Source organism: Euprymna scolopes, chromosome 38 (genome assembly GCF_053919585.1).
Source record: "Euprymna scolopes isolate OS-2025 chromosome 38, ASM5391958v1, whole genome shotgun sequence".
NCBI lineage: Eukaryota > Metazoa > Mollusca > Cephalopoda > Sepiida > Sepiolidae > Euprymna > Euprymna scolopes.
In genome coordinates, this window is record NC_136519.1 from 28,195,997 (window position 1) to 28,268,085 (window position 72,089).

Here is a 72,089-nt window from a genome sequence, read left to right on the forward strand (position 1 = left end):
AACTAGATATGTATATCTATATAGTGCTCTCCCATGGTGCTGAATTCAAATATACATGTGTTACAGTGTAAAACTGCATCGTTTGTCCATTGCCACTGGTATTCAGCATTCCAAGGGGGCTCATAAGGGGTCAAAAATGTACCAAAATTGCAAAAAATGATACTTTTTGCCCCATAAATTTTTACCTATCTGAAACTTGTCCAAAATGTAACTTTTCCTTGGCCACATGGCTAAGATCAAAGTGTAGTATCTATTTTTAACCGATGCTGCACTTGTTTGTAACTAATAAGTAAATGACCCACTGACCGACTGACCGACCGACCGACGGAGAATAGTTTTTTTTTTTTAAATGCATACCACAGAATAGTTTTTTTTAGTAGTGTGCAAGCAACTCTATAAGTCACTCAGTCGGTCGATCGGTTGGTCCGTAACACATGTACTTTTTATTTCGTTTTATGTTTATTATAAATTATTGGTTTTTGGAGTTCCTGAATATGAAAATAACGTTTCAAATTCCCTTAATCAAATAATTTTTGTGATATAAAGTGGGGGATCACTTTTCTGTATTAATTTAATGTAAAATGATCACCCACTTTACAACCAGTTAGTCTCAAAGCCATTCAAGTCATTCTCCAGATCATTCAAGTTGTTTTTGAAGGATTCCAATTATTTTTTAAGCATTCAAGTCATTCTTAAGGTCATTCAATTCATCCTTAAGTTCATTAAAGTCATTCTAAGTCATTTACTTTTTATTTATTTAAGTCATTTCAGCCCATTTTTCGGTCATTTTAGTTTATCTTTAAGAATTTCATGTCAATCCTACATTCACGCATTCATTCATTACACAAGAGCACGCGACTAATGGCTATCGGCCTTGTTAATATGAATATCAATACACGCAAAAGAAAACCGAATTTATAGATAGATAACAAGTGAACCACATTATTTTTCCATAAACCAGATTATACAATCTTTTCTTCCAATTTTGTATTGCATAAATCATGTAGACTAAAAGCCATCCAACACATGTCAGCAAGTGAAATAGATGTTAAACCGATGATGATGATGATGATGATGATGATGATGATGATGATGATTTCTCGACATTTTATGAACATTGTCTCGTTGCACTTTAAATTTAAAAAAAGTTTCTTAATCTCACTCTGTGTTGACCTTTAAGCTTATAACTGTATCATGACTAATATCGATTAAAAAAAAGAAAAAGGAAAGAAAAAAAGAAGAAAGAAAAGTAGAGAAAAAGGAGAAAAAAAGAAAAGAAAAAGAGAAAAAAAAATTTTAAATTAAAAAAAAAAATAAAACGAAAAATAATTTCTCAGAAGTTTATAAATATCCAGTTTGTCAATTTGTAAAATACGAGGTGCCTAAAATAAGTTTCCAGATATTTTTGTACAGGCATTTAAAATTGTTGTAGACTCTTGAAAATTCAGTATGTTATTGCTATACATCTTATGAGATGACTGACCAATTTTTAGATTTCAGGTTCTAATGAACAGCTACAGCAGGAATTAGAATACACCTTACTAAAGCCTGATTGTCACAGCTGGTGGATTTCAAAAATGCAATCTAGACTTGAGGACACTTTAGAAAAACGATATGTAATCAAATTCTGTTTTGTATTTGGAAAAAAATGCCACAGAAACGTATGGAATACTTCAGACTGCTTTTTAAGCATCTTGCATGAATCGAGCATCAGTTTTTGAGTGGTATAAGAGATTCAAGAAAGGCAGGGAGTCTGTGATGGATGATGAGAAGTGTAGGAGGAGTAAGGAAGTCAGAACACCTGAGTTGATTGACCAAATAAAGAATTTCATGGATAAAGACCATTGTGTGTCTATAGAAACAATAAGTGTATAGTTTGATGTCAGTGTGGGAACTGTACACACAATTATTCACGAGAAACTGAAGATGCAGAAGATTTGCACATATGTACCAGTCCACAAATCCATCCTTGTTACAGATTATTTGACCAAGATGGGCATTAAGACAGTTTCTCACCCTCCTTGTAGTCCAGACCTTGCACCCTGTGACTTTTGGTTATTCTCTAAGCTCAAGGAAAACATTATGAAACAATAGAGGAAATGAAAGAGGCTGTGATGAGAGTCGTTGGAACGCCAATACAAGAGCACTTCCAGAAGTTGTTGGAATGATACTATAAGTGCATTACAGCCGGAGGAGATTACTTTGAAGTAAAGTAGAGTTTCATGTGTGTACTATCAATAAAAGTGTCCATACGAAAATCTCGAAACTTATTGAAGGCACCTCGTAACAGGCGTTCTTGTGCTAAACTTCACTGATCTAAATATCGGATGTTTTACGAGAAGACAAACGAGGTGAGGAACAAACAATGATGAGTAACAAAATCCTAAACCAAAATCATTTATGTTGCTTTGTTGGGTTACATTATGTAGTTTTAATAACTCGGCAGAAGCTGCAGATCTGGTTAGATTATTCATAACATCACCTAAATAGCGACATAAAAATCGAGGATATAGGTTTATACAGGGATGGCGGCCTGATGATAGTTAAGGACACCACAAGCATAAAATGTGACGGACTTAGAAGAAAAATACGTAAAGTTATGAAAAATATGGGCCTTAAGGAGGGAAAGAGGAAATGGCGTTTCTCGTGTTGAAGCTGTCATTAGTAAGAATGTAAGGTGATTCTTTTAGTTTGGCAGTTATTTATTACCCTTATATTTCCCCATATCTTAGGTTATTTTTATGGTTGCATATCTTTTATTGGTGATGACTTTAATTTCCTTTTGAAAAATGTTATATCTATTTATTAATTTATTTTTGGTCCCCCGACAAAAGGAAGCTGGACCTCTAAATTCATCATTGTCCGTTCGTCCGTTAGTCCGTTCGTCTGTCCACCCTTTTCTTAATAACTACGCCTTGGAATTTTTTTTAATTTTGCATAGACATAAAGCATAAAATGTGACGGACTTAGAAGAAAAATACATAAAGTTATGAAAAATATGGGCCTTAATGTGGAAATTACCAGCAATATTAAACAAGTCAACTTTCTGGACATCACCTTTGATTTACCTACAAATACCTACAAACCATACAGTAAAGAAAATGTAAACACTACATATATCCATGTACGCTTCAACCCACCCTTTATTAAGCACATACCAAAATCAATCAAACGTAGAATAAATAATAACTCCTCCAATGAGGAAATATTCAATAGATACAAAAATATTTATAACAATACAATAAAAATAGCAGATACAAAAATGCCGACATTAAATACAATAGAAGCAATATAAATACAACTAGATCTAATAATTGAGGTGGAAAAATAATCTGGTTAACCCCACCTTCAACCTAATGGTAAAAATAAACTTGGGAATAAGTTCCTACATCTTATAGATAAACACTTCCCACCAGGTAGTACACTACATAAAATCTTTAACAAAAACACTTTAAAACTTAACTACAGCTTTACTGAAAATCTAGAAAGAATCATAAAAAAGCACAATAATAAAATATTAAGGAGAAATGATCCAACTACGAACACTAACAATAGTGATAACAGAAAGACCTGCAATTGCCAAAGATCGATCGAATGCCCACTGAGCAATAATTGTCTCACAGCTTCAGTTGTATACTAGGCTAAGATATACACCGTAGAAAACCCAGAAATAGAAAAATTCTACATAGTTAGCACCTCAATAACATTTAAAAACAGATTCTATGGTCATACACTGTCAATGAGTAATAAAGCATATGCTACGGACACTTGGTATACTACTGGAAGTTAATCGAAGCGAACAAAACACCTTTAGTCGAATGGAAAATACTTAGGAAGGCTAAAACATATAGTTCATTAACTTCACCCTGTTATTTATATTTAGCGGAAAAACATGAGATTATTTGTTTTAAGGACCGTGAAAAATTATACAATGTAAAAGTAGAATCGGCTATAAATTGCAAACACTTTGGAGGCTACGCTTTAAATAAGATGTAAAAAACGAATAGCGATCCTCTATAGTAGTAATTTTCTTCTTTTTTTTTTTTACACAGTAATCACCACTTATCAAGGCCCGGAAGCCACTCAGGGATAAGGGTTATTGCAAGTACATTACGTTAGTGAGGAGATTTGATGAAGTGTTTAATTAGGGGGGCGGTTCATTAGGAATTTGTTAACATTAGACTTGAAGACATCCAAGTTGTAGTCCGGAGGGAAGCAGGCAGACGGAACAGAGTTCCACAGGCGTGCAGTTCTAAGAAAGAAGCTTTGTTCATGAAATCCGCGTTTTGATTTAGGCACAGATATAGAGTGGGGGAAATTTTTCACAGTGGATTCAGCTAGACGGGTGTTTTTCGTGAAAGATTGGCGAGGGGGGACCAGGGATTGGAGTTCAGACGAGCACCTGCCATGAAAATAACGATAAAACAAGGATAGGCTCGCAACGTCTCTTCTGTGGGAGAGGGGTTGCAGGGTAGAGAAAAGGGCATCCCCCACTAAACCACGAAGTCTATTTTGTACTCTGTCAAGGCATGATAGGCTGTTTTTGGCAGCTCCTGCCCAGATATGGCAACAGTATTCCATCCTTGGCCGTACTTGGCTTTTATATAGATAGAGAATTGCATCAGTAGTGAGATATTGTAATACTACAATTCATAACTCCTCTCACTACCAATATCTTAATTAATTAATACATGAACCAAGGGAATAGTTGAAAGTAGCCCCGATTCACCACAAATTAATAACTATATTTACTATAAACCAACACACCTCTAATTAATAACTATACTCACTGAAAAGCGTCGAAGAAAACCTGGGTGTGCCAAGTTCGAAGCCAGTTCATTTCACTGAAACACTGTCTTTTAGGAACGTTGGCAACCTTCACATGGTCGCCCCCCCCATGAGTACCCAATATACTTCTAGAAAGAATTCATAACAGAAAGATATCATGGAAACGAATGGCAACAAAATCATCATCAAGAATGATGCTTAGCAACAACAAAAACAACAGCGTCACCGAACATATACTCACTGAAAATCGTTGGAGAATGGGCTTGTATAAGCAATTTAGCTAAATTAAGAAAGGAGCTATCCTCCTGTAACTCCTCAATGACATCTCAAACACTACCATTTAATACTAAACTAAAAAAAACAGAAACACAGTATGCCACCAACTGGATAAAGGTGAGTGCACTTTGCATACTTGCTAATTAAACATCCGAAAATTATTAACTAAAATAATCTATGGGCCTAGCATGTTTGTAATTGGAATGTCGATATATACCTACGAGAAGTATTATTGGAAAGCAGCGTTACATAAGAAAACAACCACATAATTGATCCGAAAGAATGACTAAGTATTCTAACTAGAAGGCTTTGGGAACGGAATACTCCATCAATATAGACAAACATATGCTTTTATATACATCATCATCATCATTATCATTATCATCATCATCATCGTCATCGTCGTCGTCATCATCATCATCATCATCATGACTTTAATGTCCGTTTTACATGCTGAAATGCATTGCATGGCTTTAAGAGGTCGACTTCCAAAATAACCTATCTCTGCCCAGGTGTTTATTCCTCCCTCTTTCTCTTAGGTCCATTTTTTTTATCACTTCCTTCCATTTTTTCCTTGGGCGCCCCCCCCCCCTGTGAACTGAACTTGCTACCTCAACTGTTCTACATTTATTAAGCCTTTCTTGTTCTTGCAACAGTGAAAGTAAAAAATACCTGACTCTCAAATTGTAATAACGATTCCCTAAAACACAAATCTCATCCAGGTAATTGATTCCTCCGTTCAGTCTCGAAAGACAAAGGTTACCCCCTTTAAGGGCAGCTGCGTGTGTAATTGTGAGGCGAGGGTTGCCCAATCTCTAACTACACCTTTTCTGAATCGGCACTGTTTGAGTCCAGTGGCAAGGAGAAGTCCACGACGACTGGAAACAATGGAGAGATAAGCGGAGAGCACATACAGCGCCTGGAAGTCCCAAATGGTCACCCATTTAGTACTGACCAGGTTCAATGTTGCTTAACTTCGGTGATCTAGTGATTCTGCTGTACTCAATATAATAACCAGGGCTGTGACAACAGCATATTCTTTTCATTCTTTTTACTCTCGGGTATATATCCGACACAGGCACATTTAATCAACCAAGAACCACATCCATCTATATAAAAGCATATAAGATATGAACGGGTATATACTCATGAAAGAGTCAAAACAATGAAAAGAATATGCTGTTGTCACAGCCCTAGTAATAACTTGGTACAATCGAACATTTTCTTTTTTTTTCTCGCTGAACACGCGACATGGTCCCCACTCATCGCATCAGTTTTATCATCTACCCCGGGGAGGGAAGTTTCTCCTCCCTTTATATCAATAACAATTACTCCGTGCAAAAAAAATGCACAGTTGCATAAGTGAACTCGCACCATCGCACAAAAAATAACAAGATTGTATCTTGTAAGTTCAATCCTCAATAAACGACACATGGTACCCCCCTTCCCTCCCACACACCCACACACCCACTCTTTGTCCACATGCATCTATGTACCCGATATTCTTCTAGAAAGAATTCTAAGCTCGTTCGACGTGTATGTCTCCCCTTGGGATTTTGGTTGTTTGTTTTATTTTGATTTTACATTCAATACCTGCTCACTAAAAGAGTCGTTTCAAATGAGCGGGAATCATTTTCATTTGTTGAAAATGCTGAGTTTGGCACTTGTATGTTAAATCCTTTCTGTTATAAAACATACTAGTACTACACTGTTATATACTATACTGCAGTTTACAAACAGGTCTAATTATCTCCCTTTCTTGCTGAGAGCAATGCTGTCATATTTAAGTTTATTATGCATGTTCAATTGTTTGTTATGAAAACCTTCTCATGATTCACTTGTCTCAGTATTTATCTTTTCACAACAACAGGAGCAGCCCAAAGCACCTATCCTGCCTTGACAGAGTTCAAAACCGACTTCGAAACCTAGTAGGCGATGCCCTTTTCCCTTCCCTGCAGTCTCTTTCCTACAGAAGAGACGTTGCAAGCCTGTCTCTGCTCTGTCGATATTTTAATGGCAAATGCTCATCTAAGCTTCAATCTGTGGGCCCTCCCCCCCTTACCAAACTTTCACAAGAAACACTCGTTTAGCTATAACTACTATAAACAATTTCCACCACTCTCTATCTGTTCCTAAATCTAAACGCAGATTCCATGAACAAAGCTTCTTTCCTAGAACTGCCCGTCTGTGGAACTCTAGTTCCACTGGCCTGCTTTTCAGTTGACTACAATATAGTCACCTTCAAGTCCAATGTAAACAAGTTCTTGTTGAGCCGTTCCCTTGAATACTCAAATTACACCCAATCTCCACCACTCAAGATTCCTATGCTGTTGTCCTGGTGACCACTGTACATTCATTAACCCTTATCCTCGAGTGGCCTCCGGGCATTGATAAGTAGTGACTCTTTTGTAAAATAAAATAAATAAAAATAAATAAATAAATGAATAAGAAACAAAAAGTCATACAATTCCTAATACAGGAAAACACATTTCCTAATTATCTCCACTCTGTTAAAGGCAGACAGCAATCAAATTACACCGCCTTCATAAATATCGATAAAAGACTTGCAACTTCCAAGTGGTGACTGCTGAAAAGCATAAAAAGCAACGCATGTGAGACACTTTCATTAATGAAATCTCTTCTACTCTAATTCGATGGCGACTACTTAAAAAAAAAAACAACTTGTCCTGTCGCTGCAAGAGGTGCACGAAACAGCCAGATTGATGGAACAAGTGGAAAAACAAGTTACGCATTATGAACAGAGTAGCTTAATTATTGCCCCCATATTTTCATATGAGGCTTCCATACAAAAAAAAAAGCATAACGAAATGTGTTTCTTTTATGAAAACTGAAACTATCTGCTTCATTTCTGTCCAGCTTGGAATGCCGGCTGTAAAAAAATGTCAAAAAAAAAAAAAAAGCCAACGAACATTGGGTTAAGATATATCTACTGCCCCCATATCTTCATATGAGGAAAATATAAAACCTGGTTTCCATACAAAAATAAAAAGCCTAACAAAATGTGTTTCCTTTTGCAAAAACTTATGCAATCGGCTTCATTTCTGTCTGCCTTGGAATGGCGACTATAAAAAATGCAATCCCCCCCCCCTCAAAGAACATCAGGTAAAATAAATGGAATTATTTATATTCTTTGAACTACTGTTCTCATCTTGAGTGTTACTTTCATATTTCGGTTCATATAACCTCCGACCTTCTTTGGGTGTATCTTGTTAAACTCGGGAATCTTTCTGTCTGCAAGGAATTTCAAAGTGAACGTCTTACAACTCTTCTACTAACCAAGAGCTCTGATCCATTCTTTTAATGTGCTCATGCCATCAAAGTCTACTGCTACCCAAACTAATGTATCCGGTGGTTTAATGCTGAAAAATACAATTAAACAATAAGATAAAACACTTATCAAATGCGCTTGAAAGCCAAATCACAATGCAATATTAGGAAAATAAACAAATATTTTACTTGTTTGAAATTTATAATTTAAATATACTTCAGAGCCAAACTCCATCCTCAGTATGTTGTTTTCTTTCTTTCTTTCTTCTTCTTCTTCTTCTTCTTCTTCTTCTTCTTCTTCTTCTTTCTTGCCATGTTGTAAAGTTGGAGAAAGAAAAGTCTGTTTGTAAAGATCCGCACGTTGTCTCTCAGCAAATGTTGGAATTTTGCGTTAACAACGCGAGATAACATCAAGGGTGTGAGTTCCATTATAGAAACGTTGATTTAATTTGAATAAAAGAAAATACTCATCAAGTGCGCTTGAAAGCCAAATCACAACGTAATATTAGGAAAATAAACAAATATTTTACTTGTTTGAAATTTATAATATAGTTTATTTTCTTAATATTACGTTGTGATTTGGCTTTCAAGTACCCTTGATGCATATTTTATCTTATTTAAATTAAATCAACGTTTCTATAATGGAACTCACACCCTTGACGACAATTAAATAATGTTTCTGAATTTTTTAGATCATTTGGGTTCTTTAGTTTACAGTTCTCATCTTGAATGTTCATTTTAAAAAATGTAACTTCCAACCTTTTTTAGGTATATATTGTCAAACTTGTGAATCTTTCTGTCGAACTCTGGAATCTGCATAGAATTTTGAGCGTAATTCTTTATTTAATCTGTGGGAGTAGCTTGCTCTCGTTCCGTCAGCCATAATTGGATAGAAGTTCTAAGCAATTTGCTATTGTATTTTTTGAGTGTCGCCCGCATTAAGAATCGAACCTTCACCCTCCAGAAGTGTGTAACTTTATATGATAACTTTTACCAAGTACTTTATCCACTCCAAAAATACCATTGCAAGTTATTAGGACGTCTTCCCAGTCATAGCTGAGAGAACAAACTTCCCCCATGGATTAAATAAAGAGTTTCATGCAGATTTCCAAGTTCAACAAAAAGATTTAAGAGTTTGACAAGATACACCTGAGGAAGGTCGCAGGTTACATCTACCAAAATGTTGTGAATAATACAAATAATATGGATAATCAATCCTCATCTCAAAACTTCAGAGACTTAAAATATAAAATTGATTCTTATATATGCAAAGTTTTATATATACGCAAAGTTTTATATATATGCAAAGTTTTATATATACGCAAAGTTTTATATATATGCAAAGTTTTATATATATGCAAAGTTTTATATATATGCAAAGTTTTATATATACGCAAAGTTTTATATATATGCAAAGTTTTATATATATGCAAAGTTTTATATATACGCAAAGTTTTATATATATGCAAAGTTTTATATATACGCAAAGTTTTATATATATGCAAAGTTTTATATATACGCAAAGTTTTATATATATGCAAAGTTTTATATATATGCAAAGTTTTATATACTAGTAGTTCAGCCTCGCTTTGTTCAAACCCTACGCACTGTTCATAATTTGTCAGAGTAATTTCATAGAAGCGACCCAATTTGACCCCTTAACATTTATTATTAACAAAATACAAAGTTTTACCCATATGCAAGTTACCTACATCTAAAATTTCAAGTCTTAAAACCCAAAATTAGCGGAGGAATTTTTTAAAATCTGCAAAGGTCAACTCTTTCAATTTTGACATTTTGGCAGCCAAATTTTCGCCCCAAAACTTCTTAAAATGCTTGCCGCATATCTGATTACACGTTATATATAAATTTCAAATGTTTAGACCCAAAATTGGCCGAGTAGTTTGCTAGACACCGCAAAGGTCAAATCTTTTGAACTTTGACCCCTTGGCAGCTACAAAATTTCGGCCCTAACCAATTAAAAAGCTTGCCCTATCTCTGAATACCCTTTATGTAAAATTTTAAATGTTTAGACCAGAAATTGGCTGAGTAATTTTATAGAGACTGCAGAGGTCAAATTTTTTAACTTTGACCCCAATGTTGACCCCTTAACATTTATGGTTTTGGGTTCAAATCAAATTAAAAGTTTGATCCATGTCTAAGTAACCTACATTTAAAATTTCAAGTGTTTAGATCCAAAATTGGCAGAGGAGTTTGATAGAGTTTTCAAAGTCCAAATCGTTGAACTTTGACCCATTGACAGCCAAATTTCTGGCCGAAAACCAATTAAAAAGATTTTCCCAAGTCTCAATACCCTTTATGTCAAATCTTGAGTCTGTAGACTGAAAATTGACAGTTATTTGGTAAGGAAATGTACACACACACACACACAGACATTTTCACTTTTATAGATATATAGATAAATATGAAAAGTTTTATATATATATGAAAAGTTTTATATATACGCATACGTATTTTGGTCTTTCTTAAAAATATCTTTTTTTAAATAAATAATTTTTAAAAAATATCTCAGTTTTTAAATTTCAGCTTTCTTAAGCAAAAAATCTTAAAATTAATGTAAATTTTTCATAAAACATTCAACATCTGTTTTTGTCCAAAATGTTGGTCATACATGGTCTTGTGCGTTGTTTTTCACATTTTGAGTAACAATATAAAATTCTGTATAAGAATATTTTTTTATTTAGTTTTTTTTTTTTTCTCGATTTTTTTTGTAGATTACTATCAAGGATAGAAAAAAAAACATTTTTCACATTTTGAGTAACAATATAAAATTCTGTATAACAATTAAAATATTTTTTTTTATTTCTGTCAAAAAATATGTTTTTATTTCAAAGCAAAATGGCATTCTTGGCATGATTTTACTTTCATTACTTTATCGTAATAGAACTTGAACATGTGGTTCTTATTTAGAATTTGACTTCATTAAAAAAAACCAATCAGAAAAATCTTTGATATATGTACTTGTCATGGAATAAAGATGTCATATTCCAAAAATCGTATCAATCAATTTTTTTTTATATAGAAATTCATTTTATTACTCTTTGTGATCTTAAAAGTAAATTATATCCATTACAAGGATAATTTTCATCTCAGTAAGTCGAATTGAGTTATCTTCTTTATAAAATATGACAGATAAAACGCTGTCTCGCTTAGTCATAAAATTTGATTTTTTTAGTTAAAAAAAAGAAACTACTTGATCAATTTACATGATTTTTGGAATATCACATCTTCGTTCTGTGACATCATTTTTTTTTATATAGAAAATTATTTTATTAATTTAACTATATAAAATTCTTTATAACATACAATTAAAAAAAATCTTTTTAATCTATTTTTTTTTCTGTCCAAAACTATGTTAGCTCAAGATGAGAACAGTAGTCCGAAGAATTCAAATAATACAAATTATCAATCATCATCTCAAAAATTCAGAAACACAAATGGAATCACTGTAAAAGTTCTGGTAGACTTTGGCAATGTATAAACTTTTATAAATAAAACTTCCAAAACCGTAAACCTAAATCACCTGATACAGCTTCCCTGCTAATATCACAGTATGCCTCCAAACAGTGAATGTTTCCGTGGCATCTTATCACTTTTTAACTGTTGCCAAATGCATGGTCACAGCACGCAATATAACTGTGACCTGGCATGTAACAACAGTGTATCAGTTCCATAACAAGACCTCTGTCCACTTCAGTAGGGTGTGACATCAAAATATTAATTTTTATTTTGTCTCCTTCAGGTGTCACTAAAAGCTAGTAGTTTGTTAAACTCATTGGCCTCGTAATCAGTTTCAATCCACTTTCTTATAAAGTTGCTATTTTTTAATAAATATTGTCCATCTGTCACATAAAGAAGAGTTGTCTGTTTGTATGTTTGTCTGTTTGTATCTTTGTATGTTCAGCTAACAGTAAATAAAATACAAAACAAAGACCCACAAAGTTGCTATTTTTTAATCAATATTGTCCTGGATGACTAATATTTCAATATTATTCATCTAGGATAATATTGATTAAAAAAATACCAACTTTGTGGGTCTTTGTTTTGTATGTTCTTTTACTGTTAGCTGAACATACAAAGATACAAAGACAACTCTTCTTTATGTAACAGATGGACAATATAGAGGCATGTGTGCAGAAGAGTGGAACTTCATGGCATGACCAAGGGCATACCAGGACAAAGTGACGCCTGGTTCCATATTCATAAGATCCGACCCTTTTTCTTGAAGGACAACAAGAAATTAAACACCTATATTGATATTGGCTTAAAAAATGAAAACCAATGTATTTCAAAAACAAACAAAAATTGAGGAAAGATCAATGAATAGAGGCCTGGCTAGAGATAGGTCACTTTGAAAGTGAATTTCTTAAAACTATCCAACACAAACCGGCATTAAAACTGAATATTATTATTATTATTATTATTGACAGTGATGATGATGATGATGATGATGATGATGATGATGATGATGATGATGATGATAGTGATGACGATGATGATGGAGATGATGATGGAGATGATGACAGTGATAATAGTGATGATGATGACAGTGATGATGATGACTGATGATGATGATGATGACGATGACGATGATAGTGATGATGATGAGAATAATGATAGTGATGATGATGATAATGATAGTGATGATGATAGTGATGATGATGGTGATAATAATGATAGTGATGATCATGATCATGATAATAATAGTGATGATGACGATGATAGTGATGATAATGATAGTAATGATGATGACGATGATAGTGATGATGGTGATAATGACGATGATGATGATAGTGATGATGATGATGATGATGATGACGACGACAACGATGACGACGTCAGTGATGATGATGATGACGATGATGATGATGACGATGGTAGTGATGGTGATGATGACAATGACGATGATGATGACAATGATAGTGATGATGATGATGTCTAATAAGTTTTTTGCTTTCTTCTATATATATTACTACTCTTCAAAGCGACTCTACATAATATTTTTCAACAAGGTTCCTCCCCACTGGTTGCAAGACTTCCAGACTTATGGCCGCCTTACTCTGCTGGCTACAACCCTCTTGACTATTTATCCTTGGATGTGATCGGGATCAAGACAAACAACCATCTCCACAACATGGTCGACTCTCTGAAGGCTTCCATCGTGGAGGCGTTCACCGCTATTGAAGAAGACGTTGCCACAATAACATGTAACTCATTTCGCACTCACCTTGAGATGGTCGTCTCTGCCGGTTGTGCTTATATTAAGAATGATGTAGTATTTATCCAAACTATTACTGAATAAACTGCCGGGTCTTTGCATATACAACTTTCATTTTTATTGCTTGTTTTGTTTCCTTTTTGTTAAGAGGAAGACTCCATTGCAACACCCTGTATATATGATACTTGATAGCATATTTGGTGAGAGATATTGCTCAGTATTTATTTTAACATGTTTAGTTAGTGAAGCTTTATAATAATAATAACTTGAACAATACCCGTCCCAGGACGGGTAAAATAAATTCGGCCAAATAGAACAGTTTTGTACCACTTTCACGTCCAATTACGAAGATTAATATCAAGATATGATGATACTAAGCCTTATGTTTATAATCCTTATTCTAATTTTGATTAAAATCCATTACATGATTTTGATTTTAGAAAGTAACATTTCAGCTTAATGAGGCTTGATACAAAGCTGAAATTCAAAGTATCTTGCTTAAATTGATTTCCAATGACTATCGATCATATTTAATGTAAATCTGAAATATTATCATTTTCAAATGGAAGATTGTGTCAAAGAAACTGAAATTTGGTGAATATGTATTAATTGACGTCTAATATTTTTCATAGAAATCTTTCCAGACAAGGCGTTAAGTCACTTGATATAAGAGGCTATAAAATACTACTTCAAAAACAAAAAATTGATTACGATAACTGTAAGATGGAATAAATTCTGACTTAAAATTTATTAATTAATGTTTAATATTTATTAATGTCTAATATTTATTAATTGATGTTTAATATTTATTAATTAATGTCTAGTATTTTAAAATAATTATCTGATATTTATTAATAAATGTCTAAAATATATTAATAAATGTCTAATATTTATTAATTGAAGTCTGATATTTATTAATTGATGTTTAATATTGTTTATGGTAATCATCCAGACAAGGCATCAAGCCACTTGATGTAAAAGGCTAAAAAATATTACTTTAAAAAAATAGATGGAATAGATTCTGACCTATACTTTTTTTTTTTTTACAAGATAGTCACCACTTACCAAGGCCCGGAAGCCACTCGGGGATAAGGGTTATTGCGTGTGCAGTACATTAGTATTGGAGATTTGATAAAGTGTTTTGCTTAAGGGAATTTGTTTATGTTGGACTTTAAAACATCCAGATTGTAGTCAGGTGGGAAACAGGCAACCAGAACAGAGTTGCACAGGCGTGCACTTCTAAGAAAGAAGCTTTGTTCATGGAATCTACATTTTGATTTTGGCACAGATAAAGAGTGGGGAAAATGTTTGACAGTGGTTTCAGCTAGACAGGTGTTTATCGTGAAAGATTGGTGAGGGGGGACCAGAGATTGGAGCTCAGACGAGCACCTGCCATGGTAGTAACGATAAAACAAAACAAATTAATTGGTGTCTAATATTTATTAATTAATGAGTGATATATATTTATGGATGTCTAATATTTAATTATTTATGGTTAATATTTATCAATTAATCATAAATATTTATTTATAGATGGTTAATATTTATTAATTGATGTCTAATATGTATTGATTAATATTTAATATTTATTAATAGATTTCTAAAATTATAGATTTTTGAGTAATATTTATAAACAAGCAGTTCAGCCTGGCTTTGCTCAGGACTTATATACTGTTCATAAATTTATGTGCATATGCATATATTAAAAAGTGTGAATATGTACGGTAATGCCTTTCTGTATAATAGGTTTTCTTAACAACAACAGGGAAAAGTTGGTAGAGACGCAGAGGTCAAATTTTCTTTAAATTTGACTCCAATTTTGACCTCTTAACTTTTATTGTTTTGGGCTCAAATTAAATTAAAATGTCCAAGTAACCTACATCTAAATTTTCAAGTGTTCAAACCCAAAATTGGCGGAGGAGTTTGGTATAGTCTGCAAAGGTCAATTCTGTGAACTTTGACCTCTTGAAAGCCAAATTTTTGCCCCAAAACTGATTAAAAAGCTTGGTGCATGTCTGATTACCCTTTATGTAAAATTTCGCATTTTTAGACCCAAAATTGGCTTAATAGTTTGCTAGAGAAGGTCAAATATTTTGAACTTTGACACTTTGGAAGCCAAATTTTCAACAAAATCCGATCAAAAAGCTTGCTCTATGTCTGAATACACTTTATGTAAAATTTCAAATGTTTAGACTAAAAATTGGCTGAGCAATTTTATAGAAACCGCAGAGGTCAATTTTTTAAAACTTTGATCCCAATTATAACCCATTAGTCTTTATTGTTTTGGGGCTCAAATCAAATTATAAAGTTAGATCCATGTCCAAGTAATCTATACCAAAAATTTCAAGTGTTTAGACCCAAAATTGGCGGAGGAGTTTGGTAGAGTTTTCAATGGTCAAATCGTTGAACTTTGACCCCTTAACAGACAAATTTCTGGCCGAAAACCGATCAAATAGATTTTCCCTAATCTCAATACCCGTTATGTTAAATCTCGAGTCTGTAGACCGAAAATTGACAGTTATTTGGTAGGAAAATGTACACACACAGACAGATAGACATACACACAGGCATTGTTACTTTTACAGATATGCTAGCAGTTCAGCCCGGCTTTGCTTGGGCCCTATGTACTGTTTATAACTATATATGCACATGTATATATTAAAAAGTCTCCATATGTACGGTAATACCTTATATAATAACAATAGAGAAAAACAGCAGATTTAGATACCTAAAAAAGATAAAGAAGAAATGGAGGCTCCCAGACAAGCAAAATTATTAGAAGAAGAAAAGGCACAATTTGCTGTGAGTATCTAGAGATTTCATTTCTTTTTTTTTTTTTTTTTTTTTTTTACACAGTGATCATCACTTATCAAGGCCCGGAAGCCACTCAGGGATAAGGGTTATTGCAAGTACATTACGTTAGTGAGGAGATTTGCTGAAATGTTTACTTAAGGGGGCGGTTCATTAGGAATTTGTTAACATTGGACTTGAAGACAACCAAGTTGTAGTCCGGAGGGAAGCAGGCAGACGGAACAGAGTTCCACAGGCGTGCAGTTCTAAGAAAGAAGCTTTGTTCATGGAATCCGCGTTTTGATTTAGGCACAGATATAGAGTGGGGGAAATTTTTCACAGTGGATTCAGCTAGACAGGTGTTTTTCGTGAAAGATTGGCGAGGGGGGACCAGAGATTGGAGTTCAGACGAGCATCTGCCATGGAAATAACGATAAAACAAGGACAGGCTCGCAACGTCTCTTCTGGGATTATTGGGTCGCAAGTTCTTGATTAGCCGTTCCACTTGTTAACAAATTTATCGAATTTCCATTTACTAACGATTACTATATCGTCCAATTTCTACTGTACACTCTATAACCCTTATCCTCCAGTGGCCTCTTGGCCTTGATAAGTAGTGATGCCTATGTAAAAAAAAAAAAAAAAAGTTGGTAGAGACCGCAGATGTCAAATTTAAAATTTGATTCCAATTTTGGCCCCTTAACATTTATTGTTTTGGGCTCAAATAAAATTAAAATATTTGACACATGTCTAAGCTACCAAGATATAAAATTTCAAGTTTTCAGACCCAAAATTGGCAGAGGAGTTTTGTATAGTCTGTAAAGGTCAATTCTGTCAACTTTGACCTCTTGAAAGCCAAATTTTTTGCCTGAAAACATATAAAAAAGCTTGTTGCATGACTGATTATCCTTTATGAAAATTTCGCATGTTTAGGCCCAAAATTGGCTGAATAGTTTGCTAGAGACCGCAAAGGTCAAATCTTTTGAACTTTGACTCATTGGAAGCCAAATTTTCAGCAAAAAACCGATGAAAAATCTTGCCATATGTCTGAATACACTTTATCTAAAATTTCAAATGTTTAGACCAAAAATTGGCAGAGTACTTTGATAGAGACCGCAGAGTTCAATTTTTTTTTTAACTTCGACCCTAATTTTGACCCCTTAACATTTACTGTTTTGGGCTCAAATCAAATTATAAAGTTAGATCCATGCCCAAGTAACCTATATCTAAGGTTTCAAGTGTTTAGACCCAAAATTGGCGGAGGAGTTTGGTAGAGTTTTCAACGGTCAAATCGTTGAACTTTGACCCCTTACCAGCCAAATTTCTGGCCGAAAACCGATCAAATAGATTTTCCCTAATCTCAATACCCGTTATGTTAAATCTCGAGTCTGTAGACGGACAATTGACAGAGTTATTTGGTAGGGAAATGTACACACATAGATAAACAGACACACACACACACACACACACACACATTTTCACTTTTATAGATATACTAGCATTTCAGCCTGGCGTTGCCCGGGTGTTTGGAGGTGTATGTTGAGCAAAAAAAAAAAAGCAGTCAATTTTTTTAAACTTTGACCCCTATTAGGACCCCTTAACATTTAGTGTTTGGGGCTCAAATCAACTTATTAAGTTAGATCCATGTCCAAGGAACATATATCTAAAATTTCAAGTGTTTTTACCCAAAAATGGCGGAGGAGTTTGGTAGAGTTCTCAAAGGTCAAATCGCTGAACTTTGACCCCTTAACAGACAAATTTCTGGCCGAAAATGGATTACAAAGATTTTTCCAAATCTCAGTACTCTGTATATCAAATTTTGAGTCTGTAGACCGAAAATTGACAGGGTTATTGCGTTGAAAAATGTAGACACACACACACACACACAGACACGTCCACTTTTATATATATATACTAGCATTTCAGCCGGGCGTTGCCCGGGTGTTTGGAGGTGTATGTTGAGCAAAAACCAAAAACCAAAAAAACGGTCAATTTTTTAACTTTGACCCCTATCATGACCCCTTAATATGTATTGTTTAGGGCTCAAATCAACTTATTAAGTTAGATCAATGTCCAAGGAACCTATATATAAAATTTCAAGTGTTTATACCTAAAATTGTCGGAGGAGTTTGGTAGAGTTCTCAAAGGTCAAATCGTTGAACTTTGACCCCTTAACAGCCAAATTTCTGGCCAAAAACCGATCACATAGATTTTCTCAAATCTCAGTACTCTGTATATCAAATTTCGAGTCCGTAGACTAAAAATTGACAGAGTTATTGCGTAGGAAATGTACACAGACAGACAAACAGACACGTCCACTTTTATAGATAGATAGATAGATAGATAGATAGATAGATAGATAGATAGATAGATAGATAGATAGATTGTGGATATTTGTTAATTCATGGTTTATATTTATTAATTGATGTCTAATATTTATTTATTCCTGTTTAATATTATTTATTAATTTATCATAAAAACCTTATTAAATGATTATAATCTTTATTAATTGTTTATAACATTTATTAAATGATGTCAAATATTTTTAATTGATGTCTAATATTTAATAGTTGATAGCTAATATTTAATAATTGCTGTCTAATATTTGTTAATTAGTGTTTAATATCTATTAGCTGATGTCTAATATTTATAAATTAGTGTCTACTATCCATTAATTGATGTCTAATATTCAATTATCGATGACAAATATTTATTAATTGATGTTTGATATTTATCAACTTATTTGTAGTATTTATTAACTGATAGTTAATATCTATTAATTGATGGTTAATATTTATTTATAGATCGTTAATATTTATTAATTGATATATACTATGTATGAATTGATGATTAATATGCATAAATTGATGTCTAATATTTTTAAATAGATGTCTAATATTTTTAATTGATGTCTGATAATTTTAAATTGATATCTAATATTTATTATTGATGTCTAATTATTAATTAATGTTTAAGATTTATTTATTGATTATTATGTCCATAAATTGGTTATAATATTTATAGTATCCAATATTTATTAATAGATTCCAATATTAATTAATTGATCTCTGCTATTTATTAATTGATGTCTAATATTAATTATTTTTTGTTTCTTATTTATTATATAATGTTTAATATTTATAAATAGATGTCCAATGCTTTATAATTGATAGCTTATATTTAGTACTAAATGTATAATATTTTTAATTAGTATTTAATATTTATTATTTAATGCCTAATATTTTTAATTCGTGTTTAATATTTATTAATTTGGGGTAATATTTGTATTAATTGCTGCTAATTATTTATTAATTAGTGTATAATATTCATTAATTGATATTATACATTTTTAATATTTTTTTAATTATTTCTTAATTCATTTTATACATTAAGTTATTAATGTATTATATTTAATTAAGGGAGGACTGATATTTATTAGTTTATGTTTTCATTATATTTATAAATTTATGTGTAATATAAATAAATTAGTTGTTTATATTTATTAATTGATGGTTAATGCTTATTTATAGATCCTTATCATTTAATTGTTAATTTCTTATATGTATTAATTGATAGTGCATATTTTTTATTTAATGGTTAATATTTATTAATTGATGTTATATATTTTTACTTTGTGTCTAATATTTATTAATTGATGTCTAATATTTATTAATCGATGTCTTATATTAATTAATTGATGGTTTATATTTATAAATTGATGTCTAATATTTATTCATTGATAGTTAATATTTATTAATGATATAGATTACATAATATTTTTTTATATCTAGTATTTGTTATGTAAAGTTTTCTATTTATTAGTTGATGTTGAATATTTAGTAATTGATGCTTAAAATTCATTAATTGATGATTGATTTCTTTTTAATTTATGGCTAATATTTTTTAATTAATGTCTACTATCTATTAATTGATGTCTAATATTCATTAATTGTTGTTTAATATTTAGTAATTAATGTTTAATATTTATATATCGGTACCTACTATTTAATACTTGATGCCTAATATTTATTAATTGATGCCTAATAATAATAACTTGCTGTTAAATATTTTTTAATTAGTGTATAATATTTACAAAGTGATGTAAAATATTCACAATTAATTTTTAATATATTAATTGATTTTTCATATTAATTAATTGTATGTTTAATATTTAATAATTGATATTTTTCGTATCTATTATTTGATGTGTAATATGTATTAGTTGCTGTTTTATATTTATTAATTAGTGCATAATAATCATAACTGTATGTTAAATATTATTTATTAATTTTTAATATTTATTAATTGATTTTTTATATTTATTAATGATGTATTTTATTATTGATTGCTAATATTTATTAATTTATATTTAATATTTATTAATTTATTTGTACTATTCATTAATTGATAGTTTATATTTATTAATTGATAGTTAATACTTATTAATAGATAGGTGTTTTTATTAATTGATTTCTGATATTAAAAATTAGTAGTTATTTTTTATTACTTGATGGATATTATTTATTATTTAATGTCTAAAAGTTTTAATTGGTGTCTGATATTAATTAATTGATGTCTAATATCTATTAATGGATGAGGTATATATATATATATATATATATATATATATATATATATATATATTAATTGATGGTTAATATTTACTTTATTATGTCTAATATTTTGTAATTGATTTCTAATATTTATTAATTCAGGTTTTATATTTAGAAAGTGATAGTTAATATTTATTAATAGATATCTTATATTAATTAAGTAGTGGTTAATATTTATTAATTGATGTCCAACAATTATTATTTGCTGATGAATATTTATTAATTGATGGTTGACATTTTTTAATTGATGTTAAATATTTACTAATTAATGGTTAATATTTATCAATTGATTGTAATTGTTTATTAATTGATGTCTGACATTTATTAATTGATGTCTAATATTTATTAATTGATGTCTTATATTTATTAAATGATGGCTAATATTTAATTAATAATGTTTAATATTTAATTATTGATGTTTAATATTTATTAAATTATGGTAAATATTTATTAATTAATGTCTATTATTGATTGATATTTTTTGCATTTATGACTAATATGTTATAATTGATGTCTAATATTATTATTGATGTTTAATATGTATTAATTAATTCTTAATGTTTACATAATTGATGTCTAATATTATTATTGATGTTTAATATGTATTAATTAATTCTTAATGTTTACATAATTGATGTCTAATATTTATGAATTGATAGTTTATAATTTAATGTTAATATTTATTAATTGATGGTTAATATTTATTAATTGAAGGTTAATATTTATTAATTTATGTTTTATATTTATTAAATTAAGTTTAATATTTATTATTTGATTATAATCTTTATTAATTGGTTATCATATTTATTAATAGATGGTTAATATTTTTAATGATGTCTAATATTTTTTAAATGATGGTTTATATTGTATGATAGTTGGTTAATATTTTATAATTAATGGTTTATATTTGTCAATTGATGCCTAATAATTATATTAAAAATATTTTTAAAAATCCGGAATGTATAGATTTTCCTGGAAGGGTTCTTCTTAGTTCCTTTTTCATTGAAGTAAATATAATTCACATTACCATCCCTTGTACCTTGCAGCTTTATTCCAAAATTCATAACAAATAAAAGCAAAGAAATCCAAATTACGAAAAAGATTTCAAGAGAATCTGATGTTTGCTTTGCATTTTATCGCATACTTTTCTTTCCTGGCATCGATTTTATATCAATGTTCAAATTCACACGAAAGATTTATTGATTTGAAAACACCACTGTAATATCGTGAACTTTAAAACATCGTCAGAAGATAAATTTTAGCATTTAAAATTTAAAATAATCGAATCGTCGTCCAACCCCGTCCATTTTTTCTTGACTTATGCAGACGATCTGGCATGTTAGCCTGTGAATTTGGATATCTGACGAATACTACTCTTAACCCTAACCCTAACCCTAACCCTAACCCTAATTCCTAGTCCTAAACAATTAAATAAGCAAGAAACAGACAAAAAGATGAATCTATTTTAATTTTTAAAAAAGTGAATTTTACATAAATTTAATGAAAAGAAGTAAAGAAATAAAACTAGTTTTTATTTGTAATTAAAACTAATGATATGACGAGTCCAATATTTTTCCTGATTCCGATAGAATTCCTGATTCCGATTCCGAATCCGATTCTAAAATCGCCTAAAAAGTAGAATTCATATGGTTAAGCTTAAGCATGAAAAAGTAAAGGACTAGTTGTTAAAACTGGAAAAGAAAAGGACAAGATATTCTAGTAAACAATATAATAAATTTATAGCTTAAAATATTGCAGCATTAAGAATTGATTTCATAAATTGAACTTTTAAAAAAAATTCTTAATGCTGCAATGAACTCGTTGTACTTGCGTTCTCTCAACGTATATATCCTCAACAAACCTGCTTAGCAATAAAATCACACCCCTTCACTGTTGTTGTCCCTAAATGCCAGAAAACTTTCTACTCTATTAGTTTTTTTTCCCCTCAATCAGCTACACTTTGGAATTCTTTTCTTGTTACCTGCTTCCCTGACTGTACTGATATAAGTTTAAATGTAACGTAAACCAACATCTTGTTAATCTTTTCTATACATGGTCCCAAATAGTAGCCTCTTACATCTAAGTGGTGATATGCCTTGGTAGAAGTGAACGTGAGTAAAGATGTATATCTATCTTCTATCTATCTATCTATATCTATATCTATACTCCTATAAATTCGTGTTTCTTTTGTGTGCATTGATATTAATATTAAAAACCCTCTTTTCTATTTATTTAAAAAGAAAATACAATTTTCTTATATATGGGCTGTGGAATTGCATTCACTAGCAAAAGATCTAGCTAATTTGCATATTCTTTTAAACATTCATTTTAATTAATTCCCTATTAGTTTTTTTCCGTTTTCTTATGGGATGATCATCTTTAGTTAACTATTACGTGTAATTATATTCATGCAACTATTCTACATGATTTATACTTGCGTAATATTTGCGTAAAAAGTTTACAGGACACACAATATTGTTTCCATATATATTTATGTATACGTATATATTTTTGTTTAATCTATCTATCTATCTATCTATCTATCTATCTATCTGTCTGTGTACATTTCCCTATGCAATAACTCTGTCAATTTTAAGTCTGCAGACTTGAAATTTGATATACAGGGTACTGAGATTTGGGAAAATCTATTTGATCGGTTTTCGGCCAGAAATTTGGCGATTGAGAACTCTACCGAACTCCTCCGACAATTTTAGGTCTAAACACTTGAAATTTTAGATATAGGTTCTTTGGACATTGATCTAACTTAATATGTTGATTTGAGCCCATAACAATAAATATTAAGGGGTCATAATAGGGGTCAAAGTTAAAAAAATTCCCCGCTTTTCTTTTTTTTTCTTGCTCAACATACACCTCCAAACGCCCGGGCAATGGTAGCATATATATATATATATATATATATATATATATATATATATATATATATATATATATATATATATATATACACACAGGCGGAAAAAAGAAAGTCCGCACTTGTAATTTTTTCAAAAACTGCAAATTTAAGCTAAATTTATTGTAACTGTTTAAACAAACTATAATTTTTTTATATTTGAGTTGAATCTGTAGCAACCAGCACTCGCTGTTTGTTTAGCCTAGGTTAGAGATTGCAACACCCGGTATCTTATGAAATATTGATTTTAAAAATGATTTTGTTTAACTTTAAGGGTTGTCTTATATGCCAAAATATACAGTGCTTATAGCAAAACCTGGGAGGCGCAAAGTTGGGTCTTCTATTATTATTATTATTAGGAGTATTGTTTCTCCATTCCTACTTCCATGTCTCAACTGGGTCGAAATTATTTTATATTTGAGTTGTAGAAGGGCTTTCAGGACTTGAATCTGGAAGTATCTGTAGCAACCGACACTCGCTACAAACACAGGCAGGAGCTACTTCTCACGACTTTGAGATTTGAAATCCATTTTCTCCCTGGCTTGTCCAATCTCAAGCCAGCTCTCTATCACGTGACAGAGTTTATAAAAGGCGAAATCTGAAACGATTAACCCTTTTTGATCTTGACCGTCGGGGTAGGGTTAGGGTTAGACTTGACCTTGCCTAGAAGCAGACTTCAGGCTAGCTGTGGCTCTCCTCAAACTCACATTTATTTCCACATGCTGTATCTAAACATTCTTTGTCAAGCTGAAGTCTTTGCACTTTCTTTCTCTTTTAATCGGCTTCCTTTGTTCCAGCGACTACTAGCTATAAACACATGTAAACGGAACTGAACTGTTCTCTCCTCGACAAGCCGGCAATATATTAATTCTATCTCCACACAAGAACACTTCAACCTATTAACCCGTTTCTCTCTTGTACTAACGCTACTAACGAAGATGACAAATAAAGTTGTTTATTAATATAGAATGAAACCCCATCTCGTTATCTCTCATTTCTATACGTCCCAGGAAGCCAATATCTTCAGACAGTCTGATCTGGTAGCAACGGGTTGACCAATTTAGCAAAACTCAATTTTTTCACTGCAATAACAAAAAGGGAACAGTTCTTTTGCATTATTGCAACGAAATCCGACAGCTGAAAAAAGATGAGTTTTCATTATAAGAAAACAATAACTATGATACTTCCTGTTTTTATCAATTTCAACAATAAGCAATGTTATCTAACTAATTGTTATATCACAATTAGTTAAATATTACTGTATTATTACATAAAACATGTACTTTTTACTAATAGATGATTGCGTGACATCCACCATTATTGGATACGTATTTCGTTAATCAAATGAAAATATTGAACAAAAAAATTACATTGTACGTACCCGTTATGGAATTCTCATGAAAAAAATTAACTTAATTTGATCAAATAGTTTTTTTTTGTTTTTTTTAAACAGAGGAAAATCAAATTTTAATGATATCGATTGTAGCCCGCTTTCTTGTTTATTTAGCGGTTGAGGAGGAGGGAGTGCCAAGGGAAATAACTCCATCACTGCTTAAAGTTTGTCAAAATTTGACGAGATTATTTGGAAACATAGGCAGAAAAAATACCTAGATTAATATTTTATTTATTTATTTATTTATTTATCACTTATTTTACAGAGTTTCTCTGCCATTTGTTGATCCCTTTTTCATTTTGTCCTTTATTAATCACTTTTTCATTTAAAGGCATCCCCTCCTGATCCGTGAGACAGGCAAGATGGCCGCGAGACGATCGGTCTCATTAAATTTGGATTTTCCTTTATAAATAAACTAGCGAAGGGTACCAGGTGTTTGGAGGTGTGTGTGGTTTTGGGTAAGTCAAAACTCCGGGGGGGGGGTTAAAATAAAAAAAAAAATGTTTTGGTAGGTAAGTATAAGGATCGAACCCGAACCCTTGAGGCAAAGTTGTAAATTAAAGTGTGAAAAAAAAAAGTGCGACAGTTTTAACCATTGGGTCACCACAAGATGCTAATGGAAACATGTTTGAATTTATTTAATTACTTGGATTTGGCAGGTGCACGTTTTAATGACTTAATGAGGTCAACTTTTGACTGCAGGGTAGCATTTCATTTAGTGTGGGAATGCTATTTTTTTTTTCTCAAGAAGTATGGGGTAGGGGTAAACATTATAGGAAAAGGCCTAACCTACATGCAGCGAGTGAAAACTGTTGAATATTTATCTTCCCGAAGTCGAGCAAATTAAATAGACAAGCGAGCTCCATCGTTAACTCTGAGATATTACGATTTACATGTGATATAAAAAGTTTTAAAAAGTTGTTAGGCGACCGACCGCTTCTCTGAAAAAAAGCCTTTCTTGGACATACACAAAAAGCGAACATACATTTTCGCTTTTATATATATAGATAAATAAATGAATAAACTACTTGATCAAATTAAGTGAATTTTTTTATGAGAACGTAATTCCATAGTGGGTACGTACAATGTATGTATGTATTTATTTAGTTGGGTTTTTTTTGTTTTTTTGTTTTTTTCAATATTTTAATTCTTTAATGTCTTGATTAAACTAAACAAGTATCCATTATTGTAACAAGACAGATCGAGTTACTTCCCTTGACTTAATGCTATTAATTTATATACACGCTTGAAATTTTTTTTCCAAAACTATTTTCATTAGTAATTAATTTTCTATCTTATCGTCTTTCGTAATTTGTGGATATGTTCATTACTGTGACATGACAATAATGAGAAAGCATCTGCAACAAGTAGCAAAATGCAACAAGCCAGAAGATGTGTATGTGTACGTCTGCATATTGCCTGAATATTTTGTAACATAGCGCGTATGTTTGGCTAAATGCAAATCCCAAGCCATGTGAGAAATTACGTCATGTGTAAGAAATTCTGCAGCAATAAGCAGGCACCTCATTGGTCGGTTTGACCGCCCATGATGTTGTTCGGATCAATCAGATTGATCATTATTATTAACTTCCAAGTCGTATTTTGGCGCTATTTTTCTGTTTCAGTTGGTGTCGGTTTTCTTCAAGACAGCAGGTCAAATGGACGTGGAAAACTCAACTCCTTATTCGAGGCATGGAGTCTCAAAACCCTTTTGTCTCTTTGAGACGTATTAATGCCCTAAGGTGGGTCGAAATATTATTATAGTTTGCAAACACTGATGCCCTATGTCGGGCGAAGTATTATATTTTTCGCACACTGATGAGCTTTATGATTGGACTGACTTTCATCATTACTTATTAATGCTCTCCGAGACGATTCTTAAGATCTACAGTTTGACCTGCCACTTGTCCGCCATTCAGATGTTTTTTTACAGTGAGATGACAACCGGACTTGAAGCATTCATCCTTGGAAGGCATCACTTCAAATACATCGATCTACTGCAACTATTGTTACATGATAAGGGCTGTCCGCTTTTCATGTAAGTATAAAAATAGAGAGATTAGTTAAAATGAAAATAAAATGAGAGAAAGCAGGAATCGAACCCTGGAAATAAGTTTTAAAGAACAATAGGTTTAAACGGAATGTCCAGTAAATTGTTAATTCTGATGAAATAAATAATAAATAAACTATTCATTGTTAAAAGAATGTGGATAATAAAATATGGGTTAAATAAGTTAGATATGTAGGTTGAATTCCTTTGTGAAAACAACAAAGAAAAAATAGGTTATTGGAAAATCAGAATGTTCGGAAACGTGCAAGTCGCGCATGTTGATGGCACGTGAATTGTGGTCACGTTGGCCGGACATGCATGGATTTCTCAATATAGGAAGTGAGAGTTAGTTAGTTAGTTAGTTAGTTAGTTAGTGAGAAACTCAGAGGGAGTTTGAGATCGGCAGACAATAGTCTGGTTTCAGACATGGGTTTCAATCGTCTGGAAGCGAAATGGTCACTTTTGAACATTTGTATGTGAAGCTTTGAATTCCTGAACGCAAAGCCACCAACTGGTTCAAGTTGAAGAATAAATGTTCAACATGTTTTTATAACTGCCGCCTCCTGTGTCCATCATTACATGAAAAAGGTATTGTCTATTTATGTGTACAAACTATTTGAAATTCATCATCTAAAAAATATATGTGTTAGAAAGTATATGTGTCTATTTATGTTATACAAACACTCCCGTTCATACGAACTGTCAAAGCATAAATGCCAACCTGTCAATCCAAAGGCATAAATGCAAACCTCTCAATTATCGGTCTGTCTATCTAGATATGAAAAACTTTCTCAAAATGTATTTATATGCAATCTCTCTCAATTATAAACTCTCTCTCTATTTATATATATTTCACTAATGTGTTAATGTTTTATAACATGAACAACAAAAAAACATTCATCATCTTAAGTATAATAAGCGACTCGTTAAAATATAACATTATTCTTCGAACAGCATGGAGACGTGAATCCTGCAAGTGCAAAGATAAACATGAACTATTACCCTTTACGGGTGTTACCCGCTCTGTTCCGCAGAAAGCTAAAGATGGCACATCTTTTGCAATTTGAATCTTTTTACTTTAATAAAATTCACGTTGAAGTTTAAAGGTGAGTGCCTTGTGATTTCTGATTGACTTTCTTTCATTCTGCCAAGAGCAAAACCGAGGTGGGAAAATATCTCACACATGGTAAAGAAAAAGAAAGACTATAAAAAGGAGAGAGAGCATGTTAGAGACGTGAGTGACGTCACAGCCATAATGAGAAGTCACGTGTGAGAGGAGAATAAGGAAATAAATGTTGTTGTTACACAAAAAAGTGAGTTTGAGTTATTCCTGTCTCAGCCTCTTTTGCGACGTAGACTGCATACGTGTTCGTACTATATTATATTTAAACTTTGATAGATATCTGCTAGGCTGTTTGGCGGACATGAAAATTCTTTCCTCCCTCCCTCCCTCTCTATTGTTTTTATTTTTAGCTTTTTTTCATTTTTCATCATCAGTGAACTATTATCGAATTTACCAGATTATCAAAAAAAAAAAAAATGTGAAAAAGTCCACATTAAAATATTTTCGGGGTGCTCAGTTTCTAATACAACGTTCTAGTAAATTGATCACCCATTTCAGAACCACTCAATGTTTTTAGACCAAATTTCATAAATTTAGCTTTTTTTTTGGCAATTTAGCCTTTTTTAATAGATTATTAAATTAAAATTTAAAAAGGCTAAACTACTTTTAAAAAGGCTAAATTCGCAAAATTTGGCCTAAAAACATCAAGTGGTTCTAAAATGGGTGATCGATTTACTAGAACGGTGCATTAGAAACTGAGCACCCCTCTACAAATGTTTAAATAATGTACTTTTTCATTTTCTTTTCTGATAATCTTGTAGACTAGTATTCATTCGATAATAATCCGCTGAAAAAAAAAATGAAAAGAAAGAGAGGGGGGTAAGATTCATCAGGTCCGCCGGCTGTTTCTAACAAAGTAGGAATATAAACAGAGAATGTTGATTTTTTTTCTTTTTTTTTAGCAATTAATTGATTGATAACTGATTAACTCATTTTTTCTTTGAAGTTGATTCAATGAGGGGAGGGGGAGTAAATCGATATTTTCGTTATTTTTTTTATTGACAAATAAAAGTGAAAAGAAAAATAGATTTTGAAGTAAAACTGACTTTTCTATTTTTTTTTTTTTTCATTATTAAAAAGAATGATTTTACATTTAAAACATTACAATTATTCATTAAAAAAATTAGCGTTTTTCATCAATTTCCCAAAATGTCCGGTGCCAAAAACGTCCAGAGAGAGAGAGAGAGAGAGAGAGAGAGAGAGAGAGAGAGAAGGGGGACATAGATAGATAGATAGATAGATAGATAGATAGATAGATAGATAGATAGATAGATAGATAGATTAAGAGAGTGAGAGAGGGAGAGATAGATCAGGAAAAAGATAAATTGATAGATCGAGATAGATAGATAGATAGATAGATAGAGAGAGAGAGAGAGAGAGAGAGAGAGAGAGAGAGAGAGAGAAGAGGGAGAGCGGGGGGAGAAAGAGAGAGAGAAGAGGGACATAGATAGATAGATAGATAGATAGATAGATAGATAGATAGATTAAGAGAGTGAGAGAGGAAGAGATAGATCAGGAAACAGATAAAGATAGATAGAGAGAGAGAGAGAGAGAGAGAGAGAGAGAGAGAGGGAGAGAGAGAATGTGTGTGAGGTGAGAGAATTTAATATCAACATTTTATTAATAAACTTATATTTTTAAAAAATATTAAAGTCGGAATAAAATTTAAAACATTAAAAATAAATCTTTTCTTTTAAAAAATGGTATGTGTTATAACTATGATGATATTGCCTGTTTGGGTTTAGTAAAAAAAAAAAAAAAAAAAAAAACTGAAATCCTTTTTTGAAGAAGAGAGTTTTCTCCCTTTGACTGTCAAGTCATTCTAGTCGCGATGCGCATGTGCAGAACTTTCTGCTCAAACTGAAAATTTCTTTTGAAATTCAACTGAATTATTCATGTCAGCCTTTTTTTTGTGTGTGAAGAAGGCAGAAATAAAGGCGAGATTAAATAGTTACCTAAAAATCGACTTAATTCTAAAAAACAATAAAAATACAGAAAAATCTTTATAATGTACGTACTCGTCACGGAACGAAGATGTCATATTCCAAAAATCACGCAAATTGATCGAGTAGTTTTTTTTTTTGTTTTTTTTAAACTAATAAAATTATTTTATTTCCAAGAATATCGTATACCGTAGTGTTTTAATCGGACATATTTTATAAACCAGGGGAGACGACTCAGTTGGAAATAGTGAAATCAACATCAATCTTATAAGTGTTACAATTTATTCTTAAAATCGCTAAAAATCGTAAAAAATGATTTTTTTAGTTAAGAGTAAAATAATTGATCTATTTACGTCACTTTTGGGAGATGAAACTTTCATTTCGTGACGAGTACGTAACATCATACATTTCTTTCTTTTTATTTATTTATTTAAGTCGATTTCTTAATATAAAGCAAATCTGTAGATAGAATTAAAAGATATAAGCAAATAACTATCTCATCGGATACGTTAGGAAAGGAAGCGAGAGAAATAAGAAGGGGCGGGTGAAACCATATAAATAACAATACGTTTTGCTTAGTTTTCATGCATTTATATTTGATTTGGACTTTTATGATTAGCATGGAGGAAAGAACAAAAACAACGGGGAGGGATAAAGGGAGGCGAACATAAAAAAAAGATTAAAAGGGGGAAAACACTGAGAAATAAGGGACATTGGGAGGTAAATAAAAAGAAAGAAAAGAAAGCGGTCCAAAGGAAGATGAAGAGAATATTGAATAGAAAGGGAAGAAAAAGTGAAATTATGAAAATTTAGAAGACATTCCCCCATAAATCCACCCGTAAAAACAAATTGGAGAAAAATAATGGAAATCTATGGCTGGCTATCTATCTATCTATCTATCTATCTATCTATCTATCTATCTATCTATCTATCTGCATGTCGTCTGTCTGCTTATCTATCTATTTATTTCTCTGTCACCGTCTTCCTTTCCCATAGTTTCTGAAAGAGAGAAATAGAATTTAAGAAATGTATTTGCGTGTCTGCTCCCCTCTATCTCTCTGCCCCCTCTCTTTCCATCTCTTTCTCTCTCTCTCTCTCTCTCTCTCTCTCTCTCTCTCTCTCTCTCTCTCTCTCTCTCTCTCTCTCTTTCTTTGTATCTTGCACACTTTTTCCTCCTACCTTTCATGTCGATACTGAAAGCAATCAATAGAAAGATAAAAAGTTCAATTTGTCTTTTATTTATCCCCCCCCTCTCTCTCTCTCTCTCTCTCTCTCTCTCTCTCTCTCTCTCTCTCTCTCTATATATATATATATATATATATATATATATATATATATATATATATATATCTGTCTATCTATCTATCTATCTGTCTGTCTGTCTGTCTGTCTGTCTAGCTTTATTTTCTCTATCTCTTATTTCATTTCTGTCTTATTCTCTCCGTGTCCACCCACCCACCACCGTTCAAATATTTTTTTTTTTTTTAAAAAGGGAGAAAATATATTTTTGAAAAAAGAAATCCGATTTATTCATAAAGAAATATGAAAACGGGAGAAGCAGGAAATAATACAAAATGGTAAAGATTTTAAAAATAAAAGAGAGCGACAAAAAGAGAGAGAGAAGGAGGAGGAGGAGGAGGAGGAGAAGGTGAGGGGGAAGGGGAATGAGAAGGAGAGAAAGAAGAGAGAGAACGTGTGTGAGAGCGAAAGATGGAGAGAGAGAGAGTAAAGGGGGAAAAGAAGGAGAAAGTGAAAGAGAGATAGAGAGAGTATAGGAAAAAAAGAGAGGGGAAATGATAAAGTAATAGAATATGAATGGAATTGAGAGGGAAGAAAATTTGGCGGAAAGTTTTTACTGATTGCGTCTTACTGTAATTGTCATGGATTTCTTTCGTTGATAGAAAAATCGAAAGAGTGTGAAAGAGATGGGGGAGCTGTAGAAATATATATAGAGAGTGGAAATGAGAGAGATTGAATAAAATAGAAGAAAGAGAGAGATATAGATAGATAGAGAGAGGGGGTTAGAAAGTAAAACCAGTATGGAAAGAGAGAGAGAGAGAGTGAGGAAGGATATAAGAGAAAAATGATTGGAACAGGTGAGAGAGAGAAAGGGAGAAAAAAGACAGAGAAAGAGAGAGAGAGAGAGAGAGAGAGAGAAATAGAGAGAAAGAAAAAGAAAGAAGAAGAGAAAGAGAGAGAAACAGAAAAAGAAAAAAGAAAGAGAAAGAAATAAAGAAAGAAAGAGAGAAAGGGAGAAAGAACGTAGGAGAAGAGAGAGAGAAAAGGATAGAAATAGAGAGAGAGAGAGAGGTAAAGAAAGAGAGAAAGTAGGAGAAAGAGAGTGTGTGTGTGTTTGTGTGTGTGTGTAAAAGAGAGAGAGAGCGCGCGCGAGAGAGAGAGAGAGATAAGAGAAGAAAAAAATATTTTGAACATTTTTACAATTGGAAAGAACATGACAAACGCAATCAATTTAATTAATATTGATCAAAATATATTTCAGAAAAATTTTCTAAAGTTTTCATATTTTGTGTTTTGATGACATCATGAAAGAGTGTATAAACGACGATAATCTTTTCAACTCCAATATAAAACGGATTTTCATTGGATAAAAGTTAACAATTAAAAGGTGAAACGAGCAATCAGATTAATCGTTATATTTTTTAATGATCGATAATGTTCGATAATATAATTTTAAAACTATAAAATGTAATTAGTATTATTATGTTATCAAAGAGCAAATCTTTAACAAAGCAAAACATCAAGATGAAAGAAGCTCAACACTATTAAAAGGAGCAAACAATAATTTTAAATGATCATTTATTTATTAATTTATTTATTATATTATAATATATTTATTTATTATATATATTATATTTATTTATTATATCATAATATATTTATTTGTTATATATATTATATTTATTTATTATATCATCATTTATTTATTTATTTATTATAGCATCATATATTTATTTATTATATCATAATATATTTATGTATTATATATAATATATTTATTTGTTATATAATTATTTATTTATTATATATAATATTACATTTATTTATTATATCATAATATATTTATTTATTATATAAACATTTATTTATTATATCATAATATATTTATTTATTATATCATAATATATTTATTTACTATATAAACATTTATTTATTATATCATGATATATTTATTTATTATATCATAATATATTTATTTATTATATCATAATATATTTATTATATATTTATTTATTTATTATATCATAATATATTTATTTATTATATCATAATATATTTATTTATTATATCATAATATATTTATTATATATTTATTTATTTATTATATCATAATATATTTATTATATATTTATTTATTTATTATATCATAATATATTTATTTATTATATCATAATATATTTATTTATTATATCATAATATATTTATTATATATTTATTTATTTATTATATCATAATATATTTATTATATCATAATATATTTATTTATTATATCATAATATATTTATTATATATTTATTTATTTATTATATCATAATATATTTATTATATATTTATTTATTTATTATATCATAATATATTTATTTATTATATCATAATATATTTATTTATTATATAAACATTTATTTATTATATCATATTATATTTATTTATTATATAATCATTTATTTATTTATTATATTGTCAGAACAATAACGGGCAGTTAAGCGGAAAATTAAGCAAAAAAAACTTTTCGGCCATGGCATTATGAAGCTAAATGCTTCTCATCAGAAGAGGAGAAGGACCAGAATTATACAAAATGCAAACATAGAAAAGGAAAACTGGCTTAAAGACATTTAGATATGAAATGAGAATGAAGGAATGAGATAAAAATGGTAATTAGTAATTAAATGTAGGTATAACATGCAAGGGTAAATCAGAAGGGCAGAATATAAGTAGTTTTCTTTTTTTTTTAGTTTTACCTACATACAAGTTAGAAAAGCATTTCATCCAAGGCATGAGTTGTGGTGTGAGGAGAAATACAAATTGAAATAGAGAGAAGGGGAGTTTTAAAATATAATCTTAAAAAGATAAGATACAAGTTAGGAAAGCATTTCATCCAAGGCAAGAAAATTGTTAAACAAAATGTTTTTACTATAGGATTTAAAAATAAAGGTACCAGATTCAATTTGAAATTTATTTATCTTCACTTTTATAAATTTTACAAAGTAAGGTATAAAAACTTCATTTAAATTGAATCAAAAAATTACCTTGGATTTATTTTATGTAATGTACATTTTGTTGCACTTTAAAAAAAAATCATTGAAAATTTTATATCTATATCATTAATTGCTAGATGAAAGATAATGTTTTTAAAGTGCAACAAAATGTACATAAAATAAATCCAAGGTAATTTTTGGATTCAATTTAAATTAAATTGTCTGTCCCGGCCTCTGACTCTCTCTCTGACTCCCTTGACTTACTGATTTCTTTCTCTCTGCCAAGCTCTAACTATATTGAGAACTCATGACGTCATTGCATGCCCAAATAGCGTGCATAACGGACCCGTGGCCTGACATGCCTCACGTGTCTGAACATGCCTTGTTACAAAGACCGATTTCTCTAACCTAATTGTCAATTAACTCACTTTGCAAATAAGTATAACATTTTCCATTGTTCGTTTTTAAATTCCTTATTTTAATTTCATTTCTTTAACAGAAACAAAATTGACTCATCACATTCCTTTTTCAATAAACAGATATCTAACTATTTTATGTGAACTAAACAATGGGTAATTCTACATTCCATTTTCAATAACATTCTGTATTTCAATAACATTATGTATTCTGTATTTATTTTAACTTATGATCGGAATTCTCAATTCCAAATCTCGCTTCCCAAGTTCGAATTCCCGGCTATCCTATCTCATATTTACTCACAAGAACAGGCGACTTGTTCTTGTGATAAAAGTATTATGGGCAGACACATAAACAGACAGACAGACAGATACACAGACATACAGACAGACAGCTTAAGAGAAATATAATATAGAAATGTAGGTATTCTGGATAAATGTGACACATTTCTTTTAAAAAGAAAGAGAACTAAACGTCATAGCTTGGCAAATAATTGATTTCTTCTCAAAAGTCAAAATGTATTTATTACAGAACCTTTTACCAAATATTATTTGTTAGGGGAGGGGGCGGAGATGCTCTCAGATTCGGCTGCTTTGTACAACAAATATTTACATCTTTTTAGATTTGAATTAACTTTCCATTTGGAAGTTTTAGGTCATAAATAATCATCTCCAATTATTAGCTGTGTCCTTTCTCCCTCACCTCCCCATTATCCTCGGCTTTTTCTTTGGGTATTTTTATGTTTCTCAACTGTAATGGTACATATTGTGTAATTTTGTATTAGTCTCTCTGATTTTCTATCTCTTCTCTCTCTTTCTCTCTCTCTCTCTTCATATATACTCTCTAGTTTCTCTCTCTCTCTCTCTCTCTCTCTCTCTCTTTATATATACTCCCTCGTTTTCTCTCTCTCTCTCTCTCTTCCTCTCCCTCTTTATATATATACTCTCTCGTTCTCCCCCCTCTCTCTCTCTTTATATATACTTTCTCGTTTATCTCTCTCTCCCTCTCTATATATACTCTCTCATGTTCTCTCTGTGTCTGTGTCTGTGTCTCTCTCTCTCTCTCTCTCTCTCTCTCTCTCTATATATATATATATATATATATATATATATATATATATATATATATATATACACAGTCCTGGTCAAAATCATAAGGCCACTTAAGAAAGTAAGTGTTTACGCATATTATCGAATTTTTAATCAAACAAATGGTTGAAACCATTGCCAAAAGGGAAAATATGATGGAAAAAAATCAAATCTGCTTCATTCGAAACCTTAACCCTGATCTAATAATTATTTTTTAAAAAACAAACATTTTCACCTGGTCAAAATGATAAGACCACTGATAATTTATTTAACAAAAGGCAATTACAAATTACTAAAAAGGGTCTCAGTATTTACTATAACCTCCATTATTACTTCAAAAATTCTCTTCGGCATGCTTGCAACTAAGTTTTTTTATCAGTTGCGAAGGAATTTTATCCCATGTACTGAAAACTGAATCAGAAAGTTCCTTTATCGAATCATACTGGGTTCCATCCTTGAACACATCTTTTGCCATCCATCCCCAAAGATTTTCAATGGGATTGAGGTCCGGAGAACATGCTGGATGATCTAACAATTCTATAATATTTGAAGAAAAGTATTCTCGTGCTTGTCGAGAAGTGTGTATCGCAGCGTTGTCTTGCTGGAAAATCCAATTTCTTCCACACAGACGTGGACCTTCAGTCCTGATAGAAGCATTTTCAAGCATTGAAATGTACTTCAATGATGTTTGCTGGCCTTTCACTACTTGCAACTTTAGGGTCCCAGCTAACGAGAAAGCACCCCAGATCATTAAAGACCCTCCTCCACTATGCCGAGTTGAAAAAGTCTCTTTGGGCAAATTTTTATCATGCCAATAGTGTTGAAATCCATCTGGACCATCTAGATTAAACTTTTTCTCATCGGAGAAAATTACATTTTCCCACTTCTCTTCATCCCAAGTCTGGTATTTGGTGGCATATTCAAGTCGGTTAGTTTTGTGCTGTTCAAGAAGACATGGTTTCTGCAGTCGCTTTAAATGATTGAAACTCTTCATTTTCAGACGCCTTCTCATGGTTTTAGGACTACATTCTGCTGCTGTTTGGCTTTTCAATCGACTTGAGCTCATACTATAGTTTTTTTTTTAACTTCTACTGATTCAGCGATCCAGTGATGGGGTTATTTTTTTTTTTGGTCGACCTGGACTCTTTTTGTGCCTATATTGATCTGGATTTCTTGAAAAAATTTCTGATGACCGTTTTGCTACGGTTCACTTCGTTTGCAATGGATCTATGGGAGAGTCTACCCCTATTAAGTTTAAAGATCCTTCCTCTCTCAAACTCTGATAATGGTTTCCCTTTTGCCATTTTTAATTTAGTAAGATGTTTTTTTATCCACTAACAAGTTGCTTTTAATAACATAGAAAGCTTTTCGCAATCATTTTTTTCAAAACTAGCCGATTTTATTAAAGTGGTCTTATCATTTTGACCAGGTGAAAATGTTTTTTTTTAAAAAATAATTATTAGATCAGGGTTAAGGTTTCGAATGAAGCAGATTTCATTTTTTTTTCCATCATATTTTCCCTTTTGGCAATGGTTTCAACCATTTGTTTAATTAAAAATTCGATAATATGCGTAAATGCTTACTTTCTTAAGTGGTCTTATGATTTTGACCAGGACTGTATATATATATATTCACCCATGAACAAAACGCAACGTAGCTTTATTTTAATAATGTACATATTTTTGATTTTTCCTTTTTAATCGCAAATTCCTCGATACAGCTTTGATAAAGCCAGGGCGAAACCGGTCATGAATAATAAAGACCTTCCTTTCATGATTGCAATATTTAAATTTTTTACCCCCCCCCAAATCATTATATATATATATATAGATAGATAGATAGATAGATAGATAGCTTAGTGAGTTAGAGTAAGAGAATAAATTCAATTTTATAAGAGGAGACTTATCGGGATAATATAAAGCTCAACAAATTTCATATGAGCTTATATAGGAAAACAATGGAAAATGAAGTCACAATTCGTTCTTGATGAATCTCACGCTAGACGTCGCATCCCCATTATGTTATCTAGCATCTTCTCTACTCTTTTGATGAGAAGCATTAGGCTTCGAAATACCTTGGTATAAAGAGTTCCCTCTTCCCCCCCCCAACTAAATGTATGTATAGCCTTATTAAATAAATGAATCATTCTATATCCACCAATATATAATTTTTCTGACTCCATTTTCCATTCTTATTGTTTTCATATGTATATATATATATATATATATATATATATATATATATATATATATATATGAAACTTATTTATACAAACATTGATGGCTACATATGTGTATACATGTTTCTGTAATCACCCGCGTTGGAGGATTACGTCTTCAGGCCAAGAATTATCGTCGAGTACTATATATATATATATATATATATATATATATATATATATATATATATATATTTCATCTTTCTGTCTATTATTTTCTCATTGTGATTTTTCATTCCTCTCTCTCTCTCTCTCTCTCTCTCTCTCTCTCTCTCTCTCTCTCTCTCTCTCTCTCTCTCTCTACTCTTTCTCTCATTCTTCTAATACAGAATGATGGGAATAAATTCGACTTTTTTTTTTAAATAAAAGAAAAAACGTCATACCTAACCCTAACCCTAACCCGACACTTGTGGAAAAGGCATGCTCTGAGTTCCGAACATGTATCGAGGCAGTGATTGAGGCTGAAAGCGGTTACATTGAATAAATATCAGCTCTACTACATAATCAAGTTACCTGAATTGATTTTTTCAAAAAAAGCTTAAAAATAAAGTTGCAGTGTTGATTTTTAAGGCGACAAATTTATTGTTCCACCCCGTATTATTGCTATTCCATTCTTCAAATAGTATTCCATTCCATTCTTCAACTGCTATTCCATTCTTCAAATGGTATTCCATTCCATTCTTCAAATGGTATTCCATTCCATTCGTCAACCGGTATTCCATTCAATTCTTCAAATAGTATTCCATTCCATTCCTCAACTGCTATTCCATTCCATTCTTCAACTGCTATTCCATTCTTCAAATGGTATTCCATTCCATTCTTCAATTGCTATTCAATTCTTCGACTGGTATTCCATTCCATTCTTCAACTGCTATTCCATTCTTCAAATGGTATTCCATTCCATTCGTCAACTGGTATTCCATTCCATTCTTCAACTGCTATTCCATTCCATTCTTCAACTGCTATTCCATTCTTCAAATGGTATTCCATTCCATTCGTCAAATGGTATTCCATTCCATTCTTAAATGGTATTCCATTCCATTCTTCAACTGCTATTCCATTCTTCGAATGGTATTCCATTCCATTCTTCAACTACTATTCCATTCTTCGAATGGTATTCCATTCCATTCTTCAACTGCTATTCCATTCTTCGAATGGTATTCCATTCCATTCTTCAACTACTATTCCATTCTTCGAATGGTATTCCATTCCATTCTTCAACTGCTATTCCATTCTTCGAATGGTATTCCATTCCATTCTTCAACTGCTATTCCATTCTTCAAATGGTATTCCATTCCATTCTTCAATTGCTATTCCATTCCATTCTTCAACTGCTATTCCATTCTTCAAATGGTATTCCATTCCATTCGTCAACTGGTATTCCATTCCATTCTTCAACTGCTATTCCATTCCATTCTTCAACTGCTATTCCATTCTTCAAATTGTATTCCATTCCATTCTTCAGTTGCTATTCCATTCTTCAAATGGTATTCCATTCCATTCTTCAACTGCTATTCCATTCTTCAAATGGTATTCCATTCCATTCTTCAATCCAGAAGATATCTCACTACTGATGCAATTCTCTATCTATATAAAAGCCAAGTACGTCCAAGGATGGAATACTGCTGCCATATCTGGGCAGGAGCTGCTAAAAACAGCCTATCCTGCCTTGACAGAGTACAAAATAGACTTCGTGGCTTAGTGGGGGATGCCCTTTTCTCTACCCTGCAACCTCTCTCCCACAGAAGAGACGTTGCGAGCCTGTCCTTGTTTTATCGTTATTTCCATGGCAGATGCTCGTCTGAACTCCAATCTCTGGTCCCCCCTCGTCAATCTTTCACGAAAAACACCCGTCTAGCTGAATCCACTGTGACAAATTTCCCCCACTCTATATCTGTGCCTAAATCAAAACGCAGATTCCATGAACAAAGCTTCTTTCTTAGAACTGCACGCCTGTGGAACTCTGTTCCGTCTGCCTGCTTCCCTCCGGACTACAACTTGGATGTCTTCAAGTCCAATGTTAACAAATTCCTAATGAACCGCCCCCTTAAGTAAACATTTCAGCAAATCTCCTCACTAACGTAATGTACTTGCAATAACCCTTATCCCTGAGTGGCTTCCGGGCCTTGATAAGTGGTGATCACTGTGTAAAAAAAAAAAAAAAAAAAAAAAATTGCTATTCAATTCTTCAAATGGTATTCCATTCCATTCTTCAACTGCTATTCCATTCTTCAAATGGTATTCCATTCCATTCTTCAACTGCTATTCCATTCTTCAAATGGTATTCCATTCCATTCGTCAACTGCTATTCCATTCTTCAAATGGTATTCCATTCCATTCTTCAACTGCTATTCCATTCTTCAAATGGTATTCCATTCCATTCTTCAACTGCTATTCCATTCTTCAAATGGTATTCCATTCCATTCGTCAACTGCTATTCCATTCTTCAAATGGTATTCCATTCCATTCTTCAACTGCTATTCCATTCTTCAAATGGTATTCCATTCCATTCTTCAACTGCTATTCCATTCTTCAAATGGTATTCCATTCCATTCTTCAACTGCTATTCCATTCTTCAAATGGTATTCCATTCCATTCTTCAACTGCTATTCCATTCTTCAAATGGTATTATATTCCATTCTCCAACTGCTATTCCATTCTTCAAATGGTATTCCATTCCATTCTTCAACTGCTATTCCATTCTTCAAATGGTATTCCATTCCATTCGTCAACTGGTATTCCATTGCATTCTTCAACTGCTATTCCATTCCATTCTTCAACTGCTATTCCATTCTTCAAATGGTATTCCATTCCATTCTTCAACTGCTATTCCATTCTTCAAATGGTATTCCATTCCATTCGTCAACTGGTATTCCATTCTTCAAATGGTATTCCATTGCATTCTTCAACTGCTATTCCATTCCATTCTTCAACTGCTATTCCATTCTTCAAATGGTATTCCATTCCATTCTTCAACTGCTATTCCATTCTTCAAATGGTATTCCATTCCATTCGTCAACTGGTATTCCATTCTTCAAATGGTATTCCATTCCATTCTTCAACTGCTATTCCATTCTTCAAATGGTATTATATTCCATTCTCCAACTGCTATTCCATTCTTCAAATGGTATTCCATTCCATTCTTCAACTGCTATTCCATTCTTCAAATGGTATTCCATTCCATTCGTCAACTGGTATTCCATTGCATTCTTCAACTGCTATTCCATTCCATTCTTCAACTGCTATTCCATTCTTCAAATGGTATTCAATTCCATTCTTCAACTGCTATTCCATTCTTTAAATGGTATTCCATCCCATTCCTCAACTGCAATTCCATTCTTCAAATGGTATTCCTTTCCATTCTTCAACTGCTTTTCTATTCTTAAAATGGTATTCCATTCCATTCTTCAATTGCTATTCCATTCTTCAAATGGTATTCAATTCCATTCTTCAACTGCTATTCCATTCTTCAAATGGTATTCCATTCCATTCTTAAAATGGTATTCCATTCCATTCTTCAACTGCTTTTCTATTCTTAAAATGGTATTCCATTCCATTCTTCAACTGCTATTTCATTCTTCAAATGGTATTCCATTCCATTCTTCAAATACTATTCCATTCTTAAACTGCTATTCAAATCTTTAAGTGGTATTCCATTCCATTCTTAAACTGCTATTCCATTCTTTAAATGGTATTCCATTCCATTCTTCAACTGCAATTCCATTCTTCAAATGGTATTCCATTCCATTCATCAACTGGTATTCCATTCCATTCTATAACTGGTATTCCATTCCATTCTTCAACTGGTATTCCATTCTTCAAATTGTATTCTATTCCATTCGTCAACTGGTATTCCATTCCATTCTTCAAATGGTATTCCATTCCATTCTTCAACTGCTATTCCATTCTTCAAATGGTATTCTATTCCATTCTTCAACTGCTATTCCATTCTTTAAATGGTATTCCATTCCATTCTTCAACTGCTATTCCATTCTTCAAATGGTATTCCATTCCATTCTTCAATTGCTATTCCATTTCTTCAAATGGTATTCCATTCCATTCTTCAACTGCTATTCCATTCCATTCTTCAACTGCTATTCCATTCTTCAAATGGTATTCCATTCCATTCTTCAACTGCTATTCCATTCTTCAAATGGTATTCTATTCCATTCTTCAACTGCTATTCCATTCCATTCTTCAACTGCTATTCCATTCTTCAAATGGTATTCCATTCCATTCTTCAATTGCTATTCCATTTCTTCAAATGGTATTCCATTCCATTCTTCAACTGCTATTCCATTCCATTCTTCAACTGCTATTCCATTCTTTAAATGGTATTCCATCCCATTCCTCAACTGCAATTCCATTCTTCAAATGGTATTCCATTCCATTCTTCAACTGCTATTCCATTCTTCAAATGGTATTCCATTCCATTCTTCAATTGCTATTCCATTCTTCAAATGGTATTCCATTCCATTCTTCAACTGCTATTCCATTCTTCAAATGGTATTCCATTCCATTCTTCAACTGCTATTCCATTCTTCAAATGGTATTCCATTCCATTCTTCAATTGCTATTCCATTCTTCAAATGGTATTCCATTCCATTCTTCAACTGCTATTCCATTCTTCAAATGGTATTCTATTCCATTCTTCAACTGCTATTCCATTCCATTCTTCAACTGCTATTCCATTCTTCAAATGGTATTCCATTCCATTCTTCAATTGCTATTCCATTTCTTCAAATGGTATTCCATTCCATTCTTCAACTGCTATTCCATTCCATTCTTCAACTGCTATTCCATTCTTTAAATGGTATTCCATCCCATTCCTCAACTGCAATTCCATTCTTCAAATGGTATTCCATTCCATTCTTCAATTGCTATTCCATTTCTTCAAATGGTATTCTATTCCATTCTTCAACTGCTATTCCATTCCATTCTTCAACTGCTATTCCATTCTTTAAATGGTATTCCATCCCATTCCTCAACTGCAATTCCATTCTTCAAATGGTATTCCATTCCATTCTTCAACTGCTATTCCATTCTTCAAATGGTATTCCATTCCATTCTTCAATTGCTATTCCATTCTTCAAATGGTATTCCATTCCATTCTTCAACTGCTATTCCATTCTTCAAATGGTATTCTATTCCATTCTTCAACTGCTATTCCATTCCATTCTTCAACTGCTATTCCATTCTTCAAATGGTATTCCATTCCATTCTTCAATTGCTATTCCATTCTTCAAATGGTATTCCATTCCATTCTTCAATTGCTATTCCATTTCTTCAAATGGTATTCCATTCCATTCTTCAACTGCTATTCCATTCTTTAAAGGGTATTCCATTCCATTCTTCAACTGCAATTCAATTCTTCAAATGGTATTCCATTCCATTCTTCAACTTGTATTCCATTCCATTCTTACAAATTGTATTCCATTCCATTCTTCAAATGATATTCCATTCTTCAAATGATATTCCATTCCATTCTTCAACTGCTATTCCATTCTTTAAATGGTATTCCATTCCATTCTTCAATTTCTATTCCATTCTTCAACTGCTATTCCATTCTTCAACTGCTATTCCATTCCATTCTTCAAATGGTATTCCATTCCATTTTTCAAATGCTATTCCATTCTTCAAATGGTATTCCATTCCATTCGTCAACTGCAATATCATTCTTCAATTTGTATTCCATTCCATTCTTCAAATGCTATTCCATTCCATTCTTCAATTGCTATTCCATTCTTCAACTGCTATTCCATTCTTTAAATGGTATTCCATTCCATTCTTCAACTGCTATTTAATTCTTTAAATGGTATTCCATTCCATTCTTCAACTGCAATTCCATTCTTTAAATGGTATTCCATTCCATTCTTCAACTGCTATTTAATTCTTCAAATGCTATTCCATTCCATTCTTCAATTGCTATTCCATTCTTCAACTGCTATTCCATTCTTTAAATGGTATTCCATTCCATTCTTCAACTGCTATTTAATTCTTTAAATGGTATTCCATTCCATTCTTCAACTGCAATTCCATTCTTTAAATGGTATTCCATTCCATTCTTCAACTGCTATTTAATTCTTCAAATGCTATTCCATTCCATTCTTCAATTGCTATTCCATTCTTCAACTGCTATTCCATTCTTTAAATGGTATTCCATTCCATTCTTCAAATGCTATTCCATTCCATTCTTCAATTGCTATTCCATTCTTCAACTGCTATTCCATTCTTTAAATGGTATTCCATTCCATTCTTCAACTGCTATTTAATTCTTTAAATGGTATTCCATTCCATTCTTCAACTGCTATTCCATTCTTTAAATGGTATTCCATTCCATTCTTCAACTGCTATTTAATTCTTCAAATGCTATTCCATTCCATTCTTCAATTGCTATTCCATTCTTCAACTGCAATTCCATTCTTCAAATGGTATTCCATTCCATTCTTCAACTGGTATTCCATTCCATTCTTACAAATTGTATTCCATTCCATTCTTCAAATGATATTCCATTCTTCAAATGATATTCCATTCCATTCTTCAACTGCTATTCCATTCTTTAAATGGTATTCCATTCCATTCTTCAACTGCTATTTAATTCTTCAAATGCTATTCCATTCCATTCTTCAATTGCTATTCCATTCTTCAACTGCTATTCCATTCTTTAAATGGTATTCCATTCCATTCTTCAAATGCTATTCCATTCCATTCTTCAATTGCTATTCCATTCTTCAACTGCTATTCCATTCTTTAAATGGTATTCCATTCCATTCTTCAACTGCTATTTAATTCTTTAAATGGTATTCCATTCCATTCTTCAACTGCTATTCCATTCTTTAAATGGTATTCCATTCCATTCTTCAACTGCTATTTAATTCTTCAAATGCTATTCCATTCCATTCTTCAATTGCTATTCCATTCTTCAACTGCAATTCCATTCTTCAAATGGTATTCCATTCCATTCTTCAACTTGTATTCCATTCCATTCTTACAAATTGTATTCCATTCCATTCTTCAAATGATATTCCATTCTTCAAATGATATTCCATTCCATTCTTCAACTGCTATTCCATTCTTTAAATGGTATTCCATTCCATTCTTCAATTTCTATTCCATTCTTCAACTGCTATTCCATTCTTCAACTGCTATTCCATTCCATTCTTCAAATGGTATTCCATTCCATTTTTCAAATGCTATTCCATTCTTCAAATGGTATTCCATTCCATTCGTCAACTGCAATATCATTCTTCAATTTGTATTCCATTCCATTCTTCAAATGCTATTCCATTCCATTCTTCAATTGCTATTCCATTCTTCAACTGCTATTCCATTCTTTAAATGGTATTCCATTCCATTCTTCAACTGCTATTTAATTCTTTAAATGGTATTCCATTCCATTCTTCAACTGCAATTCCATTCTTTAAATGGTATTCCATTCCATTCTTCAACTGCTATTTAATTCTTCAAATGCTATTCCATTCCATTCTTCAATTGCTATTCCATTCTTCAACTGCTATTCCATTCTTTAAATGGTATTCCATTCCATTCTTCAAATGCTATTCCATTCCATTCTTCAATTGCTATTCCATTCTTCAACTGCTATTCCATTCTTTAAATGGTATTCCATTCCATTCTTCAACTGCTATTTAATTCTTTAAATGGTATTCCATTCCATTCTTCAACTGCTATTCCATTCTTTAAATGGTATTCCATTCCATTCTTCAACTGCTATTTAATTCTTCAAATGCTATTCCATTCCATTCTTCAATTGCTATTCCATTCTTCAACTGCAATTCAATTCTTCAAATGGTATTCCATTCCATTCTTCAACTGCTATTCCATTCTTCAATTGGTATTCAATTCCATTCTTCAATTGCTATTCCATTCTTCAAATGGTATTCCATTCCATTCTTCAATTGCCATTCCATTCTTCAACTGCTATTCCATTCTTTAAATAGTATTCCATTCCATTTTTCAACTGCTATTCCATTCTTCAACTGCTATTCCATTCCATTCTTCAATTGCTATTCCATTCTTCAACTGCAATTCCATTCTTCCAAAGGTATTCCATTCAATTCTTCATCTGCTATTCCATTCTTCACATGGTATTCCATTCCATTCTTCAACTGCAATTCCATTCTTCAAATGGTATTCCATTCAATTCTTCAACTGCAATATCATTCTTCAAATGGTATTCCATTCCATTCTTCAACTGCTATTCCTTTCTTCAAATGGTATTCCATTCCATTCTTCAACTGCAATATCATTCTTCAATTTGTATTCCATTCCATTCTTCAACTGCTAGAGGGAGAGACTAATGGTAGATGCATCAGCCCAGATGTGGCGACAATACTCCATGCATGAGCGAATGGTGGCTTTATAGAGGTACAGGACACTCTCAGGTGTGAGCAGTTTTCTAGCACGATAGAGGGAGCCCACCTTCTTTGCAGCAGCGTTCATAATGTCCTCAATATATTTGTTCCAGTTCATATTGCCTGTGAATGTTAGGTTGAGGAGTTTGAAGGAAGAATTCCCATGTAGGATGTTATTTGTCATGGATATCGATGGTTGGAGAGGCGTCTTGTGATTGTTAAATGGGAGCAGCTTAATCTTACTAGCATTAAATGTTACCATCTATTTATGGTCTCATTTCACTACGGTCTATTGAATTAGGTTACATGAATACTACAGAGAGCTTCGCCATATGCTTGAAAACAAAATAATTAAGTCACCTTTCATAGTCATAGGACATGCGCTAAGAGTGACTCTTGTCAAAATTTGCAGTAACTAACTTAGTTGCTACCTACTGGTGGAAGATCGCTACTATGTAAAACACAGAAATCTTGTACGAGAAGTAGCGAAGATCATCTATCGTTTTCTTCATTACAGGTGTATGACGTCATGGATGATGACGTCATACACGGCGCCATGGGAGTGATGCTTGGGGGGAGATGCGCCCCTTAATTAAATACAAAAGTTTTTTGTATTTAATTAAGCGGTAAAGAGAAGAAAGAATTTACCCCCTCCCTTTATTTTTGTTTTTGCGTCGCCTCCTTTCTTTTTTTTTTTTTTTTGATGAGACGAATTTTTATTATTATTTATTAATATTTTGATTTATTATTATTAATTATTATTTTGATTGATTAAATATTTAAATATATGTATAATATAGATACTATGACGTCATGCATTACGTCAGAGAAGATGACGTCACACATGACATCATAGCAAAGTTTGAAGGAGGGACAAAAGAATATTCCCGGGTAACGCCGGGTACATACAGCTAGTAAACTAATTTCTTTACGAAAAAATTTTGCTTTTTTTCCATATTTTCAGGCATCGCTCCGTGTATTCATCGGAATGGTGGTGCACGTTCGCATTTCTGTTTTCCGATACCTGTACCAAATCCGCAGGTCCTCAACGCCCATTGTGGTTGCCCTTATGGAATGAAGTTAAGTAGCAATTTGCGAGATTGTGAACCAAATCCTGACGAGACGCCAAAACCCAACTGCACGGCAAACCTGTACCAATGTGCTAATCGACGCTGCATCCACCACTATTTCAGATGTAACGGTGAAAATGATTGCCTTGACAACTCTGATGAAATCGACTGCAATCCTGGTGAGTATCGTTATCAATTGGTTCAATATAGAATCATGGAATTAAAGTAGTTGATCATCGTTGTCGTTGTATGAGGAGTACTGAATATCATCCCTTAGCGTTTTCTTCATGGTTGTCAATGTGAGGTTCATCTCTTTCGCCAAGGTCCACATTGTTTTGCCTGGATCTTGTTGCATCTTATTTATTTATTTATTTATTTTTGCATCTTCTCAATGCACAATATACGGCACAATCACGTTGACACACCTGTTCTCGCCAGATTACCGAAGTTAAGCAATCATGAGCTTGGCCAGTATCAGATGAGTGACCATTTGGGAAGGCTAGGCGCTGTATGTACCACGACGAGTCATAGAAATTTTCAGGTTAGTATCTGGAGGCGTGTTTTTTTTTTTTTTACACAGTTGTCACCACTTATCAAGGCCCGGAAGCCACTCAGGATAAGGATTATTGCAAGTACATTACGTTAGTGTGGAATTTGATTAAGTGTTTACTTAAGGGGGCGGTTCATTAGGAATTTGTTAACGTTGAACTTGAACACATCCAAGTTGTAGTCCGGTGGGAAGCAGGCAGACGGAACAGAGTTCCACAGGCGTGCAGTTCTCAGAAAGAAGCCTTGTTCATGGAATCCGCGTTTTGATTTAGGCACAGATATAGAGTGGGGGAAATTTTTCACAGTGGATTCAGCTAGACGGGTGTTTTTCGTGAAAGATTGGTGAGGGGGGGGAAGAGATTGGAGTTCAGACGAGCACCTGCAATGGAAATAACGTTGAACTCACTGGGGGAGATGCACTAGGTGTGTCAAAATTTTTTGGGAATTTTTGACACCCCTAATACAAAACTGCAAATAAAATATAAAAAAACTCGTAATTTCTCTTTTAAAAGTGGGTTGTTTATTTTCTTTATGGAATATACTTTAAAAATAAACTATTAAAGTTGTTTAAAAAATAATAGAAATATTATTTTTTTATTTTTTAAAAAACAGTGTTTACAAAGTGCCTCTCGCGTTTATGCAGTCTTTTTTTTTTACGTAATGAAATTAATTAAATTTTACGAGTTAAATTTTTTTTCAATTTTTAAACTTTAAAAATCTATCAAAATTTTTCTAATTTTAAAGTTTGGTCTTTGCTCCTTTTATTGAAAAAAAAATTAAGGTTTAAATTACATTATTCATACTGTTATAAGCTTCGAAAGATAGCAAGTCTAATAATTCACTCCTTTTTTAATGGCGATTCTGACACTCCTAGAGATGCACTCCTGAATCAAGACAGAAAGCAACGAGAAACTACTTTAGTGGGGTAGTTGTACCCCAGCTAATTATTTATCTTTTAGAACCCTCGATAAAAAACGACAAACTCCTTTTAACCTTGAACCTTTGCAAGTCTTTATTCCACGAGATAATAGTGGTGGAGCTCGAAGTTCTTGAGTCAGGTCCACGTCGGACTGTCGGTGCTGGGCGAGGAGGAGAGGAAGGTGTGTCTTCGCTCGCGGCTCTGTGCTGACTGTTGGATGTCCCCTCCACTCTTTTTGGGGACAGCAGGATCAAATGCGCCCTGCCTGTCGATTGGCCAGTCTATGGCCGAAGAACTTACAGGGAAGCATTGATCCGCCAGAGAGTATAGTTCATTAGGGGGGGGGGTGCTACACTACCGTCTTCACGTCTTTCCGAGATTATCATGGTTCCACAATTTGGAGAGCTGTTAAAACAGTAGGGCCGCTGGATATAGCATGCAATGAACACCTATGATCTTTCCTGCTAGCCACTGCTTCTACATCTCCACTGAAATCCTCCAGTTCACCTCCTTCAAAATCTTTGAGATATTCATATATCAAATATTTTTTGAAACCAGTGCAACGTATAATGATGCCTGCTACTCTTTTCCAACATTCTAGTTTTTTTTTTTTTCAGTTCTCCAAACGCACAAATATTGCGCAGAAACGGTTATCTGTTGTGCTTTACTGCCATGTCATTCTTCAAATTGTTAGATGAAATGTGTGTTCGTTAATGTTTGTGTGCGTCAGTGGAAGGAAATGTTGCAGAGATGAGCGCCCATAGTAGAATACCAAGCTACACTGATCCACAGATTCGGGTCGACTGGGTTCCACTGGTTCATTGAAAGAAAATCTGTCTTTTAAAGGGTTTAGGTAGTTCCCAGAAAGACCATTTCAAATAAATTCAGAAAGTTTTCTGATTAGTTCAAAATATAATTATTTGTTTTTATTCAGGATAGTGTATGCGCAGACGACATGCGTACAAACGCGTTTATGCATTCTGATTTTGTGCGTCGATGTGTTAATATCGACTTCCTACACAGATATGATCCTTCCTGCTAGCCACTACTTCCACATCTCCACTGAAATCCTCCAGCTCACATCCTTCAAAATCTTCGAGATATTCAAGGAGCACTGAACGCTGTAGCTAGGATATCTGAATTTTTTGAAACCGGTGCCAAGGATAATGATGCATACTTCTCTCTTTCAACATTCTAGTTTTTTTGTTTGTTTGTTTTTTTTTTCAGTTGTCCAAACGCACAAATATTACACAGAAAAGGTTATCTGTTGTGCTTTCTTTACTGTTATTTCATTCTTAAAATTGTTCTTAGATGAAAAAAAAGAATATGTATAAAAAGAATTATCTAATTTGTCTCAAACATTTTGTAGTAAAAATGTGTGTGTGTGTGTGTGTGTGTGTGTGTGTGTGAGAGAGAGCTGGGGGAGAGGAGGAGAAGAAAGCAAAATAAACATATTGGAGAGAAAAAAGAGACGTTGAAATGTGAGAAAAATAAATAAAATTAAAGATGATAAAAAAGAAAGAAAGAACGAACAAAATGAGAGATTTTTTTAAAGTCATAAAAATTCGTTTTTGAGAAGTAAAGAGATAGATAGATAGATAGATAGATAGATAGATGGAGGATAGATAGACAGATATACTATAGAATGAATGAATGAATGAATGAATGAATGAATGAAAAAACGAAAGAATGAATCAATAAAAGAAAGAAAGAATGAATGAAAGAAAGAATGAATGAATGAAAGAAAGCGAGAAGGAATGAAATAATGAAGGACAGAAATGATAAATGAAAATAGAAGCAAATAATGAATGAATAAATGAATAAAAGAAAGAAAAAAGAATGAAAGAATGAATGAAAGAAAAAATTAATGAAAGAATAAAATGAGTGAAAGAAAGAAACAGAAAGAAATAATTAATGAATGAATGAAAGAAAGAAAAAATTAAAGAAACAGACAAAAAGAAAGAAGAAATGAAAGAAAGACAAAAAGAAAGAAGGAATGAAAGAGTAAAAGAAAGAAAAAAGAAAGAACTATTAGTTTCTGTGCTCATATTAATTTCTCATTTCTGGAAAGAGGAATGTTAGTGAATGTGGAAGAGACACTAGATCCCCCCCCCCGACCTCTCCACCCACTCATTAAACCGATCTTGCGTCGCATTTTACCAAGATGTGGGTGGGTGATAAATATCATCTAATGCAAATAATTAGTAAAAGAAGGTAAGTGAACGACAAATCAACAACGAAAACGAGAAAATATGAAAAAGAAATAAAACTTTGAATAAAAATGAAAGAAAATGTTTTTAAGAATAGTGATTGTAAAAGAAAACGTAGGGAACTGAGAAAGAGAAAGGATGAGGTAGACGGAAAAGAGTGAGAGGAGGAGAGTTAGAAAGAGAAAAAGAGAGAAAGAGAGAGAGAAACAGATAGAAAAAGAGAGAAAGAGAGAGAGAAATAGAGAGAGTAACAGAAAAATAGAGAAAGAGGAAAAGAGAAAGAGTGAGAAAGAGAGCGAAAGAGATCGAAAAAGAGAGAAAGAGAGAGAGATACAGAAAGAGGAAGCGAGAGCAAGAGATAGAAAGAGAGAAAGAGAAAGAGAGAGAGAGAGAGAAATAGTAAAGAAAAAGAGAAAAAGAAATAGAGAGAGGAAGAGAGGGTAAGAAAGAGAGAGAAACAGAGAAAGAAGCAGAGAAAGAGAAAGAGAGAGAGAAGGAAAGTTAGAAAGAGAAAAAGAGAGAAATAAAGAGTGAGAAAGAGAGAATGAGAAAGGAAGAGAAAGAGAGAGAAGGGGGAGAGGGGGGGATAGATAAACTGAAAGAGAGTGAAAACCAGAAAGAGAAAAAGAGAGAGGAGGAATGCTGAGTAGGAAAAGAAGAGGATAAAAAATATGAAGCGAAAGAAAAAGGAGAGTGGGAGAAATAGGAGGATAACGAGTAAAAAGAGGGGGGGGGACAAAAGAAAAGAAATAGTAAAGAAAGAAAGAAAGAGAAGGAAAGATGATGATGCGTATGAAAGAAGAGAAGTATTAGAGAGTGTCAGAGAAAAGGAGAATGGTAGAAGAAGAGAGGGAAATATTGAGTAAAAAAGAGGGAGAAAGAAAGACAAATAGAAAACGACAGCGAGAGAGAGAGAGAGGGAGAGAGATGATTATGAAAAGAAAAGTGAGAGAGAAACGTAAAGAGAGGAAGGTAATGAGAAAGGAGGAGGGAGAAAGAAATTGTAGAAAGTGATTTTTACTTTATATTTGTTTTGTTAATATGGGGGAAATTTTGGACAAGAACATAAATATCATAAAACGATTTGAATGAGAGAGAGAGAGAGAGAGAGAGTGAGAGAGAGAGAGAGAGAAAGAGAGAGAGAGAAGCAAAGTAAAATAACAAGGTAGAAAGAAAAAGAGAGATGGAAAGAAGGAGATGGAGAAATAGTGAGAGGGAGAGTGAGAGGGAGAGGGAAAGTGGGAGAGAGAGAGAAATAGTGAGAGGGAGAGACAGAAATAGTGAGAGGGAGAGAAGGAGAGAGATAAGCAGAGAAGGAATAAGAATTGGGAAGGAAGAGAAGGAAGGAACAATAAAGGGATGAAAATAGAAAGAGAATAAGGAAAGAGAATTAACAGAGGAGAGAAAAGGAAGAGAGAGTGAGAAGGGGAAGGAGGAAGAAGAAGAGAGAACAATTGTAAGAAGATGAGAGAGAAAAGGGGGGTACATAAATATCAAAAGAGTGAAAAAGAGAAATAGCGAATAAGGAAGAAGATAAAGGAAAGTGCGAGCAGGAGCTGACATGACCGAGAAAGCGTGTGCACTTGCAAGAGAGAGGTATAGGAGGATGTGGAGAAAACGGCAGAAATAATAATAATAATAATAATAATAATAATAATAATAATAATAATAATAATAATAAGAAGAAGAAGAAGAAGAAGAAGAAGAAGAAGAAGAAGAAGAAAAAGTAAAAATAGAACAAAAAGGAAAATGAGAAGAAGAAGAAGAAGAAGAAGAGGAGGAGGAGGAGGAGGAGGAGGAGGAGTATGAAGAAGAAGAAGGAGAAGAAGAAGAAAGTAAAAAATAGAAGAAAAAGAAAATGATGAGGAAAGAAGAGGAGGAGGAGGATGAAGAAGAAGAAGAAGAAGAAGAAGAAGAAAGTAAAAAATAGAAGAAAAAGAAAATGAGGAGAAAAGAAGAGGAGGAGGAGAAGGAGGAGGAGGAGGAGGAGGAAGAAGAAGAAGAAGAAGAAGAAGAAGAAGAAGAAATTATAGGAGAAGAAGAAGAAAATAGTAAAAAAAAAATAGAACAAAAAGAAAATGAGGAGAAAAGAAGAAGAAAAAGAAGAAGAAAAGAAACAATCTGCAAAAGTGTAATTCTTGAAAAGAAAGAAACGAATGGTTGAGAAAGAGAAGAACGTCTTAAGATAAGAAGAAAAGAGAAAGAATAAGTTTTAGAGGAATGAGAAGAAATAAAAAATGTACCAAAAAAAGAAAGTAAAAAAAAATTAAAGGAAATAAATGAACAATTAAAGCTGAGAATTAGTCGCGAGAAAAAGAAAGAAAAAAAAACGGCTGAAAAAAAAAGAAAAACAAGAAAGAAAACAAAATTTAACAATTAAATAAGTTGGAATAAAAAAAAATAAATAAAATCGAAAAGAAAGTGCAAATGTTAAAATCAAGAATGACACGGTGGGGTGGGTGATAGATGAAAAGGACATTTGTTCGGACAGGAAATATGGTTGAAGGAGAAAAAAGTAATGAAATAACTTTTCACAAATTGTCAAAGATTTCAATATGTCAACCAAAAATATTTATCATCGTCTGCATCCAATGAAAAAAGTGTTAAAAATGCCTGTTCTTTAGTTTTAAGAAATATTTCTATCCCCCCCCCTCCTCCTCCTCCTCCTCCTCCTCCTCCTCCTCCTTTTTCGTTTTCTGTCTTTACCTTCTTTTTCTTCTTTGTCCTATTTTTCCCTTTCTTTTTCTTCGTCTTCTTCTTATTTACTTTTTTCTTCTTTTTCTTTGCCTTTCCTTGTTTCTTCTTCTTCGCCATCTTTGCATCTTTTTCTAATTCTTCTGTTTTGCCTTCTTTTTCTTTTCTTTCTTTTTTTTATATTTGCCTTATTATTGTTTACTTCCTTCTTATTACTATTATTTGTTTCTCTTTTCTGCTTATTCTTCTTATTTTTGTCTTCTTCTTCTTCTTCTTCTTATCTTTGTCATTTTCTTATTATTATTTACTTTTTCTTTTTCTTCTTATTTGTTTCCTTCTTTCTGATCTTTGCTTTTCTTATTATTTGCCTTCTTCTTCTACTTCTATTTTCTTCTTCTTTGTCAATTTCTTCATATTATTATTTGCTTTCTTTTTTCTAATCTTTGCCTTTTCTTTCTTATTATCATTTGCCTTCTTTTTTTTCTTCTTTTCATTATTATTTGCCCTCTTCTTCTTCTTCTTCTTCTTCTTCTTCTTCTTCTTCTTCTTCTTCATTCCTCCCACCCCACGCCCATTCTCTTTTAATATTTCCAAGGGACAGAAATTTCCAGGAAACAGACATTTATTCCCCCCCAACCCAAGTTCGAAAAATCCCTGCTGAAAAATACTGTGAAAAATGTTGATGACCTAAATTTATTTTTGAACAGAGCCCACATGCACATGAAATATTTAAAAAGGGCAGAGAAAACAAGAACACCAAGAACAAAACAAAATTATAAATAATCGAATAAAACGAGAAAAAAAAAAAGCAAAAAGCTAAAATCTAAAAAGATAGAAAATGTATGAAGAAGCCCATATTAGATTTGTCAGCTGCATTAGCAGCAGCAGCAGTAGTTATGGGGGAGGGTAATAAGGGCGGTGGTGAATGAGAGAGTTTGCAGCAAGGGACGCTACCGCCGCTGCTGCCATAGTCAGAATGGAGCGTACGGCAACATCATTAACTATAAAAAGGAGTAGAAGCATCGTTCGTTCATTCGCCAGCCTCTCCAGTCGGCAAAGTAACACGTTCTTGTCCGTGACAGGAGTTTTTGCTGGGCCTGGCTCAACTTTGAATTGATCAACTGATGGCGGAAGAGAGAGTAGCGAGAAACAGTATTGATCTTGTGCAGGGCTTGTGTATCGTCTGCTGGTCGTTGCGGAGAAGGAGTGGGAAGCAACTAGGAAGAGTGCAGTTGAAAAGAAGGAAGGATGGAAAAGCCTACGAAGATTCAAAGCAACAAGAAAAATGGCTACAAAGAGAAATGAAGAAAACACAAAGAGAAACAAACAGCAAAAAGAAATGTTTTTTTTTGTTTTGTTTTTTAATTTATTTTTAATTATTATTATTTATTTTTTTTAGTCTCGTATTGGACTTGGAATGGTTTTATCTCATTCTATTCTGCAATATTTTTCACCCTCAAAAGAAACAAATCTCTGACTATTTTTTTAAGTCAATGGAAAAGCGGAAATTGGAAGAAATGATAAAAAGTAGTTTTCAAACTTTATAATTATAAAAATCTTTGAGACCAAAAATGTTATTTCTTTGTTCCCCCCACTTTACTGTCTTCATTTCATCCACTTGTGTGACGTATTCTAAAATTTCTAGAACTTGTGATTCATTGTCATCCTATAAAAAGTCTTGCAATTTCTGAAACTTTCTATTTAGAAATGTTGATCATTTTCTGACAATGACCATCTTGAAATTTTTAGCAACTTCATAATATTCTTATTTCTGGTTTTAATCAGACTATTGTTCTCATCTTGAGTGTTTTTTGTGCAACATTTCGGTCGATGTAGCCTTCGACCTTTGTCAGGTATATTCGTTGCCATTTTGAAAAAGAAAGGAGAAAGTTACTGTCTCCGTAGATGCTTTTATATTCTTGGAGTTGTTGTTTTTTTGTTTTTCTTGCAGTGGTTTCGTATGTGTGAAAAAATTTAGTTGACAAAAGGAGGTAAAAAAGAAAAAAACTCCAAGAATAGAAAACCATCTACAGAGCCAGTAAATTTTTTTCCTTTCTTTTCTAAGATGGCGACCAACATGCCTGATGAAGGTCTAAGGTGACATCGACTGAATCGTTACACAAATAACACTCAAGATGAGAACAATAATCCGATCCAAACAATCAGCCCTCATCTAAAAAAATTCAGAACCTTTCATAATAATCATTTCAGAGCAACTTCTGGTAATGTTCATCTTACGATTTCTGACAATTTACATCTTATAATTTCTGGCAATTTCTAGCAATGTTCACTATCCAATTTCTGACAATGGTCATCTTGAAATTTTTAGCAACTTCTAGCAATATTCTTCTCGATATTCATACTCATTTCTGGCAATGTTTATCGTATAATTTCTAGCAATTTCTAGCAATTTCTAGCGATATATATCATGCAATTTTTTTTAGTAATTTCTGACAAAATTTGCCTTACAATTTCAAGTAATTTCTACCAAGGATCTTTTGATGTTTTGTTTGACGGCATATCAACTCTTTTCGTGTTACTTAAGGCCTAATCTGACTATATTGGGAAACGTCTTTATCCTTCAAGTTTTTTATATATCTAAATATTTATTCATGGTGTTTGGTTTGATTGTTTTGTCTTGGAAAATCGTTGTTTTTGTTGTTGACTTTTCAGAACATGATTGAGTTTCGCAAAGGGAATGGAAAAAAATAATGACATCAATAGTTGGTGCATATTAGGTCAGGTAGCCAGTATCTTCGGACAGCCTGGTCTGGTAGCACCAGTTGCCAAGAATGAAATGGGTTAATTTAAACTTAAAATTAAATATTTGGAATTAATCTATAAAACGCTGACTTTATCGTCCATTTCAGATCACATCATATACCAAACATGAATCGATGTAATTTTCTTGTTTTTTTTTTGTTTGTTTTTTTTTTTTTTTTTAATTTTTTTTTTTTTTTTTTTTTTTTTACTACAGCACTAATCCTAACCAGGTTTAACCAGCTTCCTCTAAAGGATGAAGTTTCATGGGAGTATGAAATTTACAAGCAGTCCCCAGTCGTATGGATATCCCCGTTAGGGGGAGATGATGACGTTGGTTTTTGCAACTCTTGCAGGGATGTGTTGACATCCTTCTACATAAAGCGCCTGGAATTCCTAAATCGGTCACCCATCTGACACTGACCAGGTTCAACATTGCTTAACTCTAATGATCTAATGAGAACTGATGTGTTAATGTTATTATGTCAGATTAATTTGCTTGTTTTGCGGCATGTTAACCCTTTTTGGTGATTTTATGTTGAAATACATCACATGTTGTAGGAGAGTTCCTTGCAATTTTTAACAATGCTCACTTTAAAATTGATAGTGATTTTCATAATGTTCATCTTGAAATTTATGACAATTTCTGGCAATAATCACTTTGGAATTCCAATTTTTGATAATGTTCATCTTGAATTTAATAACAATTTAATCACCTTGGAATTGGTCTGCCACATTTATTTTTCAAATAGCACTCTCCATTGGTCTGCCACGTTTATTTTTCAAAACATTCTCCTTTGGTCTGTCACGTTTATTTTCCAAACAGTATTCTTTCCTGGTATATCACGATTATTTTTTAAATAGCATTCTCCTTTGGTCTGTCACGTTTATTTTTCAAATATCATTCTTTCTTGGTATGTCATGTTTATTTTTCAAACAGTATTCTTTCTTGGTCTGTCACGTTTATTTTTCAAATAGCATTCTCCTTTGGTCTGTCACGTTTATTTTTCAAATATCATTTTCTCTTGGTCTTTCACGTATAATATTCAAATAGCATTCTTCTTCGATCAGTCACATTTACTTTAAAATTACATTTCCTTTGGTCTGTCACATTTCTTTTTTCAAATAGCAATCTCCTTTTGTCTGTCACGTTTATTTTCAAACAGTACTCTTTCTTGGTATGCAACGTTTATTTTTAAAATAGCATTCTCCTTTAGTCTTTATTTTTAAAATAGCAATCTACTTTGGTCTATCACGTTTATTTTTCAAACAGTATTCTTTCTTGGTCTGTCACGTTTATTTTTCAAACAGTATTCTCCTTTGGTCTGTCACGTTTATTTTTTAAATAGCATTCCTATTTGGTCTGCCACGTTTATTTTTAATAAATAGCATTCTCCATTGATCTGTCACGTTTATTTTTCAAATAGAATTTTCTCTTGGTCTGTCACGTTTCATATTCCAATAGCATTCTCATTTGGTCAGTCACATTTATTTTTGCAATTACATTCCTCTTTGGTCTGTCACATTTCTTTTTTCAACTAGCAATCTCTTTTGATCTGTCACGTTTATTTTTCAAACAGTATTCTCCTTTGGTCTGTCACGTTTATTTTTCAGATAGAATTTCCCTTTGGTCTGTCACGTTTATTTTTAAAATAGCAATATGGTATGTAACATTTATTTTTCAAATAGCATTGTCTTTTGGTCTGTCACGTTTATTTTTCAAATAGCATTCTCCTTTGGTCTGTCACGTTTATTTTTACAATAGCAATATGGTATGTAACGTTTATTTTTCAAATAGCATTCTCCTTTGGTCTGTCACTTTTGATTTTTCAAATAGCAATATCCTTTGGTCTGTCACATTTCTTTTTTCAAATAGCAATCTTCTTTCGTCAGTAGCGTTTATTTTTCAAACAGTATTCTTTCTTGGTATGTAACGTTTTTTTCTAAAATAGCATTCTCTTTTGGTCTGTCACGTTTTTTTCAAATAGCATTCTCTTTAAGTCTGTCACGTTTATTTTTAAAATAGCATTCTCCTTTAGTCTGTCACGTTTATTTTTCCAATAGCATTCTTCTTTAGTCTGTCACGTTTATTTTTAAAATAGCAATATGGTATGTAACGTTTATTTTTCAAGTAGCATTATGTTTTGGTCTGTCACATTTAGTTTTCAAATAGCATTCTCTTTTGGTTTGTCACGTTTATTATTCAAATAGCATTCTCCTTTGGTCTGTTATGCTTATGTTTCAAATAGCATTCTCCTTTGGTCTGTCACGTTTATTTTTAAAATAGCAATCTCCTTTGGTCTTTCACTTTTTTTCAAATAGCATTTTCATTTGGTCTGTTACGTTTATTTTTAAATAGCAATCTCCTTTGGTTTGTCATTATTTTTTTCAAATAGCAATCTCTCTTGGTCTGTCACGTTTATTTTTTAATAGCAATCGACTTTGGTCTGTTACGTTTATTTTTCGAATAGCATTCTATCTTTGTTAGTCACGTTTAACTTTGAAAATAGAATTTTCCCTTGGTCTGTCATGCTTAAAGATGAAATAAACGCGCTGATCAAATGGACACATCTAACGTATATGTTGTTTATTCACTAATGAAATTTTCAAGGAATATATTACAAGAACAGAAAATACTAAATTTGATCTTTGCATTTGATTATTATGAACGCTTGAATAAACTTACTGTTCTGCTTTTTTCTTTTCTTTTTTTCTTTTTTTGTAGCAAATATCTAACAAGCCTCGTCATCCTTTGGTGCTGACTGAGTTACAGGGAATTTTTATTTACAAATGGAAGAAATGGAGAAAGAGGAACTAAAACTGATCTCATCCTTTATGGCATTCTTAAAAAGAGTAAAAGAATATCTTGAAGCAAGATTTGTTTATGGTTTCTTTCTTTCCCTTCGTTTTTTTTCTTCTGCTTCTTAGCCATTGCATCAAATAATCTATAACTGGTTCGAATTGAAGGTTGAATTGCAGGCAAAAAGAAAAGCGACTTGTATTTCCCAACTCGGGTTAAACGATGTCATCCATTATGTTTAAACAATTTTCTTTTTTATGTATTATTCTGAGTCCCTTATTCATTTATTTATTTTTTGTCCCTTTATTTAATCAGAATCTAAAGCGTAAAAATCAGAAACAATTTCGAAAAGTTGCTTCAAATAGAAAAATGGTGAATCAATTAAAGAAATTGAAAACAGATCAGCTATTCACAAACGAAATACATGCAGCCATTTTGAATTTTGTTTTTTTTTTTAATTTTCTTTTGAACAAGAATTTATCATTTTTCGTCTGAAATTGTTCTTTCGACCGACTCTTTTTAAGAAGAATCATTTAAGAATTTCACTTTTATTTTCATACAACCATAACTACGAGGAGGGCCTCTGTTATCTTCGTCAAAATTGGTAATATTTTTTTTAATTTTCACCAGCTATGGGAAAATAGGTCCACTGCCCTGGAAAAGGTAAAGGCTAAGCAAGTAAAACCTGACAAAAAAAAAAACAAACAAAAATCTGGTTTCGAGTCCCGATAGGCGGATAGAGAGGCACTGCAACAGTAACACCTTTCCAGCAACTCTTGGTGTACTGGCTCTGACCGTGTTAGCTTGCCTTACCATCAGACTTTGCCTACAACGCTGATAGGGTTACCCTGGTAACTGGGCAAACCTAGGCCTCCATCTGGAGAGGAAACTCCAGCTTTGAACTGTACCTATTTACTATGCCTCCCCACGGGATAGAGTTAGACACCAGGGTCGTTTTTTAACGTGGAGAAAAGGTACAAAGATAAAAAATTGTCTCAGTCGTGAAGGATTTATCCTCCACCGAAAGAGAACGAGAAATGGAAGTGCAGAATCTGAAGAACAGGAACTGTATAACCACAACAGATGCTGCAGTGCACCTGACTAGATGCAGAACGCCATTGACTTGCGAGACAGATAGTTGCCATCATCATCATCATCATCATCAGCAGCAGCAGCAGCAGCAGCAGCAGCATCATCATCATCATCAGCAGCAGCAGCAGCAGCATATAGATTATTGTCCTCATGAACGTTGATATTTAATCCTACACTAAGTTTCGGCCGATGCATCTTCCGGCCTTTTTCTGGTGTATTGCTTATTTGGGGCCATGTTTTTTTCTGTATTCACATACGATTTCAAAATTTTCAATTTTTGTTTTTATGACGATTAACAACTTGGCATTTTAAAGACTTTAGAGTCAGCCATATTGGACATTTAGAATTTAATCTTATTCTTGTTCTCAAAAGGTTTTGAAATGTACTTTTCCAGTCGGATGGACCGACACTATTTGGTTTTTTTGAAAAAAGATTTTACTTGTACCTTTTCGCCTCGTGCTTATCCGGTTCTTAATTATTTTTAATTCAATTAATAGAGTCGTTATTTTTTTCCTTTGAGGTTAACGTGAGGAAAAAAAATTCTTCCTCGAATCCTCATATTGCCAGCGTTATGGGAACACTGGTTTATTAAATTTCTTTTGTCACTAATGTTATAAGAACACTGGTTCATTGCTGTTGGACGGGTAAGGCATTAGGGTTTTGGCGTGAGTGCGTTCTTGAATCCTGCTGTCGTTATGGCTTTGGTTTAGCCACAATAAAAGCAGAACCACAGTGTAAGTCAAGACGTGTATTAATAAAAGACAAACAAGGAGTTACAAAATACAAAAATAAAAGACAAACAAGGAGTTACAAAATAAAAAAAATAAAAGACAAACAAGGAGTTACAAAATAAAAAAATAAAAGACGAACAAGGAGTTACAAAATAAAAAAAATAAAAGACAAACAAGGAGTTACAAAATAAAAAAAAATAAAAGACAAACAAGGAGTTACAAAATAAAAGACAAACAAGGAGTTACAAAATACAAAAATAAAAGACAAACAAGGAGTTACAAAATAAAAAAATAAAAGACAAACAAGGAGTTACAAAATAAAAAAATAAAAGACAAACAAGGAGTTACAAAATAAAAAATAAAAGACAAACAAGGAGTTACAAAATAAAAAAATAAAAGACAAACAAGGAGTTACAAAATAAAAAATAAAAGACAAACAAGGAGTTACAAAATAAAAAAAATAAAAGACAAACAAGGAGTTACAAAATAAAAAAAAATAAAAGACAAACAAGGAGTTACAAAATAAAAGACAAACAAGGAGTTACAAAATACAAAAATAAAAGACAAACAAGGAGTTACAAAATAAAAAAATAAAAGACAAACAAGGAGTTACAAAATAAAAAAATAAAAGACAAACAAGGAGTTACAAAATAAAAAAATAAAAGACAAACAAGGAGTTACAAAATAAAAAAATAAAAGACAAACAAGGAGTTACAAAATAAAAAATAAAAGACAAACAAGGAGTTACAAAATAAAAAAATAAAAGACAAACAAGGAGTTACAAAATAAAAAAATTAAAGCCAAACAAGGAGTTACAAAATACAAAAAATAAAAGACAAACAAGGAGTGCCAAAAAAAAAAAATAAAAGACAAACAAGGAGTTACAAAATACAAAAATAAAAGACAAACAAGGAGTTACAAAATAAAAAAATAAAAGACAAACAAGGAGTTACAAAATAAAAAAATAAAAGACAAACAAGGAGTTACAAAATAAAAAAATAAAAGACAAACAAGGAGTTACAAAATAAAAAAATAAAAGACAAACAAGGAGTTACAAAATAAAAAAATAAAAGACAAACAAGGAGTTACAAAATACTAAAAATAAAAGACAAACAAGGAGTGACAAAATAAAAAAATAAAAGACAAACAAGGAGTTACAAAATAAAAAAAATAAAAGACAAACAAGGAGTTACAAAATACAAAAATAAAAGACAAACAAGGAGTTACAAAATACAAAAATAAAAGACAAACAAGGAGTTACAAAATAAAAAAATAAAAGACAAACAAGGAGTTACAAAATAAAAAATAAAAGACAAACAAGGAGTTACAAAATAAAAAAATAAAAGACAAACAAGGAGTTACAAAATACAAAAATAAAAGACAAACAAGGAGTTACAAAATAAAAAAATAAAAGACAAACAAGGAGTTACAAAATTAAAAAATAAAAGACAAACAAGGAGTTACAAAATAAAAAAATAAAAGACAAACAAGGAGTTACAAAATAAAAAAATAAAAGACAAACAAGGAGTTACAAAATACAAAAATAAAAGACAAACAAGGAGTTACAAAATAAAAAAATAAAAGACAAACAAGGAGTTACAAAATAAAAAAATAAAAGACAAACAAGGAGTTACAAAATAAAAAAATAAAAGACAAACAAGGAGTTACAAAATACTAAAAATAAAAGACAAACAAGGAGTGACAAAATACAAAAATAAAAGACAAACAAGGAGTTACAAAATAAAAAAAATAAAAGACAAACAAGGAGTTACAAAATAAAAAAAAATAAAAGACAAACAAGGAGTTACAAAATACAAAAATAAAAGACAAACAAGGAGTTACAAAATAAAAAAATAAAAGACAAACAAGGAGTTACAAAATAAAAAATAAAAGACAAACAAGGAGTTACAAAATAAAAAAATAAAAGACACAAGGAGTTACAAAATAAAAAAATAAAAGACAAACAAGGAGTTACAAAATAAAAAAATAAAAGACAAACAAGGAGTTACAAAATACAAAAATAAAAGACAAACAAGGAGTTACAAAATACAAAAATAAAAGACAAACAAGGAGTTACAAAATAAAAAAATAAAAGACAAACAAGGAGTTACAAAATACAAAAATAAAAGACAAACAAGGAGTTACAAAATAAAAAAATAAAAGACAAACAAGGAGTTACAAAATAAAAAAATAAAAGACAAACAAGGAGTTACAAAATAAAAAAATAAAAGACAAACAAGGAGTTACAAAATAAAAAAATAAAAGACAAACAAGGAGTTACAAAATACAAAAATAAAAGACAAACAAGGAGTTACAAAATACAAAAATAAAAGACAAACAAGGAGTTACAAAATACAAAAATAAAAGACAAACAAGGAGTTACAAAATACAAAAATAAAAGACAAACAAGGAGTTACAAAATAAAAAAATAAAAGACAAACAAGGAGTTACAAAATACAAAAATAAAAGACAAACAAGGAGTTACAAAATAAAAAAATAAAAGACAAACAAGGAGTTACAAAATAAAAAAATAAAAGACAAACAAGGAGTTACAAAATAAAAAAATAAAAGACAAACAAGGAGTTACAAAATACAAAAATAAAAGACAAACAAGGAGTTACAAAATAAAAAGAGTGTTTGCATTCCACTGAACATGCGAGGTTAACTCCAGAACTAGAGTCCTACCTGGGATCATTGAGGGTTCCGGTATATATGGACGGTGGTTTAGTCCATTCAGAGGGTGGTTCCCCACAACATGTATATAAAGAAATTTTCTAGCACCGAGACCCTATGTTGCCTGGGATTGAACGAAGATCAACAAATCTTTCACATTTCCAATACTTTTGCTGTCATCGAAATCGGTAAAATCGCCTATTTTTTAATCAAAGCGATTGATTGCCTCGCAAGCAATACATTATAGTCTACATTACACTATAGAGAATCTACTGTTGATTTTATGAAATTATTTTGATATAATGGCTGGAATTAAAGTTTAAAATGCAAGTCAAGTATCATGCTTCAATTATGTTTTAAACAGAAACATCTATTTCAAATGCAGTTCTCTCTTCTCAAAGAATCTACTGTTAATTTTATAAGCCGATCCCTTTTGCTTGTGCTGGGATAAAACATCTCAAATGGACTCGTGATATCAGGTTGTATAAGAGTATAACGTTTTCCAAGCTGCGAGAAGCCTACATTTTCAAAACAGTTTTTCCATGAAAGCGGTGTGAATGAGACACCGTCAATTATGTAGAATCTAAACGGAATGTTACCTCGCTTTCTGCTCGTGTGCATCACTCAGGATTTCGACATCTATTTTATGACAATTACAAGAGTTGTTCTAAAAGTAAAACCTCCTATTTTTTGTTAACTCAAAAACTAAAACGTTGAAGAGCTAAAAAGACAGGAGTGATGCCATTAAAACGAGCGACCTTTTGTGCTCCAGAATTTATTTTTATACATAGTCACCACCATTCTTACTGCACCTTAGTCAACCTCTCTTGGTCATAAAATCAGGAGCACGCTTTGCCGCTCACATCTCTGTCGTCACTCTGAAATTGACGAACCCATCTCCTAACTATGCTGTTAACAACTGCATCAGTTTCGTAAACGTTCAACAGGCGCCGGTGAATGTTGATTGGTTCAATATTTTCTGCATGGTGGAATTCAATGACGCATCTCTGCTTCTGATGCACGTCCATGGCAGGGGTTGCTTTTTAAAAGTCTCACACTATCAATATCTGCAACAGAGAGATGAAACTTTCAGATTATGAATGCATAAGATCAATTATCATAACAATGTAATTTGAAATCCCCTTCTGCTCCATTCAAGCGCAACAAAAAAACAGGAGACATTACTTTTTGAACATCTCTCGTAATTAACAGATTATGAGCATTTTAAGGACTTCAGAGTCGGCCATCTTTGACGCCATCTTGGAAAACTACTTTTTCAGTAGTTAGTTTGTTATCAACATTTGGTTATAGTTAGCTAACCTACTTCCTAATTTCCGGCATAGAGCTACTGGAAGCGATGACGAGAAAAATCAGTTCCTTCATTTTTATTATTCGTCAGTATTTCTATTGTCAAGCGATTTATTGAAATAAAATATAAGAAAAAGGACATTATTGAAAAGTATACAATAAAAAATTAACAAAATTATAAAAAGATAAAAATAACACAATCGTCTTTATTTGCACTTTTAATAACAAAATAAAAAAAAATACTTAAAAATTTTTATTTGAAATTTTATAAGAAATATATGTTTATGAAATAATAAAAATATGTTTTTTTAATTTTAAAAATGAAAGTTTTTGTGATTTGAATTTATATAATAAATTTATGTTTATGAAAGTATAAAAATAAAATTATTGAAAGCGGTGACAATCAGTTCCTTGACTTTTATTGTTCTTCAGTATTTCTATTGTGAAGTGATTTATTGACATAAAATAAAATATAAGAAAAAGGACATTATAGAAAAGTATACAATAAAAATTAACAAAATTATACAAATAAAAATAACACAGTTAGTCTTTATTTGCACTTTTAATAAAAAAAAAAAAAAGTTGAAAAAAGAAAAAAGATTTGCCTTGTAACCCTACGCCGGAAATTAGGAAGTACTTTAGCTGACTATAACCCATCAACCACATCTATTGCAAGCATTGGGTACGCAGAAAGTGCAGTGAAATTACTGGTTGGTTACGAAATAATAATCATTTTAAGTGTAAGCAGTATAAGATAATGACGACGGTTGAGAATGTGGAGAAAGTATATTTGGATGGTGAAGCGATTGAAGTTGTCTATAAATTTTTTTATTATTATCTGAGTGATACCATTGAAGCACGGAAAGGAACAGGTGCAATTGTAAGAGTTAGATGGAATAAATTCAGGCTACTTCTGTCATTAAATGAAATGTTGCAATGACCCGGCTTTGCAGGTGTCAGGTTGCAAGAAAATAGAACAAAACACAGATCGATAATTAACAACAACCTGCCCCCTGTTTAACTGGTTCCCAACCTTTTTATTTTTCTTATGTATATACTAGCCTGGGTACCCGGTGTTGCCCGGGTGTTTGGAGGCGTGTGTTGAGCAAAAGAAGAAAAAGTGGAAGTAAGTAGGCAGGCTCGAACATGTAGCCGGAAGTAACACAGGTTTAAATTAAGGCTAGTGAATCGAAAAGAGGGGATGACTTTCGAAAAAAGCGACCTCTCCCTGTAGAAAAGTGCCCAGTTGAGGGTGAAGGAATTAATGTTTTTAGCCAATTTTTCGATATTTGTCATCCAAAGGAATGAGCTTCAAAACTATACCAATCTCGTGAAAATCCGTCGCCACTCTCGAAAGTTTTAGGCAGACATACATACATACATACATTTAAACAGACAATGTGATTAAATATAGTATATATATATATATATATATATATATATATATATATATATATATATATATATATAAAACATTCAGAATGTGAGAGAATATATGATTATCAACTTGAATCGAAACCGAAACCGAAACCAAAACTTATGAAAAAATAAATAAATATATATATATATATATATATATATATATATATATATATATATATATATATATATAACTTGAGTTCCTTCAGCTATAATCGAAACCAAAACCAAAATTTATGAAGAATTCTTGGTGAAATTACTTATTACAAGAAATGGAAGTTCATGACAATTAAACGACAGTCACTCAGATGTAAGAGGGACACACAAAATAAATAAGACACACGCTATAGATGCCAGTGTGACAAATGATTACAAATTTATACTCATAGAAGATCGAAACTAGAATCTCTATCTCTACAATTATATAAATGCAACTTTGTCCGTGTGTGTGTGTGTGTGTGAGTTCGTTCCTTATAGACTCCAAAACGGCCAAACAGATTTTCTTTAAAATTTATAGAACTTTCGTGTATAAGTCTGGGAGTGATCTTAATTAAGTTTTGTCTCAGAATACCTCTGATAATTACCGATAATCGAAACTGTTATTTTAATTTATCTAACATCGATAAAGCCAGTTTTTCTATGTCGTCATTTAGCAACAATAATAGAACAACCGGCTGTGAAAATTCTACTGTGGATAAGTTGATAACATGTTTTTTTGTTTTTTGTTTTTTTGTTCTGTAGGTTCAAACTCCACACGTAAATTTCTTAATGTTTTTTTTTTCATTAATTGCAAAGAATTTTATAAGACTTGAAAATTTACATGTTTTTTTTTTATGACGCGGTCTGTAGGTTCAAACCCCGCACATAAATTTCTTAATGATTTTTTTTTTTTCGTTAACTGGAAAGAAGTTTATACAAAATAATTTTATAAAAGAAACAGTAGGTTCTCTAGAGTGCAATGTAGAATAATATATTTTGGACTAAGTTACTGCATGGAGGCATGTGAAACTTCCTCCCAGGCGATTTCATGGATTTCGATGGCAATAAAAATATAGAAGTGTGAAATATTTGTTGATCATCATTCAATCCCGAGCAACGTCATGTCTCCCTGCTAGTACTTTATAGAGATTGAGTAAAGATGAATACGTAATTACTAGGGCTTTGTCAACAGCATATTCTTTTCATCGTTTTGATTCTCGAATAGATATCCGACACAGTTAGACACAGTTAATCAACCGAGAACCACATCACTCTATGTAAAAGCATATGATATCAGCGGATACATACTCGAGAGTCAAAACAATGGAAAGAATATGCTGTTGTCCTAGCTCTAGTAATTACAAATCATGAATTCCAGTCTTTCACCTTCCATGAAAAATGGACTCGTGTGTGAAATCGAAGATTTCAAGTAAATTTCAGCAAACACTTAAATTTAGATAGAGAAATATATCCAGCTTGGAAGGATATCGTTTTCCATTAGTTTAATCACGTCTTGTCCTTTTCATCTTCAAATTCTGCAGCAGTGTTGTTTTCGAACTATTATTTATCCGCCATTAAAAGATTGTGGGTGGGTGAATGGGATATAATAGGAACCACTTTCTTTCCACATAGGATCGTCTAAGTGAGTGTTCCTAATGATGGCGGCCTGAACAGAGCTGAAAGAGAGAAACAGACCAAATACCAAGGTCTCATGTATGATATGAAAAGAAACTGGAATCTTAGGGAGATATCAATCATACCAGTTATCATAGGTGCTACAGGGATTATGAAGAAGAACCTGAAGTCCTACCTTACTAATATTCCTGGTGAATCAAGTGCAAAAGAGATCCAGACAATTGCACTTAAGGGAACAGCGAGGATACTAAAAAGAGCTCTCGGTTGGTTTCAATAAAAAGCGGGGCAATGTTGGCAGCTGGTTTGGCTGCCCCATACCCAGCATTACAATCTTCAAAGGAAGAAAAATGAAATAAAAAAAGTGGATTATTAATTTTTTTCAGGGGGGGGGGGGAGGGGTCCTTTCTTCATTTTTTACTGATTTTAGGTTTGCCTTTTCTGAAGAATTCCTCGTTTCTCCTTAGGAACTGGGGGAAAAAAACAATAAAAAAAAATAGAAGCTCAGTTGCCTCAACGACTATTGGAATGATAATGGCACTTTTCCAAATCAAAGCTTTTAACCAATTCCATCATATTCTTGAAAAGGCACCAGTTTTATTGAGTATCAAGATTGGTTGCCTATTTTATTTTACGGCATATCAATCCCTTTTGGGTTATTTAGTGTCGAATCCAATAATTTGGGATAAATGTTGTATGCTTCAAGTAATTTTATATCTTCAAATATTTATTTATAGAGTTTGGTTTGGTTGTTTTGTTTTACGGCATATTAACCCTTTTTAGATTATTTAATGCTGAATCCAGTAATTTTGGAAAAAAAAAGGCTTTATGCATCGAGTTCTTTATTTCTATAAGTATTTATTGATGGCGTTTGGTTTGGTTGTCTTGTTTTAAGGCATATAAACCTATTTTGGGTTATTTAATACTAACTCCGGTAATTTTTTTGGGGGGGATAGATTTTATGTTTCAAGTTCTTTATATCTTCAATTATTTATTCATGATGTTTCGTTTGATTGCTTTGTTTTACGGCATATCAATCTTTTTTTAATTCAATCATTTTGGCAAACAATTTTATGCTTCAGGTATTTTATATTTTTAAATATTTATTCATGGTGTTTGGTTTCATTGTCTCGTTTTACGGCATATCTACCCTTTCTTATGGATTATTTAGTGTCCATTTTGTATTTAGAATCCAGGAATTTGGGAAAAAGAGCTTCAAGTTCTTTATAATCTTCAAATATTTATACATGACGTTTGGTTGTTTTATTTTATGGCATAGTGTTGGCCCGCTTAATCGAAATCGGAAATCAGAAAAATTGACAAATTTTTCGGTATCAGAATCAGTATCGGAATCGAAAAAAATGGTGCCTATTTTCCAATGCTAAAACAATTCTTTTAATTGTCTTTTTTTTAATTTGATTTTATAAAAGTAAAATCTTCATTTGATGGTAATAATAATAAAATAATAAATAAGAATAAATAATAAATAATAATAAATAATAAATAATAATAAATAATAATAAATAATAATAAATAATAATTATTATTATTTATTTATTATTATTTTATTATTATTTATTATTTACTATTATTTATTATTATTTATTATTATTATTATTATTATCATTAATTATTATTCATTATTTATTATTATTCATTATTATTATTATTTATTATTATTTACTATTATTTATTATTTATTATTATTTATTATTTTATTATTATTATTATTTATTATTATTTATTATTTATTATTATTTATTATTATCATCATTTATTATTATTATTATTATTTATTATTTATTATTTATTATTTATTATTTATTATTATTTATTATTATTTATTATTATTTATTATCTTATTATTTATTATTAATTATTATTTATTATTTATTATTTATTATTTATTATTATTTATTATTATCATCATTTATTATTATTATTATTATTATTTATTATTTATTATTTATTATTTATTATTTATTATTATTTATTATTATTTATTATTATTTATTATTATTTATTATCTTATTATTTATTATTTATTATTATTTATTTATTGTTATTTATTATTTATCATTATGTATTATTATTTATTATTATTTATTATTATCATTTATTATTATTTATTATTTATTATTATTATTTATTATTAATTTATTATTATTTATTATTAATTTATTATTATTTATTATTATTATTTATTAATTATTATTACTTAATATTATTTATTATTATTTAATATTATTCTTTATTATTATTATTTACTATTATTATTATTAATTATTATTTATTATTATTTTATTATTATTATTATTTATTGTTATTATTATTTATTATTATTTACTATTATTTATTATTTGATATTATTATTATTATTTATTATTTTATTATTTATTATTATATATTATTATTTATTATTTATTATGTATTATTATATATTATTATTAATTATTTGTTATTATTTACTATTATTTATTATTTAATATTATTATTATTTATTATTATTTTTTTATTATTTATTATTATTTAATATTAATATTATTTATTATTATTATTAATAATAATATTTATTATTATTTACTTCTTGATTTTAAAATACCAGTAAAGTTAAAATCGATAAATCATCCGCCACAAGTGTGATTTTACGTTTAGAAAACTATCTGCATATTTAACATGATTTTTTTTTTTTTACAGAAATCGGTAAAAAAACAATAACACTTTTATAGTTAAATATTAAGAGATTTATAAAGAATCAGAATCGGAATCAGTAATTGTATTGGAATCAGTAATTTACTACGGAATCAGTAATTGTATCGGAATCAGGAAAAATATTGGAATCGTCCCATCACTAATATCAACCCTTTTTTGTGTTATTTAATGCCGGATTAAGTAATTTTGGTAAAAAAATTTATGCTTTCGGTATTTTATATCTTCAAATATTTATTCATGTCTGGTTTGTTTGTTTTGTAGAGAAAAATTGTTGTTTTTGTCTTTGACTTTTCAGAACATGATTAAGTTTTAGAAAAGGAAAGGAAAAAAAACACATCAATGTTATATATTTAAGTCAGGAAGCCGATATCTCCAGACAGCCTGATCTGATAGCACCATATAGAGTATCAAAAGAAGTCTGACATATGTGAAAGCTGTTTATTGATCGAGCATTATCCTCTGCTAGAGGAGACATATTTTTGATATAGTTAGCATAGTAAGTATTAAGTGGCTGTTTAGTCCATGGTGTTACATAGTTGGTGTGTTTTTCAACCTTGGGCCTCTTGGCCTTTTGGCCAAGATCAAATCACATTCGTAGTATCTGCCAGAACAGATACTGCAATCAAAGATGTGGGGGCAACCCCACATATCAGATCATTGTTCTTGTAGAAATCAGTTATTGGTCAATGTCGGGGAAACCCTTCTAACCAATTGTCACTATCCAGTTCCCCTACTCCCCGGGGAGCTGGTTCCCCTTCCCTTCATTCTCCACATTAAAAAACGGTCTTGTGCCTAATTTGCTCAGTGGGGAAGCAAAT

At 31.6% G+C, this 72,089-nt stretch overlaps 1 protein-coding gene across 1 annotated transcript; it reads left to right on the top strand.

Moving 5' to 3' along the window:
* The first annotated feature begins 13,507 nt into the window (after positions 1-13,507).
* LOC145263035 (complement component C9-like) lies at positions 13,508-60,407 on the top strand. Its single transcript, XM_080119867.1, has 3 exons — positions 13,508-13,580; positions 47,688-47,972; positions 59,651-60,407. The coding sequence occupies exons 1-3, from the start codon at positions 13,508-13,510 to the stop codon at positions 59,659-59,661; spliced, it is 369 nt and encodes a 122-aa protein (XP_079975993.1). The 3' UTR covers positions 59,662-60,407.
* Positions 60,408-72,089: the final 11,682 nt, after the last annotated feature.

Coding starts and splice junctions, on each gene's coding strand:
- LOC145263035 (XM_080119867.1), top strand. CDS start 13,508: ATGGTCGACTCTCTGAAGGCTTCCATCGTGGAGGCGTTCACCGCTATT. Junction 13,581..47,687: donor AGACGTTGCCACAATAACAT/GTAACTCATTTC, acceptor CCATATTTTCAG/GCATCGCTCCGTGTATTCAT.